Source organism: Brassica napus, chromosome A1 (genome assembly GCF_020379485.1).
Source record: "Brassica napus cultivar Da-Ae chromosome A1, Da-Ae, whole genome shotgun sequence".
NCBI lineage: Eukaryota > Viridiplantae > Streptophyta > Magnoliopsida > Brassicales > Brassicaceae > Brassica > Brassica napus.
In genome coordinates this window covers 18,618,967-18,691,055 of record NC_063434.1, presented here as the reverse complement: position 1 = coordinate 18,691,055, position 72,089 = coordinate 18,618,967, and the positions used below count along the sequence as shown (strand labels likewise).

Sequence of the window (72,089 nt, the reverse complement as noted above, 5' to 3'; positions counted from 1 at the left end):
CTACTGAGCTAGTTTCCACAGATGTTTCGAAGACACAGCCTCTTACTCCGCAAACACAGCACCTTCAGACAAGTGAGGGAGATCAATCCGATGAGACACCATCAGAGCAGAATCAAGCAGAAGAAAATCTCAAGGATACTACAGAACCTACTACTGAGCTAGTTTCCACATATGTTTCGAAGATGCCGCCTATTACTCAGCAAACAGAGCATCTTCAGACAAGTGCTATAGATTTTTCAGAAACAAACGAGGTATGCATCGAGTATATTTGATCTTTAATTATTATTCTAACAATTTAAAACCGCTGATGTTACTGAATCTTCATTTTTAATAGGTTGAAGTAAGCAGGCTTCTAGCTCACTTTCAAATAGGCGCAGAGGTTGAGATTTTGTCTACTGATGACGAAATATGGTATCCAGGAAAGGTTGTTGATCTTAAACTGTGTGAAGGACTAGAGGAGCTGACAGTTGAGTACACGACACTCTTCACAGACCAACATAGACTTCAGAAACTTCAGGATACTATCACGGCTGACAAAATACGTCCTGCAACACCAACTAGTGACCAAAAATCCTTTGAGATGATGGATAAGGTAGAAGCCTTTTACAACAATGGCTGGAGCAGCGGACAAATTAGCATGGTACTTGGTGATAACACATACTCGGTGTGTCTCTATACTTCTATGGAAACTATTCTATTCAAACATTCAGATTTGCGAATTCATAGAGAATGGAAAGATGGAGTCTGGAAGATGGCAGATAAGGTAAATCATAACTAGAATTATACTTCACGTGAATTGTTTGATATACATACATTTTAGTTTCAGGAATGGTTTCCAGAAATTCCGATTGCAACAAATTTGATAATATTTTGCTTGGTGTCTATTGTTTGATTAAAGGTGAAGCCTGATAAGAAAAGGAAAGCTGCTGCCTCATCACAAAATTCAGGAATGGATAATGTTTTCCTAAGAAGGAGCGAGAGGGTGCCTAAACGATCTAGAGACACAAAAACTCCATTCAAGTCTGACAGAAATCCGGCTTTAACTGTAATACCTGAGATTATACCTGCAGTTGATCCGTTTTCAACTCCTGCGGAACATAAGCTTTCAAGGCTTCAAAATTGGATGACATTAAAGCCCGGCATGCATGAAACGTAAGCATGTTTCTGTCCTTGTCTATATATTCTTATATTTATGTATAAGAGGTTTGGTAATTCCTTTGAATCTTTAATCGACTGCAGGTCCCTATCAATCAATGATAATAAGATAAGGAAATCTTTCTTTCAAAGCATGGAAAATGCAAAAAAGGACCTTAAGAAAGAGGTAATTTGTTTACATATGTTCTTGCCTTGAGCTTTTTTTTTAAAAAAAATTCAGGAAGGATTTGTTTAGTTTCAGGAATTATATAGTAACAAATTAGATAATGTTTGCCTTTTTTTTTGCAGCACATTGATGGAGCCTTTGCAATGCTAAATTGCAGAAGAAATGAGAATGCTGCTTGGTTCCACAACTACAAGATTCCAAAGGCGTGCTTCCTACCTATGGAGTTCTTGCATTGCTTGCTCTCTGATGATTTGGCTTACAAGAAAGAAAAGGTCAAAGGTAAAAAGATTTTCAACGATTTATTTAAAGATACTGTGAGAGGGAAGGTATATCCAGAGAAGACATGGGGAGAAGATGTTGATGTTGTGTATGGGATTACTCTTGGAAAAAAAAGCAATGTCTGGATTGGGATGGAAATTCATTTGAAGAAGAAAAGAATCACAGTATATGATTGTTTTCAAAAGGAAAGCAACAGCATTGATATTCCTCAAGTGAAAAAGTTGGCAGGTATGTATAAACAATTTGTATTTGATGTATTCAACTGTTTCTTGGTTTGAAATATTCAACTGATTCTATCTTGATATTGATTTTTAAATATGACAGTGTTGATTTCTAATCTGCTGGTGGAATCTTCTGGTGATGAGGTAGATAAGTGAAGATGATTCCATTTGAGATTGAGCAGGCACAAGGTTTACCCAAGACAAAACATCCTTTCAACTGTGGGATATTTCTTGTCAAGATTCTGGAGTGCCAGTCATTGAAGATAGGAGACATGACAAAGATTAATGATGACAATGCATTGGAGCTAAGGAGAACCTTGTCTTGTGAGATCTTCAACCAATTTGTGGATGAGAGCTTTGGGAAATGAGAATGATGCATGAAAACATTTTTTGTTTTAGTTAAGACTCGGTTTTAGTTATGACTGTTTATTTTGTTATGTTGTTGGCGTCTGGTTACATAAGAAAGATTGGAAGGATATCAAGTATTTTTTTTGGGTATCATATATCTTGGAAGGTTAAAATAATGTTTCTGGATGGGTTTCCAGAAAAAAAGTTAAGTGTTTCAAATGTAAAAAAGAATGAAATGAGATTATATACTAAGGATTGGACATGTATATGGTAAGCTTAAAATTGTGATGTTTACAGACAACAAAAATTTAGAACCACAAAGGATCGAACCCAGAGGGAGAGAGTTTGCGTATTTGGATAGTGTGGGAGTTTAGCCACTAGGCCAAGAAGAATCATCTGTTAATGGATTACATTTAATTTTATTTAACTCCAAACTGTAACACAAAAAAAAATTAAAATTGATTTTGAATCCACCACATATCGAACCCGGGGATAGAGAGACTTTTGAGTTATGAAATGCCTTGGTTTAACCGCTGGTCTGAGGAGAATCATCTGTTAAAGAATATTACATAAGCATACTTAAACCAATTAATATAGGATAGGTTTCCAAAACAATACATTTCGATTGAAAAAAGACAAAACTCTTGCCGTCTCAACACTCTCGCCGTTTCAAACTTCTCGAATCTCACTCGTCTCCGCCTCTCGAATCTCTCTCTCATCTCCATATCTCTCGATCTCCGACGAAAACCCATCTCCAGAACTCTCTCTCTCTCTCGATCTTTTACGCGAGCTCTCTCTATTCTCCGAGAAAAACCATTTCTAGAGCTCTATCTCTTTAAGGTATGTTGCAGATTCAACCTTATGTGTGTTTTCTTTCTGAGAGATTGGTCTCCTGGTTTTTGCTTGTGTATAGACTTGCTCGTTTTAACCTAATATGATTGGTAGAATTCTAGTTCATGTGAAAGCATGTGTATAGACTTCAGGAAGGATTTGTATTGTTTCAGGAAACCCTTCCTGAAAATTGGATTTTAATTAATTTAGACAAATAAAATTTTTCTTGTTTACGCAGGATAGAAACAAGATGGGAGATCCATTACCATTAAGACTAGCACTGCCTGAGCTGAGGTATCCGATTGGATCAGAGCCAGAGAAGACGATATCGATAAACCAACACTCGATAGTTGCTTATATCAAAACTGTTAAGGAAATTCTAGGAAATGATGAGTTCAACAGAATAAGAGGGACGTTTTTGGGACCGGTGATCAAGCTTGGAGAGAGGTCTTTGAAATTATCAGCTAAGATAGTGCACGCAGTTCTCACCAAAAGCATCAAGACAGTGAAGAGACACGAAGCATGGTTCCATTTTGGTGCTCAGCCAATGAGGTTCTCTATAAGAGAATTCCACATGGTGACTGGTTTGAAATGTAGTGGTGAAGCAAGAGAACCACGAGAGGAAACCGAGAAATTTAAGTGGGACTTCCTAAAAGGGCGTACTCATACAGTAAAGGACGTGGAGAAGCAGCTCAGAAACACAAGAGAAGATGCTTCTGATGAGAGATTCTGCCTTGCAATGCTCCTCCTGATTGAGAGCATACTACTACAGAAGAGCCTTCTCGACGGTGGCACAACTTTTACTTTGGATTATGTGAAAATAGCGCAGGATATGGATGTCTTGATGACATACCCATGGGGGAGAACAGCTTATAATTTGCTGTTAAAATCACTTCAGAGAGCTGTCGACAAAAGCCTCGACAAAAACAATTATGATTTGCAAGGATTCCCTATGGCATTTCTTATATGGATACTTGAGTCAGTACCTTTGCTACAGTATGCATTCAGTCAAGTTGTTCCTATTCTGAGCGTTCAACCGTCTACCCCAATATTTTTGTGTGAGAAGTACCTTCAAATAGCTTCTCCACAGCTGATAGATGTTCTCCTAATTGAAATCAAAGATCATGTAAGTTTTTACATTATTTTTTTCTTGTTTCTGTTTTGCCTTATGATTCTCCATTTAAAAGCTAATTATTTTTATGGTTTCAGCTTAAGGTCACATGCATCCTACCTCCTATTTCTAATGATCCAGAAGCTGATGTTTGCATGGAAGACGAAGCTAATAAAGATCTGGATGACATGGCCGATTTATCCAAGAGAGGTTATAAGTTTAAAATTAGAGATTGGCGAAACATGTCAGTAGACCTATACGGTGCTAATGAACAAATAAGAAGAGCATCTTTACTGTTTGGGAATGGAGGGATGAGTCAAGCTTCTTCTTCGTATCAGGAGGAGTCTTTGGAATCAAAGATCAACAGAATCAGCGAGATGGTGGGAGATAATTTAAGGATCATGAACGATCGTTTGTGTTTGATTGAAAAAGACAGGAAACAGATTAAAGAACGTGTGACAAAACTAGAGAAACTACAAAGAGTTACTTCATATGAAACTCCAAACAATGAGGTAACTTTTTTTTCGGAAATTAAAATTAATGTTTATCTAGTTCTTGATTCAGTTTTTTTTTGAGTTGTCAAGTAATTTTGGAAGATGTTATACATATTTAGGATTGCCTTCCTAATTTTTGTTGTACTTGCACAGACTGACACAACTCCATTTCATGAGACGGCTTCCAGACAAGGTGAAGCCAATGCAGATCAAGCAGATGAACAACTTAACAATGAGGCAAGTATAATTTTGAAAACTGTTGGTATTTATAAAATTATGAATTTGGTTGTACTTAAATTAATTTTTGGAAGTTCTTGTACGTGTTCATAATCCCATTCCTGACTTCAGGATACACGAGAGCCTATGAATGAGATCACGAAAGAGACACCTGGTTCTCCAATAGCTCAACAGAATATTGAGACTCCAGTCCTTACTCCAATTCAGACGCAGCAGGTACCTTCTTTAAAAATTGGACTTTTCAAGTAATTTTTGGAAGCCCTTGTACGTGTTCATTCAACCATTCCTGAATTCAGGAGACTCACGAGCTTATGAATGAGATCATTTCACCAAACATTTCCGACACACAGCCAAATACCCGAGCTCGCAGAAATCTTTTAACAGAGCAAAATAAGGTATTACTTTCATTAAAACCTTTAATAAATATACAGCAACTATCAAAATGACTGGATATCCTTGAATCTAAACCATCACAGGATGTAGAAAGCAGAGTTCAAAATCCCTTTGAGATCGGAGCAAATGTGGAGATTTCATCACAAGATGACAATACTTGTCATAAATGGTATCCAGGAAATGTGTTGGCAACATATTTGGTTGATGGGGTTGAGATGGTGAAAGTTGAGTACTCCGTCCCATCTCTGGACGAAAAGAAGAGGAAAAGGAGTGTTGAGACACGTGTATCAATTGACAGAATACGTCTTCAACCACCACCTGAGAGATCTGGAGCGAAGAAAAGTTATGAGCTAATGCAGGACGTGGAGGCGTTCGACAATGGTGCCTGGTGCGCTGGAAAAGTTAAAGTCATTTTGTTTGATGGCTCGTGTTTTGTCTCTTTGAACAATTCTACTGAACAAATTTACTTCAACCATTCTGAGATGTGAAAACCAAGAAAATGGGTAGATGGTGTTTGGGAGATGACAAAAAAGGTAAAACAAATGCCTTGGATCACTTGAATTGAAAAATAATGTCATTTGTTTAATATCTCGGTATTGATTTTCAGATGGAAGAAGAGCAGACGCAGAGTGTGAATCCAAGTGAAGGAGATGGTGATAAAAAGGTATGAAATATTTATACATCATACTAGGAATTAAGATATAAATGTATCTGAATTTTTGTCATTCAAAAAGGGGAAGGCGAAGGCTGTCGCTTGTAAGAAAAATGAAGCAGCTGGTCCATCAGAAGATGGTGTTGGGAAAATGGCAAAAGAGGTAATAAAAATGAATAAGATCCACTTGAATTGAAGTTCAGGTCAATAGTTTGATATATCGGTTTTGTTTCACAGATGGAAGTAAAGCAGGGTAAGAGTGTGAAACCAAGTCAAGACGATCATGCAAAAAAGGTATAAAAAATATTTTTACTTCATATTAGGAAGGCATTCAAGTATAAAGATAAAAACGATCCTGAATTTTTGTCTTTATTTTTAATTAAAGGGGAAGCCTGATGTTGGTAAGAAGAAGAAAGCAAATGCTCAGCCAGTAGATTTGCTTCCTTTTCTACAGCGAGAAGAGAAGAGGCCAATACGACCTAGAAACCCTCCTATACCTGTAACACCTGAGGTAATCCTTCCAATTGATCCATTTGTGACACCTGAATTTCCTCGGTTTTCAAGGCTTGCACACTGGATGGATCTACGGGGCATATATCGTGTGTAAGCAACTTTTTGTCCTCGCATAAATATTCCTAATTTATTTTGTAAAAGTTTCGATTGATACTAGTTAATTTTATCAACTACAGACCGTTTTATATCAATGGAAAAGAAATTGAAAAAGAGTTCTTTCAAAAAATGGACGATGCAGAAAACAATCTCAACAAAGAGGTAATCAACACTCTGTTCTGTCTTCTATTTGATTGTGTCATATGTTTAGGAAGAGGTTGAGTTGAGCTATGCTAGATGTCCATGTTATAGCAGTTCTATATGAAGTTTCTAACTATATTGTTACATTGGCAGCACATAAATGTTGCATTTGAAATGCTAAATTGTAAGAGGGTTGAGCAAGGTGCTTGGTTCCGCAACAACAATCTTCCAGCAGCATGCTTTGTACCAGTCAAATTCTTAGAAGTGGTTGGGTACGCTTATGAATCTGTCAGGAAGCCACATAAGAAAAAAAAAACGTTATTGGAGGGCTGTGTAGGCGAACTTGTGAAAGGTTTAATACATCCAAAGAAGGTATGGCTGGAAGATGTTGATGTTATATATGGTGTCATTGAAGATAAGTTGAGCTATCACTATATTGGGGTGGAGATACAATTGATGGACAACACAATCACACTCTTCCATTGTGGTCTTCCAAAAGCAAATATCAAACGTGCTCTTAATCAAATCCAAGAACTGGCAGGTAAAAACTTTATTATTAATTTTATCATTCAGTGTAGAAAAATCAGTTTAATTTATATTGTTACATTGATAATGGATAGGATTGTGAAAGTATGCGTATCCTGAAAAAAGAATTTTAGCTAATTTAGAAAATAAAAGTTTGTCACTTGCTGCTTGTGCTTGTGATGCATTTTTACATATTCATTTTGTTGTCTGTTGGTGATTGATTTATTGTATAATTTTGGGTATTTATGACAGTGTTGATTAGTGCCATAAAGATGGAACTTCTTGGTGAAGAGGTTAATTTCGAAGATATCAGTCCATTTGAAGTTAAGTTTGCAGAAGGGCTTCCAAAGACAAAATTTCCATACAACTGTGGTATTTTTGTTGTGAAGATGCTGGAATGCAGGTCACTGGGATTGAAGAGCATGGCTAATATAAATGATGAAACTGCGATGGACTTACGAAGCAAGCTATGTTGTGAGATCTTCGACCAGTTTATGGATAAAGATTTCCAGGAAGGTCAAAGGAAGTGAAAATGTCATATTTGTTCTGTTTTCTACTCTGTTTTTCTACTTTGATATTAATTATCGCTAACGTTTAAGTTTAAGTTTGTAATGAATTATCCCTAACGTTTTTTTCATTTAGATTGTTATTGAAAATTTTTTAGGATGTATTGATGAATTGTCAAATGCTTATGGTACTTTTAGGATGGGTTTCCAGAAAAAGAGTGAGAAAGCAAAATGCACCAAAGCCTAGCAAATTCCTTTAAAGTTTACAAAAAAAAATGAAAAAGAATGTGATCCGATGTTGATTGAACTCGTGAACTCTCGAAAGATGAATCAAAGTGTGCAGCCGCTGTGCCAAGGGTGTTATACTTGCCAAAAGCTATAATAAAACGAAAATAACTTTTGAATATTTAATTAAAAACAGAAAAAAGTGTAAGTATACACAACGGGGATCGAACACGGCTTATTGTGTGATAAGGGTACACTAAGAGTAGAAGGGCTTGCCACTAGGCTATGGTGGATATTCGATAACAGAGTAAATGTGAACTTATTTATTCACAGACGATAGATTTATATAATCTGGATATCATTTTAGGTATTCAGGATAGGTTTCCAAAAACAAATTCCTTTAAAGTTTACAAAAAAAAATGAAAAAGAATGTGATCTGATGTTGATTGAACTCGTGAACTCTCGAAAGATGAATCAAAGTGTGCAGCCGTTGTACCAAGGGTGTTATACTTACCAAAAGCTATAATAAAACGAAAATAACTTTTGAATATTTAATTAAAAACAGAAAAAAATGTGAGTATACACAACGGGGATCGAACACGGCTTATTGTGTGATAAGGGTACACTAAGAGTAGAAGGGCTTGCCACTAGGCTACGGTGGATATTCGATAACAGAGTAAATGTGAACTTATTTATTCACAGACGCTAGATTTATATAATCTGGATATCATTTTATGTATTCAGGATGGCTTTCCAAAAACAAATAAGCAAATCAGATAACCAAGTTACAAGAACACTAGGCCAAACCATTACAAAATAGTGAAAAACATTGAACAAGTTTTTTTATTTAGGTTGTTAATTGAAGAAACAACACAAGAGAAACAAAAGTACTTATTCATTTAAAATAAAAACTGAAAATCAAACATAATGTGGTCCTTAAAAACATAAAAAGAGAAGATGATAACATGAAATTACTCATGACACAGCCAACTTTCGCCAAGTTTATCCCAATCAGGGACTTTGACCTTCACATCAGCAAGCATTCCTTCCGCTTCCGAGTGCTCTTCTTTGAGTTTCTCCAACTCAGCAGTTAAATCAAATTTTCCATCAGCTTTGATAATATCTTCAAGCAACTCGATTTGGACAGCAATTGAATTTGCTTTGCTGGATGCCAGATTCCAATCATTCTCAGATAGCCTGTATTCGGTTGACAAACGAAGAAGAGCCCTGTAATGTACCACAGTTTCCTTCTTCCCCTTATTGAAACCTTCGGCGGCATCACATCCGTAAACCTCCTCTATGGGACGCTTCATCATCTTCTTTGAACTTCCTTCCATTGAAACTTTGTCCTGCAACAAAATCGAAACTAAGATGTTACGATAAAATAGAAATAGAAAAAAGTTCATGAATTGAATGGAAAATGAGAAAAATCGAAAACTAACTTGTATTGCAAAAGGATAAATCAGACGAAATGAAGTGAGTGAATAAAAGGTCTGATATCGTCCCTTATATTTATAGAACTAAAAGGAACTCTTCGATTATTGAAGTCAGTTAAAATAAACTCTTGATTATTGTGGAACTCTTCGATTATTGAAGTCAGTTACTGAAATAACCAATCATATAACAGCCAATCTTGACGAAAAGAAACTCTTCGGTTACTGAGTTACATGATGTCGTTTGGAAGAGACTCTTCGATTCCTGAGATATATGTTTGAACAAAAAAAAATCAACCATTACTCGTAGGAGAGTCGAACCCGGGTCGAACAAATGTTTCGGTATCATAGGTTTCGTGGTTTAGCCGCTAGGCTGAGGAGAATCATCTGTTAGTTGCTTCCACATAATTGAATTTAGCCATACAATTTATAGTATAATACATTGGAAAGATCTTTGATAGTTCAGGATGGGCTTCCAGAGTATGCATGAATAATATACATGAATATTAGTGTGCTTCTTTCTTAAACTAGAAAAAAATGAAATGAGATCAAAACTAAGGATTAATATCTACACATTTGGAAAATTTGATAATGTGATTTGCAAATTTTGGAGGAAAAAAAAATATATATACACATCTCATAGGATTCGAACCTGAAGATGACTAGGAGGAAAGAGGGAATTAAGGTGTAGTAGCCACTAGGCCAAGTTAATTTCAGTCATTACATGTTGTAAGTAAAGTAATATATTTCTTTTATTTTTATTCAACTTAAATTTTTTTAAAAAACTCTGATTAGTAGGGGAATCGAACCCGGGTCGAGTCAAGCGTTACAATTTCGACAGATAGGTGTTTTAGCCGCTAGACCGAGGAGAATCATCTGTTACACTTTTCCACATAATTATTCTTAACAGAAAATGTTGTATTATAAACCTTGGAAAGGAACTCGGTATTTCTGGATGGGATTCCAGAATAGTTGAATATTACTGTGTTTTTTTCTAGCAAAGAAGTTTAAACTAAAAATTGAAATGAGATCAAAAGATAATGTTGTATATTACAAAAGTTGTAAGAAATCATACTTATTCAGGATAGGGTTCCAAAAGAAAAAATGTATATGGTCTTGTGCATATCATGTAACCATCAAATAGCCAACATCCAAATAATAATCGATAAAAATGTAAAAATGTAGAACTTCATCCTATAGGCCTCTGGCATGTGATCTTGTTGTGCCCTCCTGTGCCACATCTGCTGCACTTGTGGGACTGAGATTTAGATCCAGGAACCCCAAACTCGCCAACGGATCTCTTTCTCTTTGTAGGAGGGCGTCCACTTTTCTTTTTGGTAGCTGGAGGTGGGCAAGACAGTTCATCAATATTCTCTGGATAGGTGGACGTTGACAACTCTCCACCAGGATGTATGCTTTCAGCATAAGCTTTAGCCCACGTTTCTGTCAAGTGAGAAGCATCAACAAAACGGTTTTCATCTCTCTTGATATGCTTAGCAGCAGCGATGGCATGGATGCAGGGGATCTTGTCAATGTCGAAAACATTACATGTGCAATGCCGCTTCTCCAAGTCAACAACAAACTTCATTGTTTCATTCTTCACCTCAAACTCGCTTCGATCAACTTGATACACATTCAACAACATTGCGGCCCCTAACCTAGATACCAATTTCTGCACAACTTTTGGAGTAACCAGGTGCTTATGTTTCGCAGCCGCTTCGCGTCGCTCAAAAAACCAAGTGGTCATCGTCAATCTGATAGTTTCAAGGAGAGAGATAATGGGCAACTCACGAGGCATCTTCAACATAGAATTGAGAGACTCTGCAATGTTGGTAGTCATGATATTATACCTGTTCGCAGGCGCATAGCTTCGTGCCCACTTCCTAAAATCAGACTCTTCCAGATACTTAGCCAATTCAGGACATTTATCCTTTATGTCCTTGAAGATTAACCAGAACTCGTGACACGTATAGGCATCAGCAGCGCTTTCCACCAGAGGTAGCAACCCAGTCTTCGCATATGTAGGAGTGATGTTGCGGAGCAGATGGATCCTGCAAATTCCATGGTGAGATAAGGGATATACATCCTCCAACGCTGAAGAAATGGAGTTAGCCCTGTCTGATACAAAAACAAGATCCGAAGCGTCCGGGATCTTCTGGCTCAAACCTCTAAAGAACCATTTCCAAGAGGCGCCGTTTTCTGCGTCAACCACTGCAAAGGCGAGAGGATATAGATGATAATTCCCATCTTGAGCACAAGCTGCCAATAAAGTCCCATTGAATTTTCCCTTCAGAAATGTACCATCTACTGCAATAACTCTCCTCATCAATGAGAATCCCCTTATCGATGGACCAAAAGCCACAAATGCATACTTGAACTTTCCTGCAGCATCAACATGTTGATAAGTCAAGGAACCAGGGTTTGTTTCTGTGATTTTATACAACCACCTAGACAAATTGTAATAGCTGTCTTCAGGAGTCCCTCTAACCAAAATCTGAGCTTCTTCTCTCACTCTCCAAGCTTGTTTGTAATTGATGTGAACACCATGCAGCATCCTGACCTGTTCAATGATCTGTTTCGGTTTGAGACCTTCCTTTTTTTCTCCATAATTGCTGGAAATCAAAGAACCCAACAACTTTGCAGATGCTTGTCTGTGGTTGGCTTTCCTGTGTGTTGTATCGCATGTATGCTCATGAACATACTTTTTAACAACGAAAAAATCTGAAACAGGTAGCTTGATAGCACGCATCCTCCACGTGCAATTTTCATCAACACAACTCAAAAGCACTCTTGACTTGTTAGAAGAGACAGTCTTGTACTCAAACTTCCACTCTAAAGCCCATTTCTTCATCCTCAACATCAACTCTCTCTTTGTCTTAAAATAGCTATTCACCTTAATATCGCCAGCTACTCTCGTGTTTGGTGAAAGTCCAATATGGACAGGGCTAAAATCCGGAAGAGCATTCAGAGGAACTGTAGAAACACCTTCATATAGAAGATTCTGCAAAAGTCAAGTAGTTCTGTAAGGCATAATACTTGATTATGAAGCATATCATGCAAACACAAACAGAAAAAGAGAATTAGGGACAATGTACCTGTTTTTCACTCTGCACAGTAGAAAGAATCACTGGACTGGCATTCAATGGAACAGTAGAAGCAAATGTATCAGAAGCTTGAATGTTACAGCTAGCTGAATCAGTACTAAAATCCGGAAGAACATTCAGAGGAACTGTAGAAACACCTTCATATAGAAGACTCTGCAAAAGTCAAGTAGTTCTGTAAGGCATAATACTTGATTATGAAGCATATCATGCAAACACAAACAGAAAAAGGGAATTAAGGACAATGTACCTGTTTTTCACTCTGCACAGTAGAAAACATCGCTGGATTGGCATTCAATGGAACTGTAGAAGCAAATGTATCAGAAGCTTGAGTGTTACAGCTAGCTGGATCAGTACTAACCTGCAAAAGTCAAGTAGTTCTGTAAGGCATAATACTTGGTTATGAAGCATATCCTGAAAAGTCTAAGTAAGAAAAAAATCATACAAACCTTAAAACACAAACGACAGGTTCCATCAAATGCTCTAGTCTTGGAAATGAAAGTTCTGAGCTGACGAGTATTACCTATCGAGAGTGGGGGGAAACTTTCAATAATACATTTCATATCCAATCAAAAACCATAACTCAAACTGATTTCTTCCTCTTTAACACTAAAATCTTCAGAGACAATCTTCATCAAATCTTCATACAGTAGATCTTCTTCTATGGAAATGATTGATGCATTCCTCTTCAAATCAACAAGAAACTCCCACTGGAGAGATTCTTTTGAGATCCATTGTCCACAGATGCACAAAACTTCCATTGTTCTACAAAATCAACTTCAATTCATCAACAAATGAATAATATATAACAAAACCTAGATAATGTATAACAAAGTGAAATGATTCAAACCTTAATCAAATCAGACACACGAGAGAGAGAATGAGATGAATAGACGTAGAAACGACAGATCAATTGAGAAACGACGACGACGACGATAAATAAACGGAGAGACGACGACGACGGATCAACGGAGAGGCGAAGACGACGACGGAGAGACGACGACGACGACGACGGAGAGACGACGACGACAACGACGGGGAGACGACGACGGAGAGACGACGACGACAACGACGGAGAGACGACGACGACAACGACGGAGAGACGACGACGACGACGAAAGACAGCGATGAGGAGAAGAAGAAGCGATGAAATGAGGACGGCGACAATTGATTTCAAATTTGTTTTTTAAATTAGTTAAAGAAGGGGGCATAAGGGTAAATTGCCCCTTTAATGAAACCTATTTTTGTGACTTCTGATCCTGAGTGCTAGTTTGGGGAGGAAAACTTGGTTTAGTGTTCATTGTGTCATTTTCTCATAAAGGAATCAATATTATAGACAAAAATGATAATGAATCTATCCAAACATCCTCATAGTTAAAAATGATATTCAAGAAATTAATAGAATAAAACATAAAACGATGAAATCTAAAAAACCTTATTATCCACTACATACTTCACATGATCTATTATTTGAAGAACACCATAAACATACACTAGCGAAGGTATATATGAGTGGAATATTGATGGAAGTTCAAAATATGAAATAATGAATTTATTTCAAGAAATGGGAATGCCCGCTATATCATTTAAAGCTAGATGTCATTTTGATAAGCAAGCTTGTATTATGCTAGTAACTGGATTTAATGGAGCATTAAGATATTGGTGGCCAGACAGAATTACGCAAAATTCAATAATTAACCATGTTGAAAAAAAGAGAAGAAGACAAAGATGGTTTTTATGAAGAAGTAGAAAATCAAAATACAATATAAGGATTAATACATACTTTAACAATGCATTTTATTGGTAACTAGATTTGGACCCGCGCGTTGCAACGGGCTTTGTTTAATATTTGAATTTAACAGAAAAAATATAAAAAATATTTTGTTATAGTTTTATAATTTTTTTTCATGTATTATGTAAGATGTATTTTATAATTAAAATTCATTTTTACACATAAGTTTCAGTTAGTATTTGGTTTTTATAATCATGGTGTATAGACTAACGGTTATCATCTTGTACTTAAAGTTAAAAAAACATCCATACCTAAAAAAGAATTTGGAAGTTAAATAAGGCCAAGAAGCAATGACAACATTATACACTTTCTTATGTACTAATTTAATGTTTTATTAAACTTATCCAATGTTAAATCATTTTTTTGATTCATTATTTATTAATGATATATTTTCATAATAACATTTTGACTAAAATGAATTAGAAATTACTAAATAATAAAACTAAAAAATCTAATAAGATATCGCTGAAGCTTGATTTGTTTTTGACTAAACATATGTACGGTTGACAATAATAATAATCAAATTTTATGAGCAAACATGAACATATATATATCAAACATGTGTTTGATTTTCGTATGACCAAACACATAAATACCAATCGTGACAACATCCTAATTTCTTATTTTTGTTAATTTAATAGCTTTAGTACTTGTCATCAACTTTTTTTTCCGAAAACTATTATTAAATAGGTAATTTTATTTTTATTAGGATTTTTTAAAAAAGAAAAAAAATATATTTTACAAATCTCAATTTTACTTACGATTAAAAAAAGGAAACAATACTACTAAACAATTTTTTAATTTTTTTAATAATTTAAAAAAAGGAAAAAGTGTTATCATATAAACTTTTACAATTATCTTATATTTAGAATTTCAAAAAAAATATAATTGCTATCAAATAATAATTTTTAGTTACTATAAAATAATTTTTAAATTATGATTTTTACAATTCATCAATACTATTTTCACACTTCGTTTTTAATTAAATAACTTTTGGTATCATGTTCATCATCAAATTCTCTCTTAAAATATACTATCAAATAACTTCTTACAATTTTCTTTTGGTTATGACTTAAAAAAATCTGATACAAATCTCTTTTTTTTTACGATTTTTTTAAAAGAAAACAACAAATTTTTTTTAGGGCGTTAAAAAAGAAAACTAAAATTACATTGTCTTTTATAACTATATTTTTTCTAGGATTTATAAAATAAAATTACTATCAAATGTTAACTATTTTTAAATGTTGCTATTTTCAACAATGACTCTCGGACAACAATGACTCTCGGACAAGTTAAGCTTCTCGTTCTGGCCGGATCATAGATTCCCTAGTAGCCGACAACCAATCAATCTACAAAGCGATCCTAGGAACGCCTTGGATAAATTCCATGGGAGCCATCCCATTTACTAATCACCTCTGAATCAAATTCCCGACTCCAATGGGTGTCGAAATGATTTGGGGCGGTCAGAAACAGTCGCGTCTTTTCTTCTTAGCCGAGCATAAGCTATGGAAGGTCGAAAATCAACCAATGGTAAACTCCAAACATACAAAAACCATGATCGTCCAACCCATGGTCAAGACGCTTCGAAAAAACTGACGTCAATTCAGGCACCAAGTTTAGACAAAGGAAGCGAACAAACTTCCAAACCTGATGCTCCCAACGACCCGGTCGACTCAACACGGGAAAAAGCCATTAATCCAGTAGCACTCGATACTATTAAAATGGCACAACCCTGCCAAGCAAATAATCACTCACTGTGAGCACAATGAACTACATGATGGTTTGATCCTCGAAAGAAGTACGTTGCCAGCCTGTCGTGACATTTTCAGCTGTCCCCTTTGCAAAACATTGTTGGGGGGGAGGGGAAGGGGGGGGGGGGGGGAGGGGGTACGTATATGTATGCTCGTATACTACGTTTTAAATATCAGCTTTTGTATTTGATATTTTTTAAAAAATTCGGCAATACGATAACACATTTTTCACATATTTAGCCAACTCTCGCAAAAAATAGTTTGCCAAAATACTTAAGCGAAAAACCGTTAACACGATTCATCGATCAAAACAAGTTTCGGTCTAAGCTTCAAACGACATTCAAAGACCCCACACGGTATACGAAAATCCTCACACACAAATAAAACTAAAGTCACTATAATGATTTTTTTTTTCCTGTTCTTGGGAGATCAAACTATTTGCAAAAGAACATGCTTCTTCCTTATAACAAACTCATACAACCTCTGAGTCAAAACTCTGTTGATCGCAATTCAAAGTTTAAAAAAATTCTCCAATTCCTCCCCAATGTTTAGACGAGTTTCCTCACACATCTAAGCCAACTCTTGCACAAGTACTTTGCCAAAATTGTAACGACCCAGTTTTGTGAACCGAAGCTGGTTTAAGATTTCTTTAATTATTTGAGATTAAACCAAACATTTTCCCAAACCAAGTCTTCTATATATATGATCGTACATATCCTCTTCCCTAACTGAAAAGCCTTAGCCGTAAGAAACCATCTCCAACTTTGGAGCAGGCAGTTTTGCTATGGAGAATACGCCAAGCGCATGTTAGCGTTATGGATTTGTAAGACTATCGAGGTTGGGAGTATTGGATATCATTAGTGTTGAGCAGGATAGTTTTGAGCAGGATATATCTATAACGAAACTGAGTTGTGTGTTGGACGATAAGCTGTTAAAAAAAGGGATCTTATAGCAAATACATCACTTGTGTTTCTCTACCCATCGGGAACACCAAGGGGTACAAAGATATGAAGTGTTTACTATAATTGATCTAGTATGAAGGGAGTTGTAGCTTCATTGCGTCACAGTGTCAGACATGTCAGATGGCTATGTCAGAGGATCAGTTATCTATCATGTTATTTTTGAGTTTGCTTTTGCCGGACTGGAAATGAGGCATGGTGATTATGGACGTTGTTATTGGATTTTTAAATCACCATATGTGGAAAGGATGACACATGGGTAGTCATGGATAGACTTTCCAAGTCAGCCCATTTCCTTAGTAATTAAGAAGACAGTTTGAGCTAATCAGTTTGAGTAGACCTACATTATTCAGTTTTGGAGGTTTCATGGATGTCAACATTGTATCAGATTGGGATTCGAAGTTCACTACATTTTTGGAGTCATTCAGAAGAAACTTGGGACAAAGATCCACAGGAATACAACTTATTATCAGCATATATATGGTTAGTCAAAGAGAACTATTCAGGCTTAAAGGACATGCTCAGATTTGCATTTTACAGTGGAATGGAAGATCGAAAAGCATTACATCTAGCAGAGTTTTGCCTACATCGACAACTATCGTCCGAGCATTGAGATGACACCGTATGAGGCTATTTATGGTAGGTCTCGTTGTATACCACTTTTTTGGACCAAAGTGAGGGAGTGACAAGAGTTAGAACTAGTAATGGTTCAAGATGGTATAGCAAATGACATGCTCAAGGATTGGTTTGGGGAAGCCCATGACGGCAGAGGATTTATGTAGTTAAGCGCCGTAAGGATTTAGAGTTACATATGGGCGATCTAGTATATTTGAAAATGAGGACATTTCAGGAGGATCTAAGACTCGGAAACAAAAAAAAATGTTGTCTACATCTATTCAGCCAGTTGAGATTTTGGATCGGCAAGTGAAAGCGGTCCAGGGGACAATGACTATGTTTGTCAAAGTTCGTTTCGAGAAAAAAAAAAATACAGAATCCAGGAAGAGACCTGAGAACCCAAGACTCATATGAAAATTGATTTATTCAGATGAAGTATTGGACAGTCGGCTTATTATTTGAATTCGAAAACGAATTCCTTATTAGTGGAGGAGAATTGTAACGACCCAGTTTTGTGAACCGAAGCTGGTTTAAGATTTCTTTAATTATTTGAGATTAAACCAAACATTTTCCCAAACCAAGTCTTATTATATATGATCGTACATATCCTCTTCCCTAATTGAAAAGCCCTAGCCGTAAGAAACCATCTCCATCTTCACGATCTCTCACTCTTTGGTTGCAGCCATGTAAGAGGATCTCTGCCATTGTTGACGCATCACCACCGTATCTCTTCTCTGTTGTTAATAGCTTAACATCTCTATGAATCAATCTCTACCGAAGAACACAGATGTAATCACCATATTGGAGCTAGTTGGCTACGTTACGAGACGGAGAGAGAATGTGACCATAAGCCGGCGCCACCGCCATGATCATCACCAACCACCACGGAGTTGTGCCCCTGTGAACCTAAACCCACCACACGTGTGACCTATAGCACAAGAGATACTTTTGCGCAGCAGAGATTTCTTCATGTCTTAAGCTGAGGAGAAGAGATGGATACATCAGACCCATGGCTGAGGAGTGGTTTTGCGAGAGGTTTCTAGTACGATCCAGGGGGTTCTAGGCAACGAGTCATGGCTCTTTGGATAGATCTCGTTTCCAGGAATCTGTAGAAACAAACGGAATTAAGATCGGAGTTGTACAGCAAAAGTTATTGACATGCTTCTTGGACAAGAATAAGCTTAAGCTGTTGGAATGCTGAAACAGTTCCGACCAGTGTCAGAGTAAAGGCGAAACGGTCAACCTTAACAAAAGCTTTCAGTCTGAGAATTTTATAATCTCCAACAAACGGTTTGTCATTCCAAGTTATTTTCTGAGAGTTAAGCTTGTTTTCGTGAGAGGTGTTGGTGCAGTCTACGTTTGCGACCAGTCTGGAGACGAAGCTAATTTGATTAATCAGAGGGTGTCCGATCGGAGTACACCCGGTCGCTACGGATAGAGGACATCTAGGGCTACATTCGTACCGGATGGATTGAAAATATAACGGTCAGTTATTGAGTTATGCATATGTTTTCTCTAGGGTTTAGGTCTGGCAGAATCATCGTACTCATTTATTTTCAGACTTTTGGAGTTGCTGTGATAGAGCCATCAAGGTCTACTCTGTGTTTCTCAGGTTTTCTTTAGAACCCGTGGCAAAGGTGAGGGTCTATTCCATAAATCCCGTACCAGTGTAAAATTCTCCCTATCGTAGTTTAGATTTCGAATCATGATCCGTCGGTTTGAATTGAGTCTGTTCGAGTCTTGATTGTTAGTTAGTTCATTCATTGTAAACTGGAACTAGGGGTCTAGAGGATTCAACCTTTGATTGGATTGTGTGATGTTAAGAAATGTGATATATATATGTATGTACACATAGTTATGAGTAGGGACTATGTACGCGGACAGGGCTCAGAGATGTCTGGGCTAGCGATGCTACTTTGATTGTGCGGGCAGAGGTTCAGAGACGTCTGGACTTGCGATGCTACTTGTGCGGGCGTGTGGTGCATATGCGTTTCTACCATGGACGCTACTTGAGAGGGCGGGGGTACAGAGACAGACTGTACTAGCGACGCTACGTATTATATATTCATATGAGGAGATGCGAGATGTATGGACTAGCTATATGCTATTATCGCATTGTTTGGTTTGTGTGACGCGATAAGCGTCGTGTGTATTCATGTTAGAGCTAAACTTCCATAGTGGAGTTCTATTTACTCAAGTCAGTGGTTTGCGTGTTTAGCATCCCATACCTCACGGAGTAACTCCCCTGTTACTCACCCCTCGTGTTCTTTTCCCTTTCAGGTGAGACTGACGAGCAGGAGTGATTGCTATCGGACTGGTGCTTTGCGAGTTTTATTTCCTTTTTTATTTCAAATTTGTGGTTTTATGCTTTTATCGAGATTTTTGAGATTTATTATATTATTTAGATTTTATGGTTATTTATTGGATTTATGACTTTGGAATTGGCTTTTAAAAAGTAATAAATGGAGATTTTAGACTTTTTATTTATTTCAATTATTTCAGAAAATAAGGGTGTTACAAAAATCTTCAAGTGGCCAACCATTAATACGTTCCACCGATCAAAACTAGTTTTGGTCAAAGCTCCAAACGATTTCAAATACCCCCACACGTGGTATACGTAAATCCTTACACACAAATAAATCTCGGGAGATCAAATATAAGCAAGACAAATGTATACGACCTCTTGGTCGAAACTCTGTTGATTGCAACGCAACATATGCTCCAACGGAGAAACTCCCCCAAGAAAAATGTCTAAAACTTGGAGGATGTCTTTGAATTTGGGTTTAAAACTTGGGTTTGCTCGAAGAAACGTTCGTCCAAGAAAAATGCAAGACATCGTATATTTTTAGGAAATAAACTTTCGACCGTAAATCACCTCCTCGATGAATGTTCCATCTTGGAGAAATCCACAAAACAGTTGTCACGGACTATAATTAGAAAGAAAAATAATTGAGTTGGAAAGACAAGTACTTGCCTTACCCTGTCCGTCGATTGGTTCTAACAGAAAAACTTTATTTTCTAAATAAACTCCTAACTGATTCCCCCATAGAGATGGTTCTCGTACTTTTTCGACACGAGGATAATTAGCATGCCATAAAATAAATCTAAATTTTTATCAATACCTTCTGGATTTTTCCTAGAGGGGTGCTAGGTTCCACCATTGAAGCAAGTCATTTAAGCCGGGAATATTATCGGTAGACTTCAGAGTCGAGGTGGAAACCAGGTCGACATTGCAACGGGTTATGTAAGACGGGATCGACCCCACATACTCCAAACTCGAAATTAGGCTTAGGTCTTGCCTTATCACTGATGAAACACTCATAGGAATAGTATCTTGATGCGAGATACAAGAACATGTCTCTTCGTTGGTATTTACAAATACCTCTCCTCTCTCACTCTCTCTTGATATTTTTTCACCAGATTGGGTTTCTGTGTAACTTTTATTGTCTTTTGTGTGCATGTACGATCCAGTTTCCTGAGACTATATAACCGAGACGATGTTGATTTGTTTGGCATCATGATGCCGCGGCCAAATTCGGTGAGATTCATAATTCTCTGTAAATAGATCTAAACCTTATTTAGATTCCAAAACTTAGAAAATTGTGTGGTTGTTGCAGGAGTTGAACGTTGGGGTATGATGTGGTCAATATATTAGAGAGCATTGGGTACACTCACTTTCTCCACCTCTATCTCAACTCAGTGTACACTTTAAAAGCTCTCAATGTTTTTTGTTTTCTCATTTTCTGGTTTTTGATAGAATGCTTCTTTACTTTTGTTTACAGGAAGAAGGTTTGAGAGAGGGTTTTGGTGTATCTGCAGCAGTTCTCACCAGGTATATAAAACATCACATTTCCCAGATTTTGTAGTGCTGAATTTGGTTTTCAGTTGATCATGTAAGTGATTATGTGAGTCACTAACAAGAGTCTTATGGGAAATGTACATCAGGTAACATATGCCCTTCATACCCCTTATGTATTCACAGGAAAATGCTTTCGATAGCAGTCATATGTACTAGCTTTCCATCGACCGTAGTATTCACCTATGTGTCAATTAGATAGGGTTGGTTCTTCGTTTTTTTGTGTGTTTTCACTTCATCATACTGAATCTTGATTTAAAATTCACAAATCAGATTTTCAGTCATATGTTTTAGTTCCAAATGTTCATTCTGAGGAATTCCCAGATTTTGTAAATACTTTGACGTCTTTTTATGCAAGTCGATTTGAAGTTTCCAGATGCAATAACATTGAAAACTGTTTCTCTTTTAGTTTTTTTTTCTCAAGCATACTTTTCTGTAGACATGCAGAAGCGTGTGTCATCTGAACGATATGCAGAACTGACCATGCTGCATCTCATAACTTAAAAGAAGCTTGGATTTTGATGTAGCGTACACATTGGGCTTTCGTGTTCTATTTCCTTTTCTAATATTATCTGTGTTTTCCTTTTAAGCTTACGTTTAGGTTTTCCTTTATTCTTTTACCTTAGGATTTATGTCCCTATATAATGTGATCTCTTGGCTTTGTAAGAGACACGACTTTTGAATTATTGATTAATAAACTAGAGCTTTTGTGTTAACAAGCTCTTGAATCCTTACTTCCGGGCATTCTCTAAGAATTCAACGGCTTTAAGAAGGCATAGATAGCGGGCATTCTCAGAATTCAACGATATCTTTGCACTATCGGTTACTAGATGGTACTTCCGCTCCGTCAATTGGTATCAGAGACCTTTAATTGCGACTCTACTCGTGATTATCGATCTTAGGATCAATGGCTCCTCGTCCAAACGAATGGACACAGATGCAACAGTTCCTGGAAGATTTTCAGGAGAACTTTCAAGACAATATGAGACGTACGATGGCTGACGCAATTCAAGCCGGCGTCCAGGCCGGAGTTCAATCCGCGTTCGCTGCCAACCCCGCGAATGCCGCCCAAGCAGCTCCACGCCAGCGTCAACAACGGCGCGATAACCCGGTTTTCGAAGAACACAACGACGATTCCGACGTTGAGAACCCCTTCGGCGACAACAATCAGCAACAACATCTCAACCAGGGTCGACGACACAGGAATGATGATGATACACGCTGGATTTCAGGAATCAAAGTAGACATTCCCGAGTTCCATGGTGGTTCACAACTCGAAGAACTTCTGGACTGGCTCGTGGCAGTCGATGAATTCATTGAATTCAAAGAGATTCCAGCACACAAACAAGTGCCCTACGCTACAACTCGATTCCGCAGTCACGCTGCATCTTGGTGGAATCAACTAAAGATATCACATCACCGTCGCGGAAAAGACAAAATCGTCTCTTGGGATAAACTTAAGAAACACTTGCGCAAAACATTTATCCCGTATAATTTTGAACGTTTGCTGTTTCAGAAGTTTCATAATATTCGCCAAAGCAATCGCTCAGTAGACGACTATGCGAATGAGTTTTATCAACTACTAACTCGTGTAGACGTTCAAGACTCGGAAGATCAGCTGGTTGCTCGATTCATTGCAGGTCTACGTCCGCAACTACAAAACATGTTACATCAATTCGACCCAACCTCCGTGGCAGAAGCAAGACAACGAGCAGTCTTGGTTGAACAACAAACAAAGTTCTCGACTAACTCTTGGACGGGAAACTCGCGACAGCGTGGCAGCACGACCAACGACGACAGCAAAACATCCTCGGGTGTAGATTCGACTAACAGTACCCGCGGAAACAATCGACCTTCGGAGACCAACGCAGTGACCAGTGATACACGACCTCCTGCGCGCACCAGCGCCTTAAGGTGTTTTACTTGCGGAGAAAACGGGCATCGACAAACCGCATGCCCTAAGAATGGTCGGCGAGGTCTATTGGCCAATGAGAGAGAGGTAACAGGCGAACCAATCTATGATACCGAGGAAGAAGAACTCGATGATACCGAAGAAGAGCAAGTCACAGGTGATACAGGAACGTTTTTAATGCTGCGAAGAAATTGCTTGGCTCCCAAGACAACAGAAGCTTGGCAAAGGACGTCGTTGTTTAACTCCACATGTACGGTCAAAGGGAAGATCTGTCGATTTGTCATCGACTCAGGCTGTTCTTCAAACGTAGTATCCGAAGAAGCTGTAAAAAAACTTGGCCTCAAAATTGAAGCCCATCCCCATCCTTATCGTCTAATGTGGATGCAAACAGGTGCAGAGGTTCAGGTTTCTCAGCGAACCCTTCTTTCACTCTCTGACGGTTCGTTTTACAAAGACACGCTTTACTGTGATATTGCAACGATGGACGTCTCTCATATCATCTTAGGACGACCATGGCAGTATGACCGGGAGGTGATTCATAACGGCAAGCATAATACACACTCATTTATGTTCGAAGGAAGAAAAATAACATTGCTTCCATCACCGGAAACTGACGTGACAAATCTCCCCACCGTATCACCAAAGTCAACGAAGCAAGGGCTTCTTATCATCTCAAAATCTCATTTCGAAGAAGAGCTTCGTGAGCCTTGTCCAATATTCGCGTTAGTAGCAACAGACAGTAGTCCGGAACAACCTAAAGACGTTCCTACGGCCTTCTCATCAATCATGGAGGAGTTTAAAGACCTTTTTCCAGAAGAACTTCCAGCAGGTTTGCCACCACTACGAGACATTCAGCACCACATTGATCTTGTTCCCAATGCAGCCTTACCAAACAGAGCTCACTACCGAATGAGCCCGGAGGAGCATGAGGAACTACGGCGGCAAGTAGAAGGTCTGTTGTTCAAAGGGTATGTACGTGAGAGTCACAGTCCTTGTGCGGTCCCTGCCCTTCTTATACCAAAGAAGGATAAAACGTGGCGTATGTGCGTCGATAGTCATGCAATAAACAAAATCACGACCCGCTACCGGTTTCCAATTCCAAGACTTGACAATCTCTTGGATCAGATAGGCAAGGCGTCTATTTTTACAAAATTAGACCTTAAAAGTGGTTATCATCAAATTCGCATAAGACCGGGTGATGAGTGGAAGACGGCTTTCAAGACGCGTGAAGGATTGTTTGAATGGTTGGTCATGCCTTTTGGTTTGTCTAATGCCCCTAGTACCTTTATGCGTGTTATGAATCAGGCTCTTCGCCCATTTATTGGCAAGTTCGTCGTTGTCTACTTCGACGACATTCTCATCTTTAGTAACACGTTGCAAGACCATCTCAGCCATCTCCGGGACGTTTTGGTGGCCCTGCGTCGTGAGAAACTATATGTTGCGCAGCATAAGTGTGAGTTTGGTGTGTCACAAGTACTATTCCTCGGGTATGTTATCTCGGCTGCAGGTCTCCGGGTTGATCCACAGAAGGTTGCTGCTGTCGCCTCATGGCCAACACCCACGACTGTTACAGAGGTCCGGAGTTTTCATGGTTTAGCATCATTTTACCGACGGTTCGTATATAACTTCAGTGCCATCATGGCCCCGATAACAGACTGCATGAAGAACTCAACATTCACTTGGTCTCCAGAGGCTTCTGCAGCATTTGAGCTTATCAAAACAAGACTAACGACGGCCCCTGTATTGGTACTGCCAGACTTTGAACTCCCTTTTGAGTTGCATTGTGACGCAAGCAAACTCGGCATTGGAGCGGTCTTAAGTCAACAAGGTCGTCCTGTAGCTTACTTTAGCGAGAAGATGGCGGGAGCGCGAGCTCGTTATAGCACGTATGACGTCGAGTTTTACGCAATTGTTCAAGCTGTCAAACATTGGCGACATTACTTGGCCCATAAGGAGTTTGTTTTGTTTACGGATCATGTGGCTCTTCGCTATCTGGGAACGCAGGATAAAATCTCATCTCGTCATGCCTCTTGGACAGCTTATTTGCAACAGTTTACATTCGTCATTAAACATCAGTCGGGCAAGCTCAATAAAGTGGCGGATGCATTAAGTCGTCGTTATGCTTTGGTCTCCACTCTGCGGGTTAGTGTCACCGGTTTTGAGTGCTTGGCTGAATTGTACCCAACGGATAACTTCTTCTCCCCGATATGGATGGACCTCATGCACGGCGTGCGATCTGAATACTCTCTGGTCGATGGTTTTCTTTTTCGTGATAACCGCTTATGTGTCCCAGACTGTAGCCTCCGCTTACACATTATCGTGGAGTTGCATAAAGAGGGCCACATTGGACGAGATAGGACACTCAAACTCGTCTCGGAGTCTTATTTCTGGCCATCTTTGCGTCGGGACGTCGAACGATTTGTCGCACGGTGCACGATTTGCCAACAAAGAAAGGGAAATGCGTCTAATGCAGGACTGTATTTGCCTTTACCAATCCCTACTCAACCTTGGAGCGACATCAGTATGGACTTCGTCCTTGGCCTTCCACGGACGCAACGAGGTAATGATTCGATCTTTGTGGTGGTTGATCGTTTCTCCAAGATGGTTCATTTTATTCCTTGCAAGAAAACTACGGACGCCGTCCAGGTTGCGTCTTTGTTCTTCCGGGAGATCTACCGTTTACACGGCTTGCCAGTCTCTATTGTGTCGGATCGTGATTCGCGGTTCATTAGTCACTTTTGGCGGTCTCTTTGGAAGCTTTTCAAGACAAGCTTGAACATGAGTACTGCATATCATCCCCAAACAGATGGTCAAACCGAAGTTGTCAATCGAAGTTTAGGCAATATGTTGCGGTGCTTGGTCGGTGACAACGTGAGATCATGGGATTCTCTCTTATGCCAAGCAGAATTCGCACATAACCATGCTCACAATCGCAGTCTTGGTTTTAGCCCTTTCAAAGTAGTTTATGGAGTAGTTCCACGGGGGCCTTTGGCGTTGGCAACAACACCGCAGCCGGGTGAGTTTCATGGCCGTGCTGTGGAGCTTGTGGAGGAGATTACCACCCTGCATACTCGTGCGCAGGATAACTTGGCAGGTACAACAAAAAAATACAAACGAGACGCTGACAGAAGACGTCGGGAAGTTCACTTTCAGGTGGGTGATCTTGTTTGGGCCGTGTTAATCAAGGAGCGCTTTCCTTCAGGACAGTACAACAAGCTTCAACCTCGAAAGATTGGTCCCGTTGAGATCATTGAAAAGATTAATGAAAATGCCTACAAACTCCGACTTCCACCTCATGTTCACACAGCAAATGTTTTCAATGTGAAGCATCTCTTCAAGTTCGAGCCTTCTGACGACGTACTCTCTGGATTCGTGGACGAATCGCTCGTAGGGGAGGGGACCTGATGTAGCGTACACATTGGGCTTTCGTGTTCTATTTCCTTTTCTAATATTATCTGTGTTTTCCTTTTAAGCTTACGTTTAGGTTTTCCTTTATTCTTTTACCTTAGGATTTATGTCCCTATATAATGTGATCTCTTGGCTTTGTAAGAGACACGACTTTTGAATTATTGATTAATAAACTAGAGTTTTTGTGTTAACAAACTCTTGAATCCTTACTTCCGGGCATTCTCTAAGAATTCAACGGCTTTAAGAAGGCATAGATAGCGGGCATTCTCAGAATTCAACGATATCTTTGCACTATCGGTTACTAGACGGTAGTTCCGCTCCGTCAGATTTCATATCAGGTACCTTCAAAATCTCATTATGGTCCACTCAGTTCAGACTTCTGATATAATAATATAATGTTTATTTGTGGTCTTTATCAGCCAGTAATGCTCGTATTGGTGAATGTGAAAGTTTGATAAAGAAGATTAGTTAATTAGTTACATCGTATAGTTCTTGGCCTTTTTTTATCTGCATTAGTTGGTGGAACTCTTTCGTGGAAGCTCTTATGGCTTTTGGGAAGATACTGGCTTGGTGGAGTCTTTCCCTGCACAACATGATTAGCGGATCCAAGAACAGTCGTGTCTTCAACAATCTTTGTGAGTAATTATGTATTTTTGAATCCTTCACATATTTGACATGCTTGTGTTTTGGTTTAGACTTATTGTTTTTTATGAGCCGTTCATATAAGCTTTTCACTGGGTTTGTATCTGATTGGATTCAGGCATTGCTGGGTTTGGTACTGGTTTAGCGGCAATGATGTGTTCTTGGCTACGTTATATTTTTCTTACTGTTGTACACGGAATTTGACATCTATTGGTGTTTGATCTTGACAGAAAAATCGAGAAAATGTAGAAATTCAGTTTGCAAAGTACATATATCCTGCTTTTTGATCAGGTAAGTGTTCCCATCTTACAAAAAATAATCTGATTCCAACAGTTGGGGTTTTTGATTGAGTTTGTGATTCATAGATTGCTAATGCAACAAAAGTGAGCGAGAAGTAAAAAAAGCATGTAAAATAACAAGGCCAATGAGAAAATGTGTCTTCATATCATCTCTCTTAGCATGTGCTTTTAGGACAATTTGTTCAACGATCTTTATCACTCTATTATCACTGGAGAAAGCTAAAGCGAGTGAATTACTATGCATCTAAAGGTAAAATAAAATCACAATTTTATATGTTTAATTATATCTATATATATATATATATGAAAATAATCTGGATTGTAAAAATGACTTAGGGTTCAGTATGTATTCAAATATATTTTCACTGATATTCCCTACTGCAGATGAAGATGTCATCCAATTTGGTATCTCCTGCAGTATCTTCAAAAGAAATGACGGCAACTGAGGATTCCCTCCCAAAACCTCAAACTTTGCTATTGTGGCAAGTTCCTCAACTATCATGACCAGCTTGGTATAACATTTGCACGTAAGCCTTTTATACAATAATGATATGGTCATGGAACACCCTCACATGAACCCTTGACGGTTCGGTTTAGTAACGAGTTAAAAGACCAAATAATATATCAATCTCATGTGAATGCCAATTCCTTTTCTCACAAATGCATTTAAACATGTGAATGTGAATCTTAGTTGATGTCTCAGGCATATATAATCAAGCTGTCATGACCGTCAAAAATTATAGTCTATATCCTTATTAATACACATATATTTTGCCAGCCATAAAGTCTGGGTAATGCGATCATGCAAATAGTCACAATTATCATATTTCAAAACCATGAAAGAAAAACACAGTCTAAAAGAGAGATCACACCAACGCAGTTTGCATAATTGGTGAGGATGTATACGACAAGAATAAATGAAAATTCACTAAGAGACTACCATGTCTACTCTGTTTTGTTTTCATGCAATTTTAATCAAGACCAGTAAAGATAAACATAGTTTTGAACATGAAGAGTGGCAGAGAGGTTGAGACATAATTTTCATTACGAGAAGATGAAATCATATACGGACCAATATTCACACTAATATTGACTTTTTAACATGCTTTTGCATACTCATTTCATAATTATATGCACTTGCAAGGCATCGCAAGTCTTATATCATACTCTAAATTTTGTGTAGTGTTTCCAAATCTATAGAGTGATGGTCCGGTTTATATGATTTAAAGACTAATTTTCGGGTGGTGTTTTAAAAAACAATTATTGGATTAGTTTGGTTTATGTTTTATTTTTATTTATAATGTGTTTCCATAAGCTGGTTTTGAGAAAAATAGCTAGGTCTGGGCATATTTCCCGGATCCGAAGATCCGAACCGGTAATTACCCGAAAAATTGGGTTTCGGATCGGAGTCGGATATAGGAAAATACCCGGTCGGATAAGGTTTAAAATCTGGTCGGGTACCGGATCGGATACGGGTATTATCCGGGATCCGTACGGGTATCCGAAAGATCCGAATTAAACCTTAATTAAGATAACCCTAGTAATCTATTATGCTTGTTTTCATTTTAGAGATTAAACTTTGATTTGGTTATATTAAAATGATTATGTTATTTTATTGTATTGTAATTTTAGTTATCTTGTTTATGTTTTTTCAGATATTTAGAATATCTTTGGTTCTTTTGGATTAAATTCGGTTCTATCGGGTTAAATAGTTTGGTATATTCAAAGAACCGGACCGAATCCGTTAATATTTTGGTTACTACGGATGTAACCGGATCCGAATCGGATCCGACAGGTACTGAACCGTATCCAAACCGTAATTTTAAATTATCCGAACGGTACCAATTTCTCTAATTTCGAAATATCCGAAATCCGAAAAATCCGACCCGGATTCGAACCGGTTATCCGAATGCCCATACCTAAAAATAGCATTTTGTTGTTTGATATTTTTATTCAGTTTATTCTTTATCATAAAATAGTTTGATTTTTTAAAGCAATTTCATTTTAATCAGAAACCATGTAAAGCAATTTCATTTCTCTTAATTCCGTTGATATTTGATCAAAAAGAATTTCTTAACCTTTAGCTAAAAAATTTAATTTTTAGTCTCCTTGATAAAAGAATTTTGAGTAGTGTATCAAATCAATATTGTATAGCCGTAAATTAATTATACAAATGAAATTATTTATCATTTGAAATAAACAATGCAAAAAGCTTGTATATATGTCAGTTTGTATTTTTTGTAGAGATGGCAGAAATTGAAAATGTAAAATCAATAATTCTAAATACATAAAAAAGTTTTAAATTAAATGTAGATTTAACAATTGTTTTATATGAAACAAAAGATTTTAGCTGAAATTTAAGAATATTGACTATTCATCACTTTCTGTTAATTTTAGTAATAAATAAACAACAAAGAGTGGGGTATTGATTGGGTGTTCTGTAGTTTTTGTTTTTGTTTTTAGTTTAAAAAATAAGCTGTGAATTGTTTTGCTTCGGCTTTAATTGTTTTGCTATATATTTATTTTCAAAGCACTAAATAAAATCTTTAGAAAAGTTGATTTTGAAAACTAATATATATATATATTTTTTAAAACTTTATACTGTATCTTTAATTTTAAAAGCTAAAGTATGATTGTTTTTAAAGTTTTTTTAGAAAAAAACTGGATGTCTAAAACATTTACCACCATTACCAATCAACCCCTGAGTTTATTCATTTCAAATTCGTTGAACAGCATAATAAATTAATTTTCGTATTAGTACTTATATTTTTGGTAGTCAAGTTTGAAATAATATATATACATGCTTTTATAAAAAATAAACAAGCTAAAATTAATTAAAAATATAAGAAGAACTTTACCCGGACGTAGCCCGGGCAAAGACCCTAGCATAAGTAGAAGGCTGAAGACCGAATAGGGTATTCACAAACACTCTTTTTTCATTTTTCATTTTTCATTACAAGTATATTATTTTCTCTGTTTACCTTGTTCTTGTAGGAAAATCATATTTCATAAGTTCTTAGCTATTTTTTTTTAATTGTCTGTTAATCTATTTCATAACATCTTTAAAATAATTCACCATTCAATTTGTGCCAACGTCATGTACGTTCCAAATTCATATTAAACAATTTTACAGGGACACAATTTTTTTTTATTTTTGATTAACCTGGGGTATCTTAAGTCCATGGAGAGGTCCAAACTAATTTCCAAAGGCGGTGTAGCTCACGGATAGACTCTTTCTCCGGACATTCAAATAGGCCATAAAGCATATACCTATATCCGTGTTACATGACCAGGATAATTGTGACTTAGTTTCGCGTAACAGATGGATCGAATCTAAAACGTGTTAGCGTCCCAGCCCTGCTCTTTACCACCCGACCACAATCACCCGGTCAAGGGATACAAATTTATCTCATGGTAAGTTTATTATATTTTAGTTCTTCAAGGTACATGCAGCTGAATATTTGTTCACAGACATAGCCACATATAAATATTCACATGACCTTTTTATCAGTAAAACTAGAGCATCCAGATATGGTCACGTTTAAAAATAAAAGTTTAAGCTCTCAAAAAAATGTTTTTTTTTTGAATATATATTAAAATAGGAACATTGGTTCAAACAAATGTCTTATTTCATATTTTTATTTAAAACTTATTCTACTAAATGTTTTTTAATTTTTACAATTTTAATAAAGGCAATAATTTCATTATTTCTAACTCAATTATTTCATTATTTCTAACTAATTTATTCATAAATTCTAGTAATATCATTTTATTTTATTTTAAACGTAAATATAAATTTCCTTTTTCTGATCAAAAGAAAATCTATAAGAAACCTTAGTATTTTCGGATTTAAGTACTAAATTAAAAGTTTTATTTAAAAATATTATATATTTAATTTTTGATTAGTAAAATAAAATTTATTTAAATAATTATATTATAGGGCATAAAGGAAATGCCTTTTTGTTGAACAATTATTTAATTAAATTTTAGCATCTGAATATTACTATAAGTTATAAGAATTTACAGGTCGAGAATGTTATATTTTTGAAAATCAGCAAATTTAGCTTTAAAAATCTAATTTTATTTAATTCTAAGTAAATAATAAATTATATTGGTCTACATATAAATAGCAACAAAAACAGATTTCATCAAAATACATTTTTTTGAAGAATAGCTCTTTTAACGCAGATAAAAATCTAGTTATACAATATAAGTAAATTTGGATTTTTACCTAATTTGAAAAAATCTATATTATAAAGGTTGAGTTTTTACTCACTTCTCAGCGCGCCACGTCAGCATTTTGTGGGCCCCACTTTTAAAAAATGTGAAAAATTGTCAAGTCCATGGCTCGAATTCGGGTTATTGAGATATAAACACCAACATTTATACCACTAAGCTAAATGATACTTTATACATTGATGGCCGAACCTAATATATATTTATGAAGGCCAGAAGCTCTTGCTTCTTCAGCTTCCTCTGAGGGTCGGGCCTACAATTCATTTTTTAATGGGATTCATCACGTTATATGAAAAAAGCTCAAGTTTGCAACAATTATAGTTTTCCTATATTGTAAACTATTGTCGTTTAACATGAGTTTGGGTTCTTTTCATCATTGTCTCAAATAAGTCTATGTTACAGAATTGCGCCGTGTGTCTGTTCGTAATCTATTTTTTCACCGGTGAACTCTTCATGTCCACATCTTAAATCGCTTGATCATAAATGTTCCTGATTTGTAGCCTCTCTGTAAACCCTATATATATAATTTTCATCTTTGATGAACCCAGTCTGCATTTCCACAAAACTCATCGATTCCTCTTAGATTTAACCATCTTCTAGAAAATGTTTCTCTCTACCTCTCCAGTTCGTCAAATCGGCGTCCCGACGTCTGTCCCTCAACCTTCAAGTCTCTCCGTCTTCGTCGTAGTAGTCAGAGCATAGCCTCTGGCTTCCTCGCTTCTGGAATTCTCTGAACTTCAAGAAAGACATGGAGTTTGTGGGAATCACGGTTCTCTTCTTTGATGAAATGGTAAGTTGATCTTCGATCTATCACACTTATTTAACATAATTGTTTTAGTTGATTTTCTGATTCTTTGTTGAATAATATTATTTGCAGATTCCGTGATTCATGGGTTTACTCCCGTCGGATGTGCTAATCATTACATGCCATCTTTGAAAGCAGGTTCCATTGTGAAAGTTGATCGTTTTGAGGTTATTAGGTGCTCGCATGTACAAGTTAACTGATCATCCATTCCTCATTTGTTTTATCTCACCAACCATTATTGATGAAGTCATCACGGGTGCTCCTGAGATCAATCTCCAGTCAAGATTAGACTGTTCGACAATCTCCAAATGATTGCGAACACAAACCTAGAACTCCCGGGTATATTATAATATTGCATTTGGGTTTATATTATGTTTCGATATCATAACTGATATTTAAACTCGCAGATGTGGTTGGACAAATCTGTTATGTCCAGGGCTCTGACCTCACCAAAGAAAAAATCGAGTCGTTATCCGTCTCTTCATTGATCCGTAAGAAACAATCAACACATAATTCCCTTTGTATTACCAAAAATATTTCATACCCAAGATTTGTGGTCATCTATCTATGCTCCTTACTTATCAATCTAATTATACAAGAATCTTTATTTTACAGCTTAAAAGAAACCACAATAACCCAAACGAACACCAAAAACTAGAATTCCAAAAAGACGAATCAGTAATGATCACCTCTCTGTTTGTCTAATATTACAAATAAACTTCAAAACAAATATACCAAACCAATCAACTCAACTAAAACTCAACAACACATACATTGAGTCAGCTAAATAAATACAAACTACACGGTCAGCTATTTAATAATTTACAAACTTACTTTCGTAGATGCTTATGAAGAAGACGAAAACGACAACCAAGATCAGTGAAATTACCTAAACAAAAAAAGCAGAGTAAGTTACAAATTCTGATAAATACAATTAACAATGATTTTTGTTTACATATTATCCATCAAATAAAAGAGAAGCAAACACAACCACACCAGGGGATACAAGAGACAATCCCAACAAACACAAAGGTGTCAACAACATCTTCACCTGCTCACTTTTCTTGTCGTATGAAAATATCTAACATGCTCAATGCCAACAGACCAATGCTATTGTCTTCTTATGAGAAATACATATATTCATTTAAAACCCATTTACGCCCAAATACTAATTGTCACTCATTTTATAGTTATGTCTACAAGTCTTCACGTATTTGTTTTAAAGGTCCGGTAAAAGCAACAAGTTTAAAAATAAAAAAACATATAACCAACATGATAAGAATACAAAAAATTATTACTTAATACACACAACTTATACAACTAAACTGGAGAAAACATATCCAGAAACAAAAAGTACTCTCAACAGTCTTAATATAATTTATGTAATCTCAACAGTACAAGTAACAAATTAAAAATACAAACAAACAATAAGTCTCAGTGTCACTGACACAACAAGCAACACCACAAACTATATCAATCACATTACTAACACAGTTTAGTCTTTCATGAGTGGAGAACAGTGCATACACAATTCATCATCACAACTCTAACCATATAACAGTAAAAAACTTGAAAACAATAATTAACCCAAAACACAAAATTCACAACAACAATAACCTTAACAAATATTGAAATGAAACAATAATTATGTCCATAACTCTGCGCTTGCACGGGGCCAATGCCCCTAGTGTAATTAATACTTCGCTGAATGCATTTGTATGTAGTCTTGACTCTTGAGTCGCCTAGCAACACTGTTCAGAGAAAAAAATGTCTAAATTAATAAATATAATCACGAAATGCACGAGCCTTAATTGACACGTCATTTTTGCATTGACAGGGGCCGCGTGAGACCGCGTACTTCAGTGTGAATCATATGCAGACGTGGACCTTTTTTCTTTTTTCTCTTGTTGTTGGTTTTATTCATACTCAAACTTACACTTGTTTTCTAGAATCTAGCAGTCACTGCCATATGACAAAAGTCGTAGTCTCCTTCATAGAGATTCGACTAAAGTATTCCCAACCATTTGAACTCGAACTTTATAACCAAAAAAAAAAACATTTAATTAATTAGTTACTATGATTCTTGTGCCATGTATAAATATTCATCATTTGTCGTAGTACAATCCACTAGTCTACACCCCCTTAGTATACTAACTTACAGTTTTCCTCATGACGATCTCATCTCCCTCCAACTTTGGTAGTGTGTTCCTCAATTATCGAGGAGACCAGTTACGCTATGGGTTCGTCAGTCACCTTATAGACGCCTTTGAGAGATACGGGATCATGTTCTTTATAGATAAACACGAGCAAAGGGGCAAAGATTTGACAAACCTCTTTGTAAGGATGAAAGAGTCTAAGATCGCGCTGGTAATCTTCTCTAGCAGGTACTGTTAAGAATTATGAACATGAATTTAATATTTTTATGTTTCTCATTTATTCAAATCGCTTCAACACATGTAGGTGTTCCCCATAGATGCATAATGCTTTGATTTGTTCATTCAGCATTAGTCGTAGTCCGAGTTTTGGTAATAAGTCTTCTAAAGTTGATGTATTGATTGTATGTCTCCGCAGGTACGCAGAGTCCAGCTGGTGCATGGATGAGCTTGTGAATATAAAGAAACGTGCAGAGAAAGGAAAGCTCGAAGTTATTCCCATCTTTTACAAGGTTAGGGCAAAAGATGTGAGAGCACAAGCAGGCAAGTTTGGTGACAAATTTTGGGCGCTAGCAAAGGTTTCTAGTGGAGATCAGATCAAGAAGTGGAAGGATGCACTAGAATGTATCTCCAATAAGATGGGTTTGTCCTTGAGAGACAAAAGGTACTATTCGTGCTTTTTCTGTTCCTTTTATTCCTCTTAGGGTCTTAGCTATCATAAAAGAAAACATAAGACAATAATACCCATAGGGATATTTGAACACAACGGTTTGCTGCTTCAATATCCTCTACTCTTTTATATCATTGATCTTTCCTATATCTTATAGTTCCATAACTTGTAGTTTATCACGTACAATATTTTGATTAAAATTCATTCACAAGATATATATACTTATTATGTTACAATACTTAGCAGTTCCGAAGCTGATTTTATCAAGGGGATTGTTAAGGAAGTGGAAAGAGTTAGAACTGCCACTGTTCGCGGGGGTGCACAAAGTCATCATTGTATCAAGTTTATCCCGAATAAAAGGATAAAGATTTCCAAAAAATTTCCAGAAGATGAGGCGAAAAGTGTTGAAATTGCCCATATGAATTTCTCTAACGCAACAGGGGAAGAGGAGCCAAGTCAAGAAGTTCTGGTACTTAATCATGATTTTGTTAAATAATTCATGTACATAAACAAAGTACGAAGGGATTATTTCCCATTTGAGACGTTATATATTGCATAATTTTTTACAGACATTATTTACTTAGTTAACCAGGGGTCATTAGCTCAGCTAAAATGGATTCGTCACCATTAATGTGTTAGAAGTTCTGGTTCGAGTGACCGTATTAAATAGTGTGGTTTTGGACTTGTTTGGATTACGGGTTTTGGCCCTAAACTTCTTGGTATTCATTCAGTAAAAAAATATTTACTTCCTTATTCTGTTTGATTTTGTAAATTTCGTAAGAAATTATATTAGCTTTGCGTTAGCGCGGGTCATTTATTTATTTTGTGTACAAGGCCATTAGTGAGAGTAATTTTGATAATTCTGCTATATCTATATTATCAAAACTGAAATACAAATAGAACTAACCTTCTTTTTAACAAGTTATTATATTAATTATTATTCTATTTTTCATTCAGTTAAACAACTTCATTATATTATCTATTAATTATATTATCTTACCGAGAGTTTCATACGCTCAGAGATTATTCATGTCTCAAGAACGCAAAATACGAAGGCGGATAGCCTAGCACGCAGTGTCAGGATTCAGCTGTCTTTCGTCGTTCACATGGATTAACATCTCCTAGCTTGGTTTACAGGGTCAATATGTGTCTGTAATGTTGTCGACAAAAAAAAAATTATATTATCTTACCAATACATCATATCATTAATTATAATAACATAGTAATAAATATTAACATTAACTTTGTACCAATTATAAAGTCAAAATGTAAAATAACTTGATTTTGCATATGGTTAAAATTTTGGTTTAGTCTGTTTTGCTAAAAAAAAATTTATCTTAGTTTTAATCGGTGAAAAACTATGTAGCCAAACACATAATTCAAAGATATAATTTATGTGAGCAAAATAATAAATTATATCAAAACAATAAAAACGATTGTCACTTTATTTTTCAACCATATAACTATTTTACTAAATAATAAAAAAAAACTCTTTCTATTTTTATTTGTTTATAGAATCCGTTAGGCATAGACATTCGGTAACTATTCATGTAAGAGTTGTTTATTTCAGGTATCAGATTTTTTTGGGTTTTGAAATAAGACACATTTGAATATTATAACACTAGTAAAAATCTACTGCATAGCCACGGCAGTGCCACTACAAAACCGTGGCTGTATAAAAAAAGCCACGACCACACCACGTTACAGCCACGAAAGAAACATAGCGACTGAAAACGCGAAATTTGGCCACGAACTGGTCACGATATTATTTTTGTGGCTAGAAAAGCCACGGTATAGCAACAAAAATTTTCGTGGCCGAGCCATAGCCACGAATTTACCACTATATTTTTCGTGGCTACATTTTGTTTTTTTTCTGCCGACATCAAAAAGCGAATAAATGTACGAAGCCACGCTTTAATCATGGCTAAACCGTGGCTAAAATTAGCTTTTACAGTTCGTAGCAGAGAAAGGTTCGTGTGTGATATTTTTAACTAGCCACGAAGATTGCGTGGCTATAGCGTGGCTATTTGGTAAAATATATACACTTCCCGTGAGACATTAGTAACTTTTGTTCTTCAACCAAATTTTCTTAACAAAACTATGTCTTTCTACTATGATTCAAGGGAATGGATGAATCAAAGGATTGATCGTGAGAGTAATTCTGTTTCAGAAGTGTTTCTTGGAGGCATTAACGCATTTTTTCAATTTGCGTGTAATCAAGCGGATTACGTAGAGCGGCAAACGTTATTGTGTATGTGTGCTCGATGCAAAAATGTGAAGCAACGAGATGCAAAAGTTGTCACAAGACATCTATCTTATACGGTTTTAAGGGAAATTACTACGTTTGGATGAGTCATGGAGAAAAATTCTACACCGTTGGTGAGAGTTCTAGAGCGAATCATTCAACGGGCAAAGAGGAAATGTGGGAGAATCCTACTTGGAATGCTCATGAAAATCACTACCAGAGTAATGCGGAAGTACCAGCGGAACCTATAGAAGAGACGGAGGTAGCAGAGCCATATCGTGATAGTGTTTTTGAAGCATTTGAAGCAGCCAGTCAACCTCTCTACGAAGGGTGTGCAGACGGAATAACTCAGTTGTCTCTTGCTTCGCGGATGATGAAAGTGAAGACGGATTATAATTTGGCGGAAGCTTATATAGATGAGATTTCTGAAGTTTTTTAAAAAATGCTTCCGCAGCCAAATAATGCTCCATCAACATATTACGAGACAAAGAAACTGACACGAGGGCTTGGGTTACCTCTACATAAGATTGATGTTTGCGTGAAGAATTGTATGTTATTTTGGAAGGAAGATGCGAATTTGGTTAGTTGTAAGTTTTGTAGAGAAGATCGCTACTATCCGAACAATAGAAATGGAAAAAACAAGCCAAAGCAGATAATGTTTTACTTGCCTATTGCAGATCGTCTGAAACGTGTGTACCAACTCGAGGCGACAACTTCCAATATACGGTGACATAAGGAGCATGTGACTCCGGAAGGCGAAATGCATCACCCATCTGATGCCATAGCGTGGAAACACTTTAATGAGGTATATCCTGGATTTGCTGCTGAAAGCCGGAATATTTATCTATGTTTATCAACATATGGGTTTAATCCGATGAATGGAGAAGCACATTCCCTTTGGCCCGTTATTGTAACTCCATACAATTTGCCTCCGGGAATGTGTATGAAAAGAGAATTCCTTTACCTTTCGGTGCTAGTTTCCGGGCCTAAACATCCAAGAAAAAGCTTAGATATTTACCTTCAGCCATTGATTGAAGAATTACAGATGTTATGGAAGGATTGTGTGGAGGCATACGATATCTCGATGAAAGAAATATTCAAAATGCGAGCAGTTTTGATGTGGACGATAAGCGATTTTCCAGCTTATGGGATGCTTTCAGGTTGGAAAACTCATGGTCGGTTGTCCTGCCTATATTGTCAAGATGAGACTGGTGCATTCTGGTTAACTAACGGAAGGAAACATAGTTGGTTTGATTGCTACAGAAGATTTTTAGATGCGGATCATCCTTACAGAAAAAACACTCAAGCATTTAGACGAGGGAAAACAGTTTTAGATCCTCCTCCTCCGTGGTTGACCGGAGAAGAAATATTCCTTGAAAGGATAAACAATATAGAAGGGTTATCAAAATCTGTTGATTGTGGAGGGAATGGACATGATAATCCATCCAAGACAATATCCGGATATGGAGTTACTCACAATTGGGTAAAGAAGAGTATCTTCTGGGAGTTACCGTACTGGAAAAATCATCTACTTCGGCATAGCCTTGATTTCATGCATGTTGAGAAAAACTTCTTCGATAACCTGACGAACACGGTGTTAAATGCTCATGAAAAGACGAAAGACAATATCAAAAGCAGATTGGATCTTCCAGCACTATGGAAAAGGCGAGATTTAGAGATGAAAGAGGATGGAGGGATGCCCATCCCAATATTCAAGCTGCCAAATGCGGGAAAAAGAGCATTCCTTCTGTGATTGAAAAATGACATAAAATTTCCCGATGGATACTCCTCCAAATTTAGTCGTTGTATTGACGAAAACAATTTAAAGCTGCATGGACTGAAAAGTCACGATTGTCATGTCATAATGGAACGACTATATCCATTTGCGTTCGCTGAACTCCTTCCAAAACATGTTCACACAGCGATTAGAGGTATTTATTCATTTGTATCATTTTATAATTTACTATAATTTATGCTATAATTAATTTTTTTTTTGTTTACAGATATTGCCCTCTTCTTCCGAGATATCTCTTCGAAGAGTTTGAAAGAGTCAGATGTTGGCCTTTTAAAGGCAAATATCGGTGTGAAGCTATGTAACTTGGAAAATATATTTCCTCCATCATTCTTCGATGTTATGAAACATCTTCTTGTGCACCTTCCAGATGAGGTAGCCTTAGGTGGTCCCGTCCATTTTAGATGGAAGTATGTATTTGAAAGATATATGTACCATTTGAAGAAGATGGTCAAAAACAAAGCACACATTGCAGGTTTGATAGTTGCACAATGGATAAACAAGGAGATTTCAAGTGCTTCCTCTACCTTTTTTGGACATCCTGAAATCATGAGCATTCCAAAAGGTCCGAGTGATATTCGCTTTTCATACAATTATCCGGATATACCACTCTTGTTTTACCATGAAGGACGGATCAGTGGTCAATGCTCAACTGGTTGGTTGAATGATGAAGATAACACTGTTCTTCAGATATTTATGATGCTCAACTGTGAAACATTTGCTCCATATGAAAGGTAGTTCATTATTATAAAAAAAAATTAATATAAATACATATTTAAACATATTTTTAGTTACATAATTAAGATTTAAATGTGTGCAGGATGTTTGAAGAATATATGACTCTAAGGGTTCATGATATTACTCCGGCTGCAATGCAAAAAGCAAAAGACACCAAATTCGCTGAGTGGTGCAAAGACTATGTGAGTTATTGTTTTGTATTATTAAGTTCCAGAACTCATTTAATTAAATTTGTTATTTATAACAATGTTATTGTATTGCAGATTAATGATGCGACTCAGTTTTACACATTTCCTATGTGGATGTTGGATTTTGTACAAGGTCCTAGGCGTAGTTATAGGTCTTGGCCAATATACCACACACGTGGATACACTTTCCACACTCATAACCACGGTCAAAATAAGAAAACTCAACATTATGGTGTATGTGTACATGGAAACAATGAGACAGACCACTATGGTCTCATACAAGAGATTATGATGGTGGAGTATCATGGTGATGTTGGCTTGAAAGTTATGGTTTTTAAATGTTCGTAGTTTGAGACGATGGAAAATCGCGGTATGAGAATACATCCATTTGGTATTGTTGATGTCTCACCACGAAGACAATATGCAAAATATGATCCTTTTGTATTACCAGGTAAGTGAAAAAAATATTTATTTTTTTGAGATTTGATTATTGATGAAAAACCATAATTGGAAACTATGATATTTTTGTACCAGTAACAGGTAACTGTGATCAAGCATGTTTTATTCCTTATCCACGGGTACGTCGACAATCAGTCGATGACTGGTGGGCTTGCGCCAAAAATTTTCTTCGAGGAATCCGAGAAACGTCTGAAATTGCTTTAATGGCATGGCAAGATGATAGACGTGATCAAGTTGCTGAAAGTTCATTGTTACGGGTGGAAACGCATGTTTTTGATGATGTGTCCGATTATGATATTACTCCGGTGAATCCTCTAAATGATGAATATGTATCAGATGGTGATGTAGAAGCAGACCGTGATTCAGACGATGGTTCAGAATAGAAAAAATATATTCTAAGAGTGTAAAATATGTAAAATATGTTGTAAGGTTGAATGTATTACAAAAATAAGTTGTGAGGATGAGAAATAAGTTATAAGGTTGTAAAATATATGGTAAGGATGAAAAATAATTTAAAAGCTTGTAAAATATATTGTAAGGATGAAAAATAATTTGGTAGGTTGTATAATATGATTGTAAGATTATGGAATATGTATAAAGGTTGAGATATGTTGTTGTTGTAGGAGGAGAGGTTGATGGGTAAGAGTTTTGGGGTTATAGTTTAGGGTTTGAGGTTTGGTGTTTCGCGAAGGTGATTTAAACAAGGCCACGCTAACTTTCGTGGCTACACAGTGGCTATGACAAATCCAATCGGTTTGGTTCCAATTTATTTGGTTTTGGCTCCACAATTGTTTTTAATTTCGCGGTTGATATTAAACCAAAGCCACTGTAATTTCGTGGGATTTTCGTGGCTATGACGAAATTTGGCAAAACCATTCGGTTTGGCTCTAATTTATTTGGTTTTGCCTCGAATTGTTTTACAATTCGCAGGTATTATTAAAACCGAGCCACGGTTGCTACGGTTTGATCGTTGCTATGTTGAAAGGGTTTTAATCCTTTCCCCTTTCTTCTAGACACTTAGCCAAAAAACTCTCTCCCGAGTCGCCACCGACGAAAGCAATTGTCCTCTCCGATTCGAAGACTCGTCGTCTCTGATTCCAAGTCGCGACGTCTCTCGTTCCCTTCTACTCTCAAGGTAATCCTCTATTTCTTCTTCGAGAATCGTCTCGTCTCGATCTAGGGTCGTCGTCTCTGATTCAGTCTCTGTCACTTGAACCTCCATCCTACACAGACCTTGTCAGGAGGACACACACGAAAATGGATGGGAGTTTTGTGGACTATCGTGCAGAAGAACTGGTATCTCAAGCTGAGATGGAAGCTACTCAGGTCTCTAACACTAACAGTGATGGATCACCTCAAAGTCCATCAGCAACCTCAGCTCCTTCTCGCATCTTGTTAAACCAAGCTTATCTGAAGGTATGTTTTCAGACTCTTGTCATGTGTTTTGTTTCCTCTATAGAATTAGGTTCCAATTAAAATATATCAAGTGTTAGATTCGGGTTTATTATGGACTTCCAACTCAAAACCAATTGGCAATGAGTGGATTGGCCCTGACCCTTTATATAGTAGTAGATTAATTCTTATATTTCCGATGTGGGATGTTTCTCATCAATACCCTCCCTCACGCTCAGACATCTAGGTCTGAAGCGTGGACAATGTGGGAATAACATCCACAGAGGGCCCAACATCGGTATAGTAGTAGTAGTTGTAGTAAATTAGGTTAAAGGATCTTATTGCTCTGATACCATGTTAGATTCAGGTTTATTATGGACTTCCAACTCAAAACTAATTGGCAATGAGTGGATTGGCCCTAACCCTTTATATAGTAGTAGATTAATTCTTATATTTCCGATGTGGGATGTTTCTCATCAATATCAAGTGTTTGTTGTTGATAGTTTTGTTGTCTTTGGAGTTGCAATTATGATTTTGCTGTCTGTTGAGTTGGAATTAGGAGTTTTGTTGTCTGTGGAGTTGGAATTAGGTGTTGTCTGAGTCTGGTTCCTCTATAGACTCATCTTGTTGTATGTGGAGTTGTTTTTGACTGTATATGCTTTGTGTTTGCTCTCAGAATGCTAAAGGTAAGAGGGGGCATATATACGGACTCGACAGTGCCCAGTATAAGGAACATGCGCCATCTGCAAGAGTCCCTGCTTCTCTGGCCCGCAACTTGGAGCTGGAGTTGCGTGTGAGTGGACTAGAGACAAGCTTCCAAAGTGTGATTGCTGATGTAAGTGCAGTGAAGGCTGATGTAGGTGCTGTGAAGGAGGATATGGCAACAATGAAGGAGGACTTTGCAGCAACAAGGGCTGCAATCACTGAGCTCATCCAATCACTTCGACCCCAAGCTAACCCTCAGCAACAACCCCCTTCTACTCAGTCTCAAGACCCTTCGACTCAGGCTTAGAGGCATGTTTAGCATCTTTCTATCTAATCTTAAAACTCTCTTTTGGCTTTTAGATGCATGTGTAGCATCTTTTGATCTCTTATGTACCATCCTTTTGTTCTTAAGACTCAATGCACTTGTTTAATATCTAATCTTCTTATGTTTAGCTTTTGTAAACCAACTTTCTTATGATTATAATTTCATGTTTAATCTCAATTGTGTTTTAGGGTTAAAATTAGAAATTGAAATTGAAATAGAAATTGAATTAGAACCAGAATTTAAAAAAACATGGTTAACACTAGCCACGACAAAACCGTGGGTACATAGCCACGATACTAACAAGAAAAAATAGTGGCTAAGTCTTCCCACGAAAACATAGTGGCAATATTCGTGGCTAAAACTTCCCACGAAAAGATAGTGGCAATCTTCGTGACTAGGCATAGCCACGTTCCAGACAGGGTAAAACAGTGGTTATAAAAGCCACGAAAGAATCGTGGTGAAACCGTGGCTAATAAGCCACGCTAAGCCACGGTTTTTCGTAGTCACGAAGCTATAGCCACGGTAGTTTCTCGACATAGAATCGTGGGTGGTAATGAGATAGCCACGGTTTTTGGCTTATGTGCCCACGATTTGTTAGTGGCTTTTTCGTGGCTATGCCATGTATTTTTATTAGAGTAAATTTATGTATGTATTTCGAGTTGGGTCCTCCCGGGTTTACATATTTTGGTTATGGTGTATAAGAATCTAAAAATATTCAAATAACCAATATATCTTAAACAGGTTCAGAATTTTCTTACCAGAAATAACTACATTACCCAATTCAATCTGAATCTTTTGAATATAATTAGTTATATGGTGACACATCTAAAACATATATCACTAATTATGAAAAAAAATATCAATTATAAAAACGTAATAACCAATACCCGCGTGGATGCGCAGGTCAAGCTCTAGTAATTTATTATAATTAAGTCATATGTTCATTGCAGTATGATACGAGTTTAAGTGATTTTTTTAAACCACTCTAGAATATTATCTAAAACCGTGGAATTTGATTTTTCTTTTTTTTTAACTAAGTTTCTCCTTCCAAAACTCTAAAGTCACTTGAAACAGTTAAATTCCACAACTTAAAATATTTTCAATAATAGCGGATTTCAGAGTACTTTATGAAATGTCTAATTCAATAATAGTAGATTTTAATTGTGTTTTTAAAATTCATGTTTGAATAATAGTAGATTTGTCATTTTAATACAAGTCAAGTCAAATTATCACTTGAATAAATCTCCTTAGTGTCTAACTATTGATTATCATAGAACACCAAAAATAAATAGGAAAAAACGGATACAAATAAAAATGAAAGAATGATGAGGAATGATTACTTTTTTTATCAAATTTAATGAAGAAAAAAATTGTTATATTTTACTCTAAAACAAAATGAATCGAAATGAATGGAAAAGAAAAACTATTCTTCATAAATAGTAAAATTTCAAGAAAGATGAATTGTAACCTGACGCTGAGCCCACCAGAACCCAAAGTAGATCAGTAGCTTTGTGATGATGTCAGGAGTAGTCACGACAGATGGACTCAGTGATTGAACTCACACCAGTCCTGATTTCACGTCAAGTGGCGTCTTAATCAGAGAAAGAGATCAAAACTCAATGGAGAATTTGATCTGAAGGAGAAACCTTGCAGATGACCTTGGAGTCGCCATCCGAGGTGTGCTGCTTGAGAGAGACGCCAACTGGATAGCTTCAGCGATGCAAACGGAGAGCTTGAACCACAAGGAATGTGTGATAGTCTCCCTTGTGATGATGAGGAGGCTGTTGAGAACGCTGTGGTGAAGAATCGCTGTCAGATCCAGTCAGATCTTAGAATCGCCATCTTGATCACCACAAAAGATTTACTTTGATATCCTTTCACATACCTTAAAAGAAGATTGTGGACACACATGAAATGGGACGAAAGTCTCGCAGGCTCTTAAAGACCAAAAAGGTAATCTCATATTCTCTTAATGAATCTATCATACTCTTCATTTTTAGACACTCTTATCAAAAGTGGTTAAAGTCAATTATACCCTTACTCCATCTAACCAATCAGGTGTTTTCTCTCTCTTCTTCACTTCTCCCTTCTCTCTCCTCTCACCTTCTATTCGGCCTGTTCTTTCTCTCTCTCCTCCGAGAACCATTGTTTTGGACTTGTTTTTCAGTTGATTCAATTCGTACCAACACTACATTAAGGGAATTTTAACGAATTATAAGTGTACATTCATACCCATAACTATATTAAGCACTACATGTGTACCCAACACTACATTAAGCATACATGTTTTCCCAATTGATTCAGTTCGTACCTTACACTAATGGTATAACTTTGTATAACTTGGTACAACTGGTATAACTTAGAATTAGTTGATCCGTAAAAATGTAAAACTTGTATAATTAGATTAGTAAAACTGTAAAAACAAAATGAAATGAAATGACATTATGATATTGCAAAACTTAAATATTTCATGAAATTTAGTATTTTATTAGATGGTTAGATGAAAAATGATTATATGAAACTGAATGTAAGTAACACTACATGTGTACCCAACACTACGTTAACCATTACTATTTCCCAATCAATTCGTACCCAGCACTAATGGCATAACTGTGTATAACTTGGTACAACTATAGTGGTACAAACTGGTATAACTTAGCATTAGTTTAACCGTAAAAATTGTATAACTAAATTAGTAAAAATGTACAAGCAAAATGAAATGAAGTTATGATAATACAAAAATTATATATAGTTCATTAAATTAAGAGGTTGATTGTTTGTATTTTTTGTTTTAGTTTTTGGTTTTTGCTTTTGTAAAAACCATTTTTTATCCAATTAAGCTTTAGCTTTTAGTTTTTGTTTTTATAGAAACCATTTCACTTGCCAATCAATTTTTTAACAAATAGATTCCCTAAAATTTAGGGAAAATAGTTTTTCAAAATTTCAACCAATTTGTGAAGAAAAGCCAAAACCCAACTTTTGTGGGTTTTCAATATAAAAATAATTTTTGTTTATTTTATATAAAATACTATATTTTAATTAATTAATAATTAAGTAAATAATATTTTCATAAAGATAAAATTCCCTTACAATTTTTTATCATTTAACATTAATGTAAAATAATTTATGTGTTTCATATATGAAAATAAATATAGATAATTTTAGTATTAGTTGTAACCAATTAATTATTAATATCTGTAAAAAAATTATTGAATAATTTTATTATACATACTAAAAACAACTAAAATTTATAATATTTAAAATATTTTATTAATATAATATATTATATTGATTTGAAAAATAGCCATTCAAGTTCTAAAAACGAAAAATATTTTATGTATTAAAATTTATAAATAGTTTCAAAATTTCAAAATATTTTAATTTTTATAATTTATAGATATTTTATTAATTATATTTAAGTAACCACTTAAAAATAAAATAATTTAAAACATGGTAATGTTTTTATTTTAAATAACAGCCACTATATTTTGATAAATTTTAATGGTAATGTTTTAAAAAAATATTGTTTTAAAATAATGTATTGCTTATTTTATAAAAAAAAACTAAGAATACATTAAAACCAAAATCTAAAAACCAAAAACTAAAAGTTGAAAATCAAAAACCAAAATCTGAAAGTTAAAAACCAAAACGCAAAATCTGAAACCAAAATCTAAAAACCAAAAAGTAAAAAGTAAAACCAAAAACTAATGGAAACAATCATCACCTAAGTATTATATTGAATGGTTAGATGAGAACCGATTATAGGAAACTGAATATAAGTAACACTACATGTGTACCCAACACTACAATAAGCACTATGATTTCCCAATTGATCAAATTCGTGCCCACTAAAGCACTACTATTTCCCAATTGATCGAATTTGTATCCAACCCTAATGGTATAACTGTGTATAACTCGGTAAAATTACATTGGTACAACTGGTATAACGTAGTAGTAGATTTAGCATAAAACCATAAAACTTCTATAACTAGATTAGCAAAACTGTAAAAGAAAAATGAAATGAAATCATAAAATTAAGTGTTTTATTTTATGGTTAGATAATAACTGATTATATGAAACTGGATATATGTATTAAATTCAAAATTCTTTTTAATTAAATTTGTAATAGAAAAATAAAACTTTGATTTCGAAAGTAAAACTTTGACTTCAAAATTTGATTTTATTAAATTCTCGCCCAATTTCTCCTTCCATTTTCTAAACACCTTGAAGAATTATGTCATTTAGTTGTCAAGTATAAAAACCATTTTTAGGATTTTCCCATTTCTACAATCCTCCCAATCCTCTCAACCCCATTTTCTTTCATCTCATATCTTTCTATTTTAATAAGAAAAATTTACATCTTAAGACACTGTATCACTTTTCAATTTCACTAAAAGACACAATGCACACACTTTCACACACTCCATACCCTCTAACTAAAGAGTTGTTTACCATATACGACAGTTTTGTGTTTGTTTTACATGTAGAGACACTTACAGCTTGTGACACACATTTTCTGGACAGTTGGCGTTTTTCTGACTGTTTTGCCCTCACCTCCCATGGTTTGATTCTCTTTAGTTACTTGCAAGTAACTAAAAAACAAAGTTATTTAACAACTGAACAAAAGAAAGGACGAGAGAGAGAGATGAGATATGCAGTGCATTTATAGTTTTACATATTTTAAAATTATTCTTATTTATTTCACCCTTTAATATGTTTTGCCTTTATTATAATATTTAATTTTCTACATTTAGACATCCGTTTTGGTATATATATATATATATATATATATATATATATATATATATATATATATATATATATATATATATATATATTATATTTTAACATAAAAAGTGTGGATAATTTGTTTTTTGAGAAATGTGGACAAAAAAATTGTGGATAGGTAAATCTTGTTTTGGTTTTTCATATTCATAAAGTGTGGACATGATTTTGTGGACATGTTGTAGAAGCAATTTTGTGTCCAAGGTTTGTTTTCATATATTTCTTCGTAGATTTGTGGACATGATTTTGTATACGATTTCCAGATTTTCTAAGTCATATATTTCTTAGTTTGTTTATGAATTATACAAGATGTCATGGATGGATGAAGGTTGGTCGGAAAAGTTCTCAATCATATAAAATTTTGTGGATACTGTTTCGTGGATATATATATATATATATATATATATATAATTTTTATATATTATATAAGGTTTTGTGGATACAGTTTTTGTGGACATACATATTTTATCCAAGCATCTCGGGAGAAGAGCATCTCGATGGAAGAATTCTAAACCTGATATGCAAATAAATTAAATCTCACGGAAGGAGTTGTCTCTAAGGCTCCATCTAGAACTAAAAAAGTCACATGCTTTATACCATTTTCTTCCACAAATCTGAAGAAAGCCTAAACCCAATGTTCTTTATACATTACTTACTCCATCAAAAAGAAAGCATGATATGTAAATAAATCAAAGCTTCCCTAAGCTTAGATTCATGGAGTTTTCGCAGAGTTGTTGACTTAGTGGCTCAATGACGATGTGGCTCAGAGACGATGGTCGCGAAACAGGGACGACAGTGGCCGCGAAACAGGGACGACGGTGGCTCAGAGACGATGGTCACCAAACAGGGATGACGATAGCTCAGATACGGTGGCTCAAGGACGATGTCGACGATGATGGCTCAGAGACGGTGGTTCAGGGAGGACAGTGGCTCAGACTCATAGACGATGAATCACAGTGTTGGAAGAGAAAAACGATTTAAAAATTAAATCAATAATGCAAAGTTGTGAGTTAGGAGGGAGAATGAACTTTTGTGTTGTTGGGTATAATTAGTTTTATTAGTTAAAATAAAAACGTAAAATAAAATAAAAGTCTAGTTGGCTTGCTTAGAGGGTAGAATGGACAAAGAACATGAAAAATGTGTGTCAAAAACAAAAAGTGTCTCTAGGTGTAATTACAAAGTCAAAATGTGTCTTCTCATGTAAATTTCTCTCCAACTAAAGAGAAACCAAGTCACTCTTCAATGGTGACCAAACTGAAGAGAAAAAAAGCAAATCATCTTAAACTTCTTGTTTTACCAAATCACAAACAGTTAATCCAGCATAAAAACCCTAAATTACCAACGTTCATCTTAGAGGAGAGTGCAGATTAAAAACCCTAATCAATTTGAAATCTGATGACTCTGTCGTTTCTCTTGATTTTACTCAGAGATGAATGATCTATTGTTTATTGACGTGGCTGGTCCAAAATTTGTCGCTGTCCAGATCTGTTCTCCGAGTCCTCTCTTCATAACCAAGCTTTTGTTACCTCTTGTACCATCTCAGCCATGGATGTAGCCATGAAGTCGACCAACTCTGCAGATCAATTGGTGACAGCTTGTGTCATGTCCCCGATCCTGGATAGGATCGTCCGGACGGACTGCGGTGCAAGGAAACACACCAGTCAGGTCACATGACCTAAGGACAAGCGTGTCATGGTCCTGAATGAGGGTTAAGGGCATCAGTCTGCTGATACTTAAGCAGGATACGATGGAAATAAGGGTAAAGGAGCTGCGTGAGTGTTTAGGCAGCTGGACGAGTGTTGGTTTGAGTTCAATCAGCTCGGTTCAGCTGGTATTCAGTTCACCATGATCCGTTCAGCTCACAGGAGCTGGTAGACTAGCTCACTCAGCTGGGAACAGCTGGAGGTCAGCTCAATCCGGTGAACGGTGCGTTCTGGTTCGGATCAGTGTGGGCGAGTCCGGGACGGTTACTGGGCGAGCCGATGGTCCGGGTGCAGGACGGTTTGACCAAATGGGTCTTAGGCTTGGGAGAGGGAGCGGGCAAGCTCCCAGAGTGTGAGCTGAGGCTCAGTGATCGATTTGCCAAAAGAAGAAAAGGGGAGAAACCGCCAATGGGCGGATATGGGACGGTTATGGGACGGTTTTAGGAAGAAGGGATGGGATTTTGGTAACTGTTCACCCAGGCGGTTGGGGACAGTTTAAATCGTCCTCTCTCTTTCATTTCTGATCATGCTGGTCGATTTCTACACCCTGAAACACACAGAATCCAGAGAAAAATACAGAGAGTTGGTCGGATTCCCAATCCAAGACCCATGGTGGTGTGAAGGCCATAAAGAGACAGTTTTGGGGCAGATCAAGGGGGAAGTTGAGAACGACCCTCTGAACGGTTTTGATCTTTGTTGATAACACCCAAAGCCTTATCTGGAGCCTGTGAACACACGCAAATGGTGAGGAAAGGAGGGAGTTGGCCGGAATCCATTCCCAAGGGCCAATGCAGCCTTAAAGGGAGATTGGTGTGGAAAGCAGTTTCATGGGAAACAAAGAGGGAAGTGATGCACGACCTTCGGATGGTGATTGATCATGGATGATCATGTCTAAGGCTTCCTCTGTGTCTTGGGAACACACGCAATTGGTTAGGAGAGAAGGGGGAAGGCTTGACTCCACTCTCAAAGGCATGAACAGCCTTGAAGATGGATGCAGTATAGAAACTGGTTTCATGGAAGTTCCATGGAAGGAGTGATGGGCACGAACCATGGTTAGATCTTATCAATACTGGGAGTATGTGATAAGGGTTTGATGAAGGCGTGCTAGGAGGAGCATGGACGCCCCTGATGAGGTAACAGGTGGGGACTGCAGACCATTGGACATAGTCTGGTACACTATGGGTTGATCTGGTCCAGCAGTTACACCTTACTCTGTTTTATGATTATTAATCATATTATTCCTTGTTCTTATGATTGAGATTGATGATTAGACATAGTAGCACTGAACCATGGCTTGGCCGGTTCAGAAAAACCCTCCATGGCCTTGGTTTGGCAGCTAAGTCCGGATCTCCTACTTCCTGATGGATTTATGGCTATCTGACTTTGGAATCCTCTTAGGGTGAATTATCATGAATTATCATGGTATTTGGGGATTTTTATCTGATTGATTTCGAGATGGTCAAGGTGGCCAGTGGGGCTGTTCTAGGTCGAGATCCATAGGATCGAGATCGGTTCTTGGAAGTTCTGACTTGACCATTCTCTTAGTTAAGATTTATCATGAATTATCATGAATCCTAATGAGTTTTTAGGGATTGATTTAGAGATGGTCCCTTGGGCCGGTTTGGCTGATCTTGGCCGAGATCTATGGGATGGAGGCCGGTTCTGGGAAATCTGATTGGACCATTCTCTTAGTTATGATTTATCATGAATTTCATGAATTTTAATTGATTTTTGGAGCAGGTTTGCTTGGGGACGAAATTGCACTTGAGGGCATATTGGGGTCAGATCCTTGTGTTAGGATATCTGATCATATGTTGTGTGCAACATATTGTCACTTATGATATTGATCATAAGGAATTGCTGGTTATCAACCTTGGTGTTGGTAAGGCAGGCCATGTGTGATCTGATCATGGGCAAGGATGGACGACCTGATCCTTGGATGATGGATCAAGGTGTCTGATCTGATTGATCAAAGGATGCACCGGTGGTAAGAGCAACACTAATCAGGTTCAGTGGGACATGGTTCCATGACTGATTAGGAAGTATGAAGACTCATCAGTTCTGAGTCATGTGGGGTGGTTGGTTGATTGACTCAGGATCTGATGGGCATTGTTAGTCTTTGTGAGGACTTGATCTGGTTAGTCCATGAGAGGACTTGGTATGATTAGTCCATGAGCTGGACTTGGTATCATAAGTTGATAAGGCAAAAGGATGTGGGACAGTGCATGAACCGGTAAGGGCCAGATGCATGTCCTTAGCTGATTGAAGACTTCCCAAAGGTTACTTATGTCTGTGGGGATGGTTGGCTGAATGACTAAGTACCCAAGGGAAGAGTTTATGCAGCTCGATCAGCTGGAACGGAGCAGCAAACCTCAAGTGAAGTGGTTCAGCTCAACTAGTTGGGTGAGCTAGCTAAGACAGCTAAGTCAGCTGGGACAATGACCTAACAAGCTCCGGGAATGTGGCAAAGGTATGATCTGTCAATGTTGCATAGATCTAGATAGAATGGCTTAGGGAACCGGAACCTCTGATTGTATGACTTGGTCTAGGTTCAGGATCGACCTTGGAGCTAGCTGGCAGTTGTGTTACTGACCAGTAGCTGAGGTGATCTGACCAGACAAGTGTTAGATTGGATTTAGTCCAATGGATGATAGATGTTATTCCGCTGTGCATAAGGTGAAATGATCTAAGCTAGGAATGACTAAGGTAGTCTTGAGCTAAGATCTGAGTTAGCCCTCGCCTATGGGCGATGTTTTTAAATAAAGGGCAAAATTTTTAGAGGTTCGGCCAGTGTATAGACCGAGCGACGTGAGGCATCGACCGCGGCCTAGTCGGCCGGGATCGGGTCTTACAAGTTGGTATCAGAGCATGCTTGATCCTGTTAAGGACAGTGCTCAAAGATGTTAAGTTCCAAACCGAAATTATTTCTGAAAACTGAGAGGACTTGGAACCTTAGCTGTGGTGAGCCAAGTGGGAGTTGAGGTAAGATTGGGTTTCATGCTTGTGAACGGGGAAGTTCCAAGATGAGCCGGCTTAGCCAAGATACACTCTCCACGGCAAGACCCTGAAACAAAAAGGTTAGTTTTCTAGTTATTTGGAAGTAATAGATGGATTGGATGATGGACGCAATGCAAGATCTTTGTATGGACGACCTGGACAAGGGAAGTAACATGGACCAGAGAGTGGCTTAGGTTGAATGAAACGTGCAGCACTCTCTTGGAGGTAAATGTTATCCCTTGGTGGCCGTTCAAAACAAGTGAGCATATGCAATGTTCATGTTAGTCTAAGGGAGACGCTACATGGCTAGTACATGAGTGGGCTTGTGATCAGATGGATCAGCTTGGACTCAGTGTAAGTCAAGGTAGGATTCCTTAAGATTGAGTGAATGTAATGGATCAATTCCAAGAGGAATTAGAAACACGATGTTAAGTATCTTAGTATGATGAGGATTGAAGTATACTATCAACACTTTTGTGAATGGTATGGGACGTTCACAGATGTGTGATGCTTTGGAGAATGGTATGGGACATTTTCCAAATGTGTGATCAAACCAAGATCCTACTCATCTAAGTACTTAATGATCGGTGGTGTGGAAACACATTATTTGATACTGGAGCTACACATAGTGTTGTGAGTCCAGGAATGGTTGGAAAAGGTTTGTTCCAGTATGGAACATGGGATGGTCCTGAACGAGTGAGTGCGGCCGGAGGGCAAGTTATGAACTCACTCGGTCTGGTTAAGGACATCCCTGTGGTGATCTTGGATAGGCCGATGCCTATAGATCTGATTGTTGTCCGCCTCAAGCATCATGAAGTGATCTTGGGCATGGACTGGTTGGGAAAGTATCGGGCAACTCTAGATTGTCACCGGGGAAGGGTGCAACTTGAGAACGAGTTTGGACCCCGATAAAGTACCAAGGAATCATGCCAACCTCTTGTAGTTTGGTGGTTTCAGCAGTCCAAGTAGAACGGATGCTTGGAAATGGTTGTGAGGCCTTTTTGGCTACCATTTACACTGATGAGGTTGTAGGGGCCTGTGACCCAGAGGGTATACCGTTGGTTCGGGAATTTCAGGATGTGTTTGGGGCACTACAGGGCATTCCCCCTGATAGGGCTGACCCATTCATCATTGAATTGGAACCTGGAACGGCCCCATTATCTAAAAGTCCATATAGAATGGCACCAGCTCAGATGGCAGAGCTGAAGAAGCAACTTGAGGAGTTGCTTGAGAAGGGGTTCATACACCCTAGTGTATCACCTTGGGGAGCACCAGTCCTATTTGTTAAGAAAAAAGGATGGTAGCTTTAGGTTGTGCATTGATTATAGGGGTTTGAACAGGGTGACTGGGAAGAACAAGTACCCTTTACCCAGGATTGATGAATTGCTGGAATCATAAACCTTATTGTCCAGGAAGGACTTAAGGGAACAGAACAATCTGTTAGGACTCATGGTAGAGTGAGCAGCCTAAAGATTGGAACATGTTCACTAGGACTTGGCTGGTGCATCGAGTGGCTTGGAGATTGGTTGAATCTACTAAGACTTGAGTACTCAGTATGTTCCTAGGTACTGAATTTGATCTAGTCATGGAACTAAAGTGTTCTACATGGACTTGGTGTCTACTAGGAACGAAACCTGGAGAGTTGGGTCAGTGACACAAGTCATATCTTTGTATGGGTGCTTGATGGACCACCTGATAAGATTTTGGGTTAAATATCTATCAAGTGGGGGAGACTTGTTGTGTATTTGATGACCAAGACGTGGTCAGTGAGAAGGAACAAGGTGGGAGATGCAACGAATTGGTTAGAAAGAACCAATCGAGCATGCTCCATGTTCCGGGTACAAAGGAGTTCGGATGGAACCTTTGTCATGAAACAAGAGGTTAACACCACTGGATTCGAGGACGAATCCTCCGTAAGTGGGGGAGACTTGTCATGTCCCCGATCCTGGATAGGATCGTCCGGACGTACTGCGGTGCAAGGAAACGCACCAGTCAGGTCACATGACCTAAGGACAAGCGTGTCATGGTCCTGAATGAGGGTTTAGGGCATCAGTCTGCTGAGACTTAAGCAGGATACGATGGAAATAAGGGTAAAGGAGCTGGGTGAGTGTTTAGGCAGCTGGACGAGTGTTGGTTTGAGTTCAATCAGCTCGGTTCAGCTGGTATTCAGTTCACCATGATCCGTTCAGCTCACAGGAGCTGGTAGACTAGCTCACTCAGCTGGGAACAGCTGGAGGTCAGCTCAATCCGGTGAACGGTGCGTTCTGGTTCGGATCACTGTGGGCGAGTCCGGGACGGTTACTGGGCGAGCCGATGGTCCGGGTGCAGGACGGTTTGACCAAATGGGTCTTAGGCTTGGGAGAGGGAGCGGGCAAGCTCCCAGAGTGTGAGCTGAGGCTCAGTGATCGATTTGCCAAAGGAAGAAAAGGGGAGAAACCGCCAATGGGCGGTTATGGGACAGTTTTAGGAAGAAGAGATGGGATTTTGGTAACTGTTCACCCAGGCGGTTGGGGACAGTTTAAATCGTCCTCTCTCTTTCATTTCTGATCATGCTGGTCGATTTCTACACCCTGAAACACAAAGAATCCAGAGAAAAATACAGAGAGTTGGTCGGATTCCCAATCCAAGACCCATGGTGGTGTGAAGGCCATAAAGAGACAATTTTGGGGCAGATCAAGGGGGAAGTTGAGAACGACCCTCTGAACGGTTTTGATCTTTGTTGATAACACCCAAAGCCTTATCTGGAGCCTGTGAACACACGCAAATGGTGAGGAAAGGAGGGAGTTGGCCGGAATCCATTCCCAAGGGCCAATGCAGCCTTAAAGGGAGATTGGTGTGGAAAGCAGTTTCATGGGAAACAAAGAGGGAAGTGATGCACGACCTTCGGATGGTGATTGATCATGGATGATCATGTCTAAGGCTTCCTCTGTGTCTTGGGAACACACGCAATTGGTTAGGAGAGAAGGGGGAAGGCTTGACTCCACTCTCAAAGGCATGAACAGCCTTGAAGATGGATGCAGTATAGAAACTGGTTTCATGGAAGTTCCATGGAAGGAGTGATGGGCACGAACCATGGTTAGATCTTATCAATAGTGCGAGTATGTGATAAGGGTTTGATGAAGGCGTGCTAGGAGGAGCATGGACGCCCCTGATGAGGTAACAGGTGGGGACTGCAGACCATTGGACATAGTCTGGTACACTATGGGTTGATCTGGTCCAGCAGTTACACCTTACTCTGTTTTATGATTATTAATCATATTATTCCTTGTTCTTATGATTGAGATTGATGATTAGACATAGTAGCACTGAACCATGGCTTGGCCGGTTCAGAAGAACCCTCCATGGCCTTGGTTTGGCAGCTAAGTCCGGATCTCCTACTTCCTGATGGATTTATGGCTATCTGACTTTGGAATCCTCTTAGGGGTGAATTATCATGAATTATCATGGTATTTGGGGATTTTTATCTGATTGATTTCGAGATGGTCAAGGTGGCCAGTGGGGCTGTTCTAGGTCGAGATCCATAGGATCGAGATCGGTTCTTGGAGTTCTGACTTGACCATTCTCTTAGTTAAGATTTATCATGAATTATCATGAATCCTAATGAGTTTTTAGGGATTGATTTAGAGATGGTCCCTAGGGCCGGTTTGGCTGATCTTGGCCGAGATCTATGGGATGGAGGCCGGTTCTGGGAAATCTGATTGGACCATTCTCTTAGTTATGATTTATCATGAATTTTCATGAATTTTAATTGATTTTTGGAGCAGGTTTGCTTGGGGACGAAATTGCACTTGAGGGCATATTGGGGTCAGATCCTTGTGTTAGGATATCTGATCATATGTTGTGTGCTGGAACATATTGTCACTTATGATATTGATCATAAGGAATTGCTGGTTATCAACCTTGGTGTTGGTAAGGCAGGCCATGTGTGATCTGATCATGGGCAAGGATGGACGACCTGATCCTTGGATGATGGATCAAGGTGTCTGATCTGATTGATCAAAGGATGCACCGGTGGTAAGAGCAACACTAATCAGGTTCAGTGGGACATGGTTCCATGACTGATTAGGAAGTATGAAGATTCATCAGTTCTGAGTCATGTGGGGTGGTTGGTTGATTGACTCAGGATCTGATGGGCATTGTTAGTCTTTGTGAGGACTTGATCTGGTTAGTCCATGAGAGGACTTGGTATGATTAGTCCATGAGCTGGACTTGGTATCATAAGTTGATAAGGCAAAAGGATGTGGGACAGTGCATGAACCGGTAAGGGCCAGATGCATGTCCTTAGCTGATTGAAGACTTCCCAAAGGTTACTTATGTCTGTGGGGATGGTTGGCTGAATGACTAAGTACCCAAGGGAAGAGTTTATGCAGCTCGATCAGCTGGAACGGAGCAGCAAACCTCAAGTGAAGTGGTTCAGCTCAACTAGTTGGGTGAGCTAGCTAAGACAGCTAAGTCAGCTGGGACAATGACCTAACAAGCTCCGGGAATGTGGCAAAGGTATGATCTGTCAATGTTGCATAGATCTAGATAGAATGGCTTAGGGAACCGGAACCTCTGATTGTATGACTTGGTCTAAGTTCAGGATCGACCTTGGAGCTAGCTGGCAGTTGTGTTACTGACCAGTAGCTGAGGTGATCTGACCAGACAAGTGTTAGATTGGATTTAGTCCAATGGATGATAGATGTTATTCCGCTGTGCATAAGGTGAAATGATCTAAGCTAGGAAATGACTAAGGTAGTCTTGAGCTAAGATCTGAGTTAGCCCTCGCCTATGGGCGATGTTTTTAAATAAAGGGCAAAATTTTTAGAGGTTCGGCCAGTGTATAGACCGAGCGACGTGAGGCATCGACCGCGGCCTAGTCGGCCGGGATCGGGTCTTACAGCTTGTCCTGTGGGAATGCTGTTAAAGGGTGAGGTCCTGGGTTCGAGGCTCACCAACAACCTAATTATGGAGTTAATGAGAACTCATAATAGAGGGGTTGGGGTCGGTGTGCTGCAGCGCTGTGAGCCTGGGGCCCACGGGGCAGGTAGTTCCTACGGGGCGGGTTGTCACAGAACTGTTCTCCACTTTCCCATTTACCGCATTGCAGGAGTCGATGACTCGACCTTCATTTATTTTGCTTCAAGTATATTTTCTATTTAAATCAATGAAAACCCAAAAATAGGTAGTCTTAACTACCCAAAAGAAAAGTGTGTGTTTTAGTTTGTTCTTGAAAAATTCTCTTTGATTTAAAGAGGAACCTTAAATGGTTTCAAATCACATGTTTTTAGATCGAAAATAGATGATCCTATAACTGGGACCTATCACAGCCATCGCACGAGAATAACAGAAGAAGAAGATGTACATAGTATTGATAATTAATAAAGGAAGAAGCTTTATGGGGATTGAGCCGATCTCCATGGATGAAGTATTCAGAGGTTTGATTTTTTGTATCTGCTATAAACTTGGTGAGAAAGGGGTTTATTTGTGAAGAAGATAAACTTTCTTATTGATGGTTTTCAACTTGGATTGCATGATTACATCATAAGACAATATATAGATGGTGATATACTCAAGTAGGACAAAGGCATCATCCAGCTCAGCATGTGACAGCACATAGTCCTAAGGCTTCGTAACGGTTTGGTAGCTGTATCTCCTTAGCTGTATGAGCCGTACGAAGACCTCCTTTAGGTGTCACAAGTTTTGTGCCTTTGTTACCGTTGATACTCGACTGGGCCTTTGAAGACAAATCCGGTTCTGTAGGCTTTGGACTTACACACCCCCTCAAACTTGGAGCAGGAGGCTTGCTGATTCCAAGTTTGTCACGCAAGGCGCAGAAGGGTTGTTGTGGTAATGACTTAGTGAATATGTCCGCTAATTGAAGCACCGATGGAACTTGACTGACCACAAGAGCTCCAAGTGCTACACGTTCCCGAACATAATGAAAATCCGTGTCAAAATGTTTGCTTCGGTTGTGAAGTGCAGGGTTCGCTGTTAAGTAGACAGCAGAGAGGTTATCACAGAACAGCTCAGGTGTGTCAGGAAGAGAGATCCCCATCTCACCAAGTAATGAGGCTATCCACTTGAGCTCAGTTGCAGTGATAGACAGTGTTTGAAACTCCGCTTCTGTCGACGACCGTGACGGTTGGATGCCGTTTTGCAGACCAAGAGATGATGTTTGAACCGAGGAAGGTGCAGAGACCACCAGTGGAGCGGCGTGTTTCTTTACAGCCGGCCCAATCGCTGTCACTGAAGCCATACAAAAGGAATCTTGTCTTAGCGTTGATGTTCAAGCCAAGACGGCATGTTCCTTTTAAGTACCGAAGGATTCTCTTCAGATTGGAGAAATCGGTGACAGTAGGAGAGTGCATCTTCTGGCATACGTAATTGACCGCAAACTGGATGTCTGGTTTTGTTAAGGTCAGGTACTGGAGCTTGCCTGCTAGACTGCGGAAGTAGGTCGGGTCTGAGAAGATCTTATCTCCTCCAGGGACTTTATCGAGCTGAATTGGCAGCGGTGTTGGCATAGGAGCACTATCAGACATGCCCGTAGTCTCAAGAAGATCAAGTGTGTATCTCTCTTGACATAAGAGAACAGACCATCTGAGTGAGCTTGGACTTGTATTCCAAGGAAGTAATGAACCGGGCCATGTTTTTCATTCTGAAAGTTGTATTCAAACTCTTCATAAGCTTCTCTATTAGCTTCTCATTATTGCCGGTTAAAAGCATATCATCGACATAAAGGAGGAGGTAAATGACATCTTCACCATGATGATATACGAACAATGAAGGATCACCATGTGTACATTTGAACCCAAACTCTAGCAAGAACGTGCTGAATTTGTCGTACCACGCTCACGGAGATTGGCGAAGACCATATATAGTGTTGTTCAACTTACAGATAAAGTGAGGTTTCTCAGGATCTTCTAGTCCTGGAGGTTGCTTCATATACACGGTTTCTTTGAGATCACCGTGTAGGAAGGCGTTATCCACATCGAGCTGCTTAATGTTCCATCCTTTTACCATTGCTATATGAAGCACTGATCTTATAGTCGCAGTCCGCACCACAGGACTATAAGTTTCAACAAAGTCAACTCCTTCAAACTGCTCGTTACCGCGTGCCACTAGTCTTGAATTCCTTTTGTTTAACGTTCCATCAGCGTTTAGCTTAGACTTGTGTACCCATCCACTGCTTATAGGCTGTATCGCTTGATCTGGAGGTACCAAATCCCATGTATGCGTTATCTCCATATTGTTCTTCTCATGCTTCATAGCATTGTTCCAGTTTGGATCTCTTAGCACTGCAGCAAGGGTCTTTGGCTCAGGGTAAGGTGTCTTGACAGATATCAGAGCATATCTTGGATTTGGCTTGCTGATTCCGTCTTTAGCCCTTGTAACCATAGGATGAACAGGTGCTTGTTGCTGTATCTGATGTACCAGAGGTGCAGGGGAAGGAGGTAAGGGAGGGAAATCATCGTCTGAGAAGATTGATGCAGCAGGTACTGTAGTAGTAGGAGCTTGTCTTGGTGGAGGAATGAACTCATCAATGATCGGTGGAGTATCAACTGGTACGGGAGCTTGATAGTGTTCAGACCTCCAAGCAGACAGGAGAGGAGTATCCAAAGAGGTAAGTCTTCTGGTCGTGGTTCATCATCTGCTCCTGACAATCGCCAACTTGTCAGATTTGTAACAAGTTTGGCCATCCTGCTTACAAGTGTTACAAGAAATTCGATCATTCTTACCAGTCTGAGGATTATCACACCGCTCTAGCCGCTATGAGTATTCAAGAATCACCTTAAAACTCTGGCCATGAGTGGTATGCTGACTCCGGAGCTACAGCCCACATCACCAACGACTTATCTCAGCTTCAGTCCACTCAAGCATACACTGGTGATGACACAGTTCTGGTAGGAAATGGTGAGTCTGTGCCTATAACTCATGTTGGTACAGCGATGTTGCCTAGTCTTCAAGGTAATCTTCCCCTTAATGACGTTCTTATTTTTCCTGCGATGACAAAATCATTACTTTCAGTCTCCAAACTTACAGCAGACTATCCCTGTTCTATTGAGTTTGATGCTGACAGTGTTATTCTGAAGGACAAACAGACAAGGCAACTACTAACCAGAGGAGTTAGATAGAAGGATCTGTACGTTTTGGAGAACCTGAAGTTCATGGCTTTCTATTCTCACAGACAACAAGCTGCAAGTGGTGTTGTTTGGCACATGAGGCTAGGTCATCCTCACCAAGAAGTTCTCCAGCGTCTCTCAGCAAATAAGGCCATAATTCTCAATAACCTCAGCCGTCAGCTCTGTGAGGCGTGTCAGCTGGGAAAGTCTAGTCGTTTACCGTTTTCTAGTTCTGAGTTTGTAGCAACCAGACCCTTAGAAAGAGTTCATTGTGACCTATGGGTGCCTTCTCCAGTTGCCTCCACTCAAGGGTTTAGGTTTTATGCAGTCTTTGTTGATCATTTCTCAAGATATACTTGGATGTACCCTTTGAGATTAAACTCAGACTTCTATACTGCATTTTTGAGCTTCCAGAACTTTGTGGAAAGACAATTAGACAGCAAAATACAAGTGTTTCAAAGTGGTGGTGGTGGCAAGTTCATGAGTAAACAATTCCTTGCTCACCTATCTTCTTGTGGAATCAAACAACAACTGTCTTATCTACATACGCCACAACAGAACGGTCTTGCTGAGAGAAAACACTGTTATGTTACTGAACTCGGTTTGTCACTGATGTTTCAGAGCAAAATCCCTCATCAACTTTGGGTAGAAGCATTCTTAACAGCTACATACCTCGGTAACATGATGCCTTCTTTAGTGTTACCTGAACACAAGAGTCCATACGAAATGCTAGTAGGTAAACCACCTATCTACTCATTGCTCAGAGTCTTTGGAAGCAGCTGTTACCCTTTCCTGCGTCCATATGGAAAAAATAAGTTTGACCCAAAAAACTTACACTGTGTCTTCATTGGGTATAGTGAGAAGCATAAGGGTTACAGTGTCTACATCAACCGACTGCAAGAGTATATATTAGTAGGCATGTTCTGTTTGAGGAGAGTAACTTTCCATACTTAAAAGAGTATAAGTCATTCCCTACCTCTTTGGACTTACATCTGCCATTGGAGTAGAGAGACAAAGCTGCAAGTCATTCGCATTGAACAGTCGTCTTAAATGTTAGATAGATGCAAAGTAGCCGTCAAATGTAGGAAAATGGCTTATTCCCTTATGAACTAGTTGTCCCCGGCTATTTCACACATTAACTTTTAAGTCGTACCAAAAACCACATGAACAACTCTATTTTTTGAATTACATACACAAACTATCGATTTTAAACTAATTCCCCTAAAACCATAAATGGTGTTATTTAAACGTTAACTTGGTTTATGACATGTGGAGAGCTGGTTTAATTCGGGTTGATAAAAACAGAATACCACGTCATTTTGTTGTTGTTGTTGTTCTTCTTCTTCTTCTTCTTCTTCTTCTTTTTGTCAACTACTCTTCTTTATTATCAATTGAGGATGAAAAAATTTATCCTGCATTTTTGAGTTATATGACATAGTAACCGGTTGGGGTAGACATCAGTGGCGGTCCCATGAATGAATTTGACTGGGGTCAAAAACAGTTTAAGGTGTACTGCTGGGTTTGGAACCCGGGTTATGTGGGGTCAAACATTATATTTAACCAACTCTGCTACCGATTCTTTAATGTTTTCTATATAAAACAAATTTTTATCATGTTTTTTTGTGGTGTCAGGTGACCCCACTCCTCTTCAAGTGGGTCCGCCCCTGGTAGACATTTTTGAGTTATATGACATAAAGCGTATAGAGAGATCATATGACATTAATTTATGGATTGAGGAAAATATATCAATACCTGCATGACCGGAACCTGAGACTAACATCCGCTAACGGAAACAATCAAGCGTCCTAGACTACGCTGATTTTATAGTTCCTTGTGACAATACATGGACATTGGTAAGTTAGTATTTCTTGCTCTTTTTTCTTTATGCATCATGTAAAACGTTTTAATCTCAGGTTCTGGTTATGGTTATAATCTATAATGTTTCTAAAATTAAGATTCTATAGCATCTTACAATTACCAGTACAATGCAATATTTTTCAATTACGTAAACATAACTATGTATTACGTATAAAATTCTGCAATGTACTAAAATGATAAATGCAAAATGTTGGGTCCCAATCTTGAAAACATTCATTAGAACCTCTAAAAAGAACTTGGGTCGACGATTAGCCTGTGTCCTTAATTCGAAACATAAGGCGCAGTCAGCAGGAAGCTTGGAAGCTTGGCTTCAAGATCAATCCGAACAGAGACTGATATACCATGGATTTGACCCATTTTTACACATGGTATATAAGTATTTTACTATCTATATATTATATATTCTATCCTATTAGGTATGTTTTCAGGTGTAGAAGTATCTTGGAGTAAAGTAACGATTATGGAGCATTTAGGAGCTTAAAAGAGATTTCATCTGAGCTGACCATAAGCGGTCGATACGAAGAAGAAACAATCGATCGATGCACATCCAGTGACGTCGATCGAAACAGAAGAGAAGCCTCGACGATTGAAGATTATGATCGATCGATGTACATCCTGTACAATCGATCGATCTCGAGACGCGGAAGCACGACTTGGTTCCAGCTGACTTTAAACCCAAGACTTCACCAAATTACAAGATTACCCCTGACGAGTTTTTAACCTAATAGTTATATACTTGCCTAAGTGTTAGGAGGCAAGGAAGCTTTTGGCCACCTTTGTATTCTTATTTTCAGCAGAGAGTTTTAGGAGAGAAGATCATAGAGAGATTTGTGATTGGAACTCCATTGATTCATTTATTCTATTCTATGCAGTTTTTATTTATATTTTGTGTCATGAATTACTTAGCTATGTCTTAGTAGTTTACCTATTAGATTCAGGGTTAAAATAGGTTAGAGGGATTAGCCCCAACTATAGATTGCTAAGTTGTGGTATTCATTGATTGATTGTTCTTAATGCTTGTTCTAGATTAGCTAACTAGAATATTGAACCTAGGAATCTGCATGAGTCAAGCATCCTTGGCCATCCAGTCCTGAAACTAATCTGTCATGCTAGGACTGCTAGAAAAAGGCTACTGCTGAACTAGACAGCTAGTGAGCATTATCGACTTGCGCCTAGGGCTTAACTAGAAGCATCGATCGATATTGTCTTCTGACAATCGATCGATATTTGTGAAGAGTGTATCGATCGATATCCCTATAGGACCATCGATCGACACTTTCTTGTGATCAACAAACGACAGTTGGGATCCAAGATCTAGTTAGTTAACCAGTGAAACTTTGCCATCGCTGATCACTGTGTTTAAGGGGTTTAGCTCTAATATATCATGCATGCAATTGATAGGCATCTATAGGATTATAATCTCCAAACCTGAATAGAAACCCTGCATATAATACATTTCCAATAAGTTACACCCCCAATCATCTTGTTAGTCGAGCAATAGACTTGCTCAATTAGGATTGCTATTTACATTTAAACCATTAAACAACAAACACTTAGAATTAATAATTTAACAAGATTTAAAAGGTTCCCTAGCTCCTTGTGGATTCGATCCCTAAGTACTACAATTGAACCTCTTCTTTGAGAAAGTAATTCACTCCTTAGGGTAATTTGAGTGGTATCAGAGACCGAATTCGATGAATCAATTTCGAGCTCGATCAAAATTGAAGCCGAGGGATCAAGAGAAACATTGATGCCAAGTAAAAAGGGATTGGCGCTAGCGGCATCCGAGATTCGCGGTACCAGAAAGATATCACGAGATTTTCGGGATCACAACATCAAGTGAGGATATCGGAGGAGGCATAGTATATGATCGATTATAAAAAGGAGACAAAACGGAACTCCAGAGACATCTTTTCACAAACTTTGACAGATCGATCTCAAACCCTCAACTTATCATCTCGACGTCATCTTTTCATCTTGTTCTTAGTCTAGCTTAGTTTGATTTCCATCAAAATACTGTGTTACAGTATTTTTGTATAGGAACTTTGATGGTATTACAGAACTGTAAGTAAGCAGTATAGAAGTTAGAATCAAGACTAAAAGATGTACAAAATTTTGAGTAGGAGCTACAATATTTTGGTGCTTTACCAAATTTAGTTGAGGTATTTTATGAAATTTTCCTATTTCAATATATCACTTCAACTATTTCTTTGATCGAATCTACTGCTCACCAATTAAGAAGTTAAAAAAAAAAAATTTAGTTTCACCCGTAAGATTTTAGTTCAGATTCACATTATTAAACTTTGAATGACCTGAAGCTTGAATCTCTTCTCATTTTCTCCTGTCTCTTCTTCCATTGCTATGTTCTTCATTCTACTTCCTTTTATGCTCCAACAACGATGAATCGAGTCCTTGATCAAGAAAAACTTAGGCCATAAATAAGCTAAGCCAATGCGGGTCAACCGATGTAGCACACTGCATGTACTCCTTGGTGGTTAACACCAGTTCAAGGTATACAATATAATCTGGGGTGTATCCCAAACCGTACAGTGCATTGCTCTGATGCAAATGGCAAGGCATCCCGGTTATACAGTTCACATACGCAGCAACACCTTTCAATCTAGATGAGTTATGGAAATAGGCTGAACATATGGCTTTCCTCACAACATCCCAATCTTGTCCACACGACTTGAGTGGTATCTTAAGTTGCTTGAGGATATCAAGAAGCTGGGATCTTACTTCTCTGCTTTTCTCAAGACTTTTTACTTGCAGGTAATGGTCATTGCACCAGTCTCCTCTTTTTTTTTTTGTTCAAAAACACCAGTCTCCTCTAAATCCATGATTTTCCCATTGCTGATACACATTCAGCAGCGTTACATGATGGGACTCTGGCACGAAAAACTTCTCCCTCGCGGTGTCACTCTATTTTGCTCTGTCTTTAGGTCTGAAGAACAGTGAAGGTACTGACAAACCGTTCACCCATCAAAAGCATCTTTGCAAGAGGTGGATCTAATGGGAGCTCCACAGTGGATGGGGAGAAAAAACCAGCTATGGGGTATATTTATGAAGCAATGGATAAAGCTAAGGAGAAGATTTCCGAAAACTTACTATGGAAAGAAGATCAGTACAAGCGTGCTTTTGAAATAATTGATGAAAGATGGAACTGGCAACTCTATCACCCTTTGCATGCTGCTTGCCACTTTTTGAATCCTGAGTTTCAGTACAAAGGACCTGAAGTGAATTGTGTAGAGGTTATGGGAGGATTATACGACACCATTGGAAAGTGGTTCCTGAAGTTGCTACTCAAGATCATATACTTAAAGATATTTTAAGAGTTCTTCTGGACTCTTTGGCCATCCCATAGCGATAAGACAAAGGGAAACAAAGGCACCAGATTAGTGGTGGCTGTCTTATGGAGCATCTACTCCAACTCTTAGAGATTTTGCTGTAAGAATTCTTAGTCTCACGTGTAGTGAAACAGGATGCGAAAGAAATTAGAGTGTATTTCAGCATCTACATACCAAGAAAAGGAATCGCTTGACCCAAAAGCGGTTGAATGACATGGTTTTTCTTAAGTACAATTGTGCTCTTCAACGTCGTTACAATCTGAAAGATACAATTGATCCCATTGACCTGGCATAAATTGATGAGGGTAATGAATGACTTGTAGGAACAATGTATGGAGAATGGTGTTGATCTAGTATTTGAAGATGGTGATTTACCATGAGAATTGGTAAGCAGGGCATGTGGAGCTAATGAGCCTAGTTACAGTACTAGAGAAACTTTAAATAGGAATGAAAGAGGAAATAATTCATCCAAAAGCTCAACTCCAAGTCAAAAAGCTTCTCAAAGGCCATCTCCAATGATGTTGATTGATGAGGATGATGACAATGAAATTGAAGAAGATGTTGAAACTGGGGCTAATAAGTATGTGAATGTTGATGAGTATGTTGACAGTGAAGACTATGATTCTCTGTTTTAAGATTTTGTTGGTTTGATTTTCTGTTTTAAGACTTTGCTGGTTTGATTCTCTGTTTCAAGTCTTTCTTGGTTTGATTCTTCTGTTTTTTGAACACTTTGTTGGGATTAATTCTATGTTTTACGTTTATTTTATGAAGAGTTATTTATTTTAAATTTTAATTGTTTAGATAATTACAAAGAAAAGAAGAATCTGAATGATTTACATGTTCTAACCTACAAGTTAATATTACGCTTTAAGTTGGCGAGGCGTTCCGAGGCGACACTATAACTTTGAGGCAAGCTCGCCTCAAGGGTTGAAGCAATTTTTTAAACCCATGCTCCACCATCTTCCATCCGAGATCCGTTAATCAACCAGTATTGTTAAGAGCACCCAACACCCAAAGCTGGTACATAGAACTGTGGATGTTCTCTTGTGGAGGTGGATCCATAAAATCAAAATCTAGCAAGTTGGCTATCTTCATCGACTTTAACAACAGCACAACGTTACCAAGATTCGTCCGTTGAATCTCCGGAACAGGACTTGGAAACATGTCATTCAGATAAGCACTCTCGGTATACAATCTGTAACATGCTACCGGCCCTGTCCTTCCAGCTCTTCCTGCACGCTGATCAGAGGCAGCACGTCTTATAGGGAAAACCTGAAGAGCATCCATATGCATTCTAGGATTGAAAACCTTCATTTTTCCATACCATGTGTCAATCACATAATAAATCCCATCGACTGTCAATGATGTTTCAGCAATATAGGTTGCAACAATGCATTTACGTGCTCCATCTTCTGATTTTTGGAATATTTTGGCTTGCAAATCCGCTGGTAACTGAGAGTATATCTGGAGAATAAGCAGATTTGTGATTTCCTTACTGGAGGAAGCAATGAGCTGTTCCATTCTCTCCGTAAGTGAGAAGCAAGCTGCTTCTATCTCTTGTTGCCCTGTCATAAACATTAGAATGTCTCTAGGTGGGCTGGCTGGCTACGTGAATCGTCATTGCTCGTTTAACAGCCGCTTCAATATAGTCTTCGCAAGGACTTTTAGAGTGGATGAAATTAACAGGGAAAGTCCTTCCAGGGACAACCCCAAAGAAATCAGAAAACTTTGGGTATTGTCACAGAACTGACTATGAGCTTGAAATCACGACGTCTGTGTTGAGTGATCTTTCATGCGCTTGATCTTTCATGTGCTTCATCCATCACCACCACATGATATTTATCAAGCTCGGGATCTTTGAGCGTCCCTCTCAGCAGCACTCCATCAGTCATATACTTGATAACAGTGTTTGAACAAGTTACATCTTCGAAACGAATGGCATACCCAACATCATCCCCAAGATTTGTCCCCATCTCTTCACTAACTCTCTTTCCAACACTCATTGCGGCTACACGCCTTGGTTGTGTGCATCCTACAATGCCATTTATAGTGTAACCAGCTGAGTGGTCTTTCCTGAACCAGTTTCTCCAACCACAACTATCACCTGGTCCTCTCTTACGACCTGCATTAACTCATCTCTAACAGAAAATATTGGAAGAAACTGTTTTTGCTCAGCCATGGTCTTCGAGTTGGCAAACTCACTCACAGCTTCTCCTTTTTTTTTATATGCTCTGCAAATTTACCCTCGCCTCTAAAGTCTACTTCCCCTTTTTTACCAACTACAGCAGTATCAGCATCAATCTCAGCTGGTTTCTCAACACCAAGGTTAGAACCTGCAAGCTTCCAAAACCGCTGTCGTGATTTATGCAAGCCTTGTTTTCCCCAGATTTCTCTGACAAGACCAGATCCTTTTCTTGAAACTATAGCCATGTCTGAAGTGGGATCCTTCACAGGCTCTACTTGCTTTGTGAAAACGGCCTTTCCATTATCAAGAAAAGGAGGTAGCTTTGCATCATGTACAAGAAGAACCACTCTCTCCTCTTCTTCTTCTTCTCTACTGAACCCAGCTTGCAATTGTGTGCCTCTAACAGCTCCGGAACTGAGAAGCTGACAGTCTTCCCATTGAGCAATATCTGCTTTAAGCCTAGACTGTTTCTTACACTTAGCAAGTAACATTTTGCTAACGTCAACTTCATTGGCATCAAAGGACGCACTATCTGCGTATCTCTCGTCAATATCATCATCATACCACCATCCATACACGATCCGAGTAATATTTGCTCTCTTCAGCTCCTTGCCATATATTCTCAAGTTGATTGGTTCTTCCACAGCTGGAGGAACCAGAGGCCTTATGGGAGAAGGAGAAGGTGCACCAAGATCCTATGGAGAAGCACCGTTGTTGTTGAGAGGGCAATAAACGTCGTTTATCCTTGTGTCGATGTATGAGACTTCCCATTCATCCCTGTGTTGTGTTGAACATTGCGGTTCTGCAGGGATCTGAGCTGTAGAAAGACTGACGTCGATCTATGTTTCACGTGGTGCGTCGATCGATGCTGAGGTCGTAGCTTCCTTCTCAAGTTGCTGACGTAAACTCTCAATTTCTGTCCTCATTTCTGCCATACATCTGAAAAGCTCATTGTAGCCTCTATCCAAAGGCTGATGTGTATCATCTACCAATGTTTTGAGCTCCTCTCCCAGTTTCTCCTGAGCTCCACAGATACCAAACACCATTTCATTGATTTCTTCTTTGGTGTAGAGTTCTGGTGCCAGTCTTGTGGGTGTGAAGGAAGTGGCATGTTCTGGAAGACAGATGTGGCTCTCCTCAAAAAGAGATGCTCTTTCCAGTATTTTCCTGATGTTGTCCTTTGTGACAGGTATCATCTCACCAGCTACGCCTCGTGCGTGTCCTCGCTCATCTCTGTAGACTCCATACTCGTCCCTTTGTTCCCAGGTGAACTTTCTGGCTCCGTACATGTCGAAAGCGCAGTTCTCACATTCATACCGTCTGTCGATCGGCGTCGGTTCATCCCTATCGATTGACGTTGGTGTTACCCTGTCGATCGATGTCTCCGTTGTACCGTCGATCGATGCTTGCCCTTTTGGTTGGCCTGATAGATCTGGGTTGATCTCTGTTGTGGCGACTCCTGCGTGGCTATTAGGATCTGTTTGAGTGACGTCTGGAGTGCCACGTTGCTGTGAGAATAGGTTGTCAGGTCCATTGGCTACTTGAAGGATGTCTGATATGTCCTCTCTGGACACTTGTAAAATCCTTCCATCCATTGCACGTGCGTTGCCATCTGTGTCCCTGAAAATACCAAATTCATCAGGTGTTAGAAAATCGTAATCAATGTTTGCATAATCATTTAATTTAGAAATAGAAAGATTAGAGTTTAGAGTAGTATCGATCGATGTAGATACAGTTACATTGATCGATGGCAGTGTAATTTCTGCAGAACTTTTGTTCTTGAGATGATTGCTCTTCATGGATTTTTCTGTTGATGTAGAAGGAAGAGTGTTCATCTTTTTTGCTTGTGTGTTTGCTCTGATGTGTGTAGGTGGTTTTGGAGGTGCAAAACGATTTATATAGGTCTCTATAAACCTAGTTAGGGAGGGAATATTCTCCTGCTCCTGAATTTTCGCTGCGGCGCGAATATCGATCGATGTTCCTTTCGGGGTGTCGATCGATGTTCCTTTCGGGGTGTCGATCGATGTGAGCGGTTGTTTTGCTGGACGAGGGTGGGTATCGACCGATGTGGAGTGCACAGCGTCGAACGATGTTGGAAACGTGTTGGTCAACTTATGTGTTTCAAGTCTTTCATCCTGCAAAGACATTTCTATTGCATGTTCTTTCCAGTAATCTTCATCGTATTCCTCGGTATGTTCCTCATTAGGTGAAGTAATTACAGTGTCAACTGAAACTTTCATGGAAACCACTGTCTGCCCAACTGCCTATGGAATAATCATCATGTCCTCTCTTGCTTGGAGGTTGGAAGGCAAAATATTGGTAACAATGATTTGGTGAAGCGAAATGGTCAAGTGGGTGCATTACGTCGAGTGACGTGTTGTTGCGGTCATCGGTCACCATTGACACATTGGAATCGATCGATGGAAATGTTGGGGTGTCGATCGATTCCGCGTACTCTGTTTCGTACTCCAATTCATACTCTGCTACACAATGGCATGCGCCAATGAAGCTGAGTTCTTTCCCATAATCCACAGAATTAATGTCCTTTCTCTTAGGTCGGATGGGGTCGTAGTGGATGTTTGGGTCTATGAGCGTTAGACACAATTTGTTCTTGTTCATGTCACATACGGCTCCTACTGTAGCTAGGAAAGATCTTCCAAGCAGAAGTGAAGAGTTCCAGTTAAGCTCGATGTCTAGGACATGAAAGTCTACAGGGACAAGGGCATTACCAATCTGTACCTCCAGATCTCTTATGATATCTCCTGATCGTTTCTTTGAAAGATCCACGAAGGTGAAGGATTCCGTTGAGGGTTTGATGGTCAAACCAAGCTGGTCTGCCATGATCCTAGGGAGAATACTAACTGATGCTCTTGTGTCACACATTGAATGGGGAAATTCAACACCCTTGACTACGCATGGTATTGCAAACTTCTCAGAATCACTCTTCTTCGTCAATGTGATCCTGTGTTTCATCTTCTCTCTGACTTGATGAAATATTCTCCTAATGTCCTCCTCGGTTACCTTTGTTTCTCTGAAGAACATCCACAACCGGTGTGTGAAGTAAGCTTCAACAAAAGGTTTTTCGATTGAGATTCTGAGGACTCGTTTAGTGAAACCATCCATCTCCTTATCGTTAGCTTCCCTCTTAAGGTTTTTAGGAATCTTCTCCTTTCTCTCCCTTAACCTTCTCCCTTCAGATTCTTGTTCTTCTTGAACAGATTCTGGTGAATTATTTAAAGGGTTGGGTTTTGGTTCGGGTGGGTTTGCTAATGGTTTATGTGGTGGTCTGACTGCGTTGATGTAATCATTATTGATTGAGGGTAACCGCACTCGGTATGTCAGAGGTGCCTGTCGATCGATGGGAGGTTGAGCAGCTCCTGTAGCATCAGCATCAGGAATTACAGTTCCCTGAGCATCTGTTTTCTGACCTGTTGCATTACGCAGATGACCGGCCTGGTCATACAGGTTTCCGTTCTCGTCCTGAGTTAGAATAATAATGTTTACCATTTTTGACGACACGGTATCGATCGACGTACGCGGTGTAGTATCGATCGTTGTCGAACGATTGGGAACAATCGACGATGATGGTCTGGTGTCGGTCGACGGTTGGTTATGCGTATCGATCGACGACGAAGTGGTTGCGTCGAGCGATGTGGAATGTTGACCTCTACGGATGGTGCATTCCAAATGAGCAGGATCGTCTGAGAACAACAAGTCTTT

General features: G+C 38.4%; 5 protein-coding genes and 1 pseudogene across 6 annotated transcripts in view; 3 read left to right on the top strand and 3 right to left on the bottom strand.

Annotated features, from left to right (window-relative positions):
• LOC106363278 overlaps positions 1–1,977 on the top strand; it is a 3,251-nt gene extending 1,274 nt beyond the window's left edge. Inside the window, exons 5-10 of the mRNA XM_048777275.1 lie at positions 1–251; positions 335–763; positions 899–1,152; positions 1,240–1,321; positions 1,444–1,828; positions 1,925–1,977. The exon at positions 1–251 is cut by the window's left edge and continues 109 nt beyond it. Of these exons, the coding sequence (XP_048633232.1) occupies positions 1–251; positions 335–763; positions 899–1,152; positions 1,240–1,321; positions 1,444–1,828; positions 1,925–1,977 (1,454 nt within the window). The remainder of the gene's footprint in view (positions 252–334; positions 764–898; positions 1,153–1,239; positions 1,322–1,443; positions 1,829–1,924) is intronic.
• A 1,273-nt stretch (positions 1,978–3,250) lies between these two features.
• Positions 3,251–5,723, top strand: LOC106358804. Its single transcript, XM_048782030.1, has 6 exons — positions 3,251–4,126; positions 4,210–4,623; positions 4,759–4,842; positions 4,954–5,058; positions 5,139–5,237; positions 5,319–5,723. The coding sequence occupies exons 1-6, from the start codon at positions 3,251–3,253 to the stop codon at positions 5,721–5,723; spliced, it is 1,983 nt and encodes a 660-aa protein (XP_048637987.1).
• LOC125607518 lies at positions 4,495–10,548 on the top strand. 2 transcript variants are annotated; one of them, XM_048777277.1, is made up of 10 exons: positions 4,495–4,623; positions 4,759–5,058; positions 5,139–5,237; positions 5,319–5,899; positions 5,970–6,050; positions 6,125–6,181; positions 6,273–6,490; positions 6,577–6,658; positions 6,791–7,178; positions 7,415–10,548. In XM_048777277.1, exons 4-10 carry the CDS (start codon positions 5,843–5,845, stop codon positions 7,690–7,692), a joined length of 1,161 nt encoding a protein of 386 aa, XP_048633234.1. In that variant the 5' UTR covers positions 4,495–4,623; positions 4,759–5,058; positions 5,139–5,237; positions 5,319–5,842; the 3' UTR covers positions 7,693–10,548. The 2 variants fall into 2 exon arrangements, with proteins under 2 accessions (XP_048633234.1, XP_048633233.1); XM_048777276.1 differs by lacking the exon at positions 4,495–4,623 and having other exon boundaries at positions 4,632–5,058.
• On the bottom strand, positions 10,516–13,188 carry LOC106364708. The gene is made up of 4 exons (XM_048781978.1): positions 13,005–13,188; positions 12,678–12,730; positions 12,422–12,583; positions 10,516–12,327 (listed from the first exon to the last, which is right to left on the bottom strand). Exons 1-4 carry the CDS (start codon positions 13,186–13,188, stop codon positions 10,516–10,518), a joined length of 2,211 nt encoding a protein of 736 aa, XP_048637935.1.
• A 45,734-nt stretch (positions 13,189–58,922) lies between these two features.
• Positions 58,923–59,378, bottom strand: LOC106358808 (uncharacterized mitochondrial protein AtMg00810-like). The gene has a single exon (XM_013798609.1). The coding sequence runs from the start codon at positions 59,376–59,378 to the stop codon at positions 58,923–58,925; it is 456 nt and encodes a 151-aa protein (XP_013654063.1).
• Positions 59,379–64,457: 5,079 nt separating this feature from the next.
• Positions 64,458–69,684, bottom strand: LOC125610082 (annotated as a pseudogene).
• Between the last annotated feature and the right edge of the window lie 2,405 nt (positions 69,685–72,089).

What these genes read in the sequence shown, in the direction of transcription:
- LOC106358804 (XM_048782030.1), top strand. Translation starts at nt 3,251, where the DNA reads ATGGGAGATCCATTACCATTAAGACTAGCACTGCCTGAGCTGAGGTAT. An exon ending in TAATTGAAATCAAAGATCAT is followed by an intron (nt 4,127 to 4,209) that starts GTAAGTTTTTAC and finishes TTATGGTTTCAG; the next exon opens with CTTAAGGTCACATGCATCCT. An exon ending in CTCCAATTCAGACGCAGCAG is followed by an intron (nt 5,059 to 5,138) that starts GTACCTTCTTTA and finishes TCCTGAATTCAG; the next exon opens with GAGACTCACGAGCTTATGAA.
- LOC125607518 (XM_048777277.1), top strand. Translation starts at nt 5,843, where the DNA reads ATGGAAGAAGAGCAGACGCAGAGTGTGAATCCAAGTGAAGGAGATGGT. An exon ending in CTACGGGGCATATATCGTGT is followed by an intron (nt 6,491 to 6,576) that starts GTAAGCAACTTT and finishes TATCAACTACAG; the next exon opens with ACCGTTTTATATCAATGGAA. An exon ending in AAAACAATCTCAACAAAGAG is followed by an intron (nt 6,659 to 6,790) that starts GTAATCAACACT and finishes TTACATTGGCAG; the next exon opens with CACATAAATGTTGCATTTGA.
- LOC106364708 (XM_048781978.1), bottom strand. Translation starts at nt 13,188, where the DNA reads ATGGAAGTTTTGTGCATCTGTGGACAATGGATCTCAAAAGAATCTCTC. An exon ending in AGAAATCAGTTTGAGTTATG is followed by an intron (nt 12,731 to 13,004) that starts GTTTTTGATTGG and finishes TTGCTTCTACAG; the next exon opens with TTCCATTGAATGCCAATCCA. An exon ending in CTGTGCAGAGTGAAAAACAG is followed by an intron (nt 12,584 to 12,677) that starts GTACATTGTCCT and finishes TGACTTTTGCAG; the next exon opens with AGTCTTCTATATGAAGGTGT.
- LOC106358808 (XM_013798609.1), bottom strand. Translation starts at nt 59,378, where the DNA reads ATGTCTGATAGTGCTCCTATGCCAACACCGCTGCCAATTCAGCTCGAT.